Consider the following 72089-nt stretch of genomic DNA (forward strand, 5'->3'; position numbering starts at 1 on the left):
GGGCCTGTAGCAATAGGACAAGGGATAATGGTTTTAACTAAAAGAGGGCAGATGTAGACTAGATCTAAGGAAGAAGTTTTTGACAATGAGGATGGTGGAACACTGGCACAGGTTGCCCAGAGAGGTGGCAGATGCCCCATCCCTGGAAACAATCCAGGTCAGGTTTGATGGGGCTCTGACCAGCCTGCTCTGGTTGAAGATGTCCCAGCTCATTGCAGGGAGCTTGGGCTAGATGGCCTTTAAAGGTCCCTTCCAACGCAAACCCCGAAGATTCTATGATTCTATGTATAATGACAGTCTGATGAAAAATTGCAAGTTGTTTTTGTTGCAACAAATTTTCATGGGTTTTTTATGAACCTTGATTTAAAAGAAGCCCAAGTGGATCTTATTTCTTAATGTTCGATATACTACTAATTTGCTTTAATCAATTTAAATTACTGAAGTAATTCGATTACTTTAAGAAACCTGACTTGAGCTGACTTGTAAATTTTATAACAATGGCAACCAAATCAGTCACCAGTTTTTTCATATAATTCCCAGTTTTACTTTTTAAGCCCTGGTTTAAGGGCTAGTGCTCTGGTCATAGGTGATGGGTACATTTCAGTCTCACATGAATGGCTGAGCAAGTACACCAAATGAACTATAAAGACAAAAGCCTCCATTCTGTGTTGGCTAGTCTCTGCTAAAGTCTTTTCACATGCCACAGGGAAAGTAATCAGTGCCTGGATTTTTCTGATGCCTGCAAAGGTGGCAAGGCTTTCTGCCGAGGGAGGAACTGTACATCAAGGTGGTGTCTATAAGCTATTCCCGATCTTTTTATAGTTACCTTATTGACCTCTTGATTTATCTGCAGACACCATTATTATTAAGTGGACAACCCCTGCAAGTGAGAGCATCATATAAAAAACAACTGATCAGCATCAGCATGGGTTAGACATCACCAGGGATGCTTTGGTACTGTGGATTCTGAAGGAAAGGAAACATTCAGATCCAGACTGCGTCCAGAAATAGCATGCTTTGTTTGAATTCCTTGGGGAAGGGGAGGTGGGGGGAAACCATGACCTTTTGCTTTGCCTGTTTTTGTACAACCTAAATTCAATCTATAAGAAGGAATGAAACAGTCAGCATTTCAGAAGCTTACCAAATAAATTACTAGTGCCATGTCTATTTGTAATTATAGGTCAGTTCTTAATACTGTTGTAAACCACAAATTCCAGGGCTGTGCAAGCACTTAAAAGCATATTTTAATCTCTTTGGATAAAAGAAGCTGCCATTGGCAACAATAAAAGAAATGCAGACTAAGTCCCTTAGTTCTTACTACAAAATGATGCTTTTCACTACTTTAAACAACTCCCCCAGCACACAAGCTGTGTGCACTCACACACCACCCATACTAAGCTATTTCTTGTGACAGTTTCAGCTAATGTTATGGAAAAATTCAGTGACATACTGCATCACAGCACCACACTGACAGCACTCTCATGATATCACGTCTGGAGAGTCTGATAATAATATCAGAGGCAATGTCTCATAAAAGGCACTCACTGGTAATGGCTCCACAGATGTATCGGGTCCAAAGAAGCTGCAGGCAGGATACAGTGTCAATAGCAAGGGCTTTGCTTCCTACAGATATATCCGATCATTTTGGATTTTGGAAGCTGTACGACAATAAAAATTGAGTTTTTCACTGTAGATGCTATGTTCAAAAGTAAAAAAAAGTATACCAGTTAAAGTCGATTGTCTCTTTTAAACCTGAAAAGGTAAAGCCATATCCCTAATTCACCCTGATCTGGCTGGATATTTCAGTATAAACACTATATAAAATTACACCCTAACTGAGATACTTTTAATGCCAATCACTATGGTACTTGCATGTGGAATATCTACAGTGCCTAGTTAGGGCAAATTAAAGCAGCTTTTGCTTACTTTTTGCATTACTCACTACATTATTGTATTATTATTATTTGCCATGTTTTAGTGCCCTTGACCCAGAAATCCCACTGTGCAGCCAACACAGGGCAGATCCATACATCAAGGTGAAAAGGAAGAGAGCAGGACAAGAGGAGATGGATGGTATGGGAAGCATGCCACAACAGCTACAGCTTCCTGCTGGTACACTGAGACTTCCCTTTGCCCTGGGCTCCCTTCCCTCCCGTGCGGTCTAACCCCAGCTGGCCACTAAGCCCCACGCAGCCGCTCGCTCACTCACCCCCGGTGGGATGAGGGAGAGAATTGGAATGCTAAAAGTGAGACAGCTCGTGGGTTGAGATAAAGACAGTTTAATAGGGGAAAAAAAAGCCGCGCACGCAAACAAAGCAAAACCAGGAATACATTCCCCACTCCCCATGGGCAGGCGGGTGTTCAGCCATCTCCAGGGAAGCAGGGCTGCATCACGTGTAAGGGTTTCCTGGGAAGACAAAAAAACCATCACTCTGAGCGTCCCTCCTTTCCTTCTTCTCCTCCAGCTTTATTTGCTGAGCATGACGTCATATGGTATGGAATATCTCTTTGGCCAGCCTGGGTCAGCTGTCCTGGCTGTGTCCCCTCCCAGCTCCCCGTGCACCCCCAGCCTGCTCGCTGGTGGAGTGGTGTGAGAATCGGGAAAGGCCTTGGCTCTGTGTAAGCACTGCTCAGCAGTAATGAAGACATCCCTGTACTATCAACACTGTTTCCAGCACACTTAAAATAAGCCTGTTCCCAAAGCCTTTTCCAGCCTTCCCCCAGGCATTGTATTGCATGGGATACACTAAAGGGGACTGTTTTAGTCCCACAGGCAGATGACGTGACTGAATCTGGAGCTGCCACGTCTTCATGGATTTTCTGAAAATTGAGCTGCCATGAGAAAAGGATGCTGTCGGCCAGCCCAGCCTGTCATATCTTTCCCTGATTTATTATTTTTCTAAAGGCTCCAAAATGGAAATCCATTGTTTCTGACAACTGTGAGTTTTGATTTGGTTTGCTTTTTTTTTAACCACAAAACAACCCTGAAATATTAAACACCAAGTAGGAAGGGAGTTTTTTTTTCAAGAAAACTCGAAATGTATTTGTCTATTTTTGGTTCATCTATTTTAGGTCCATTCAGGGTAGTCAAGTCTTGACACTCATTCTGAACTACTAGAGGTTGCTCTTCTGCCATAAGTGACAGTTGCTTTAGAGCTATTTTGTATCACACAAAGGAGCTGCAGGACAGGTTTTACTGTCCTGTCTTACTGTCTCAAACAGTAAGTCTGATTCTCTTCACACAAAATGCCATTGTCACTCAAGGAGAAGACACAATCTGGAGTAAAGGTAGCTTAAATGAGGGTCATGGCAATAATATAAATTCTCATCTAGCAATCTTGGAAATGGTTTCCAAATGCAGGGGAAAAAAAAACCACAAACAAAAAAGAAAACAAACAAACAAACAGAGGTAGTTTCTTCTTGTGAACTATTTTCCATAGAATTATTATTGAAAGTGTGCAAAATGCAGACATTAGTCACAGCTACAAAACATTTTATTCATATACTGTAAATGGGGTGTTTCAAACATGACAGACTAATGTAGGTGCACAATGCTGCAAATAGAGAAAAAGGATGGTATGAGTTCCGCTGTGCTGACGTTTGCTTGTGGGTTGGTGTCTGAAGACAGACAGAGCGCTGCAGAACTGAGGTCTTAGTGGGCATAAATTCAAATTAGAAGAAAGAAACATTCAGTCGGGATGACTGAACAGTGAAATCAGGTACTTTCCACAGAATGTTTATGTTTTTATTTTTGTTGATGCTCCTTCCTTGAAAAATGATGCTGTTTGGTGTGCCCACTTCACTGAAGGAAGGACCAAGTGCCATTATCCTTTGGAAACAAGTATGCTTTGGATAAACATTCCAAGACAGCATAAACATTGTATAAGCATAAAAGGAAAACAAGTCTTATTCTTTTCCAAGCCTTTAATGAATACAATCCCTATATGCACTGGTAAGCTAGGAATATAAAAAAGCCTCATAAAAAGGATGAAATCAGAACTGTATTTTACAGGCTGGCATGAGTCATACAGGGCACTGGTGCATTGGGAGAATGCTGAGATAATCTTTCACCACCCCTTTTCTTGTTTTGCCTTTTGAAAATGTTCTTTTTGAAGCTTCTTATTGTGCCACAAATCCACTTTAATACAGACCAGTATTTTACATTTATTTCACATAGCAATGACTCTTTTGTTTGTGTTTTATTACAAAGCACTTTAGGGATTATAGCTGTACAGCATCACCAGTTGTTTCATTCCTCTGCCATGAAGGAAAGAAAACTAATGCATATGAAATATGCTACGCAATAAAAGAAGAAAGGAAGATTGATCAAAGGTACTGAAAAATCTCTTGCGTAAAATGCCAGAGAATAATTAATATAGCTCATCATCTTCTAACAAAGAAAAGGACACGAAATTCTGATTTGATTTGGAAAGAAGAGGTGAATTGATCCTGCTAGCATTTGAATTTGTGGCTTAAAGGAACAAAGTATTCACTTAGGCAAAAAAATTTACATCAAGCCATCCATCAAGATAAATACATTTTCTTTTAGAGGTAAGAAAATTACAGCAATTTTTAAAAGATTGGTTGAAATGATATAGCAAGAAATCTGGACCTGCAGGAAAAAGGAGAATTTGAGCCTTCAGGAATAGCCAGATTATGGGTATTGTTTTGCAGATCTAAAGAGTTGCTTCACTTAAGAATTTGTTGCTAACACACCATAACTTTTTTTTGTGTAATGAGCCAAGACTGTTTTGCAACTCCATGCCACAGAAGAAAATGATGGCTACTTCCCTGCCAGAAACACAGCATATTATTTTAATGTTCATAGAATAATCAACTAATACAGTACAACTCAATTAAAGAACTATGTCAGGTAAATGCCGCAGGATCATTTACTCCAATAGAATCAATGGCAGTTTTTTTATCAGCTTCTAGGGTCAGGATTTTAGCTTTTTTTGGTTTTTTTTTCCTACAAAGACTGATTTACGCAAAGGCACAACAGATAGAAAGATAAAATTCAAGGCCCTAAAGAATGGAAAAGGTCATTTTGGTGGCACTAGAAAGCGGCTGGACTTCAGTTTGTTATGCTCTGTGACTAACAACAGCAGCACTGTAAACCGAACTTCTGTAATCCTCTCATTAATGTACATGCCTGAGACAGTGAAATAACATCACTGGGAAGGCTAAGTAGCCGTATCTGACTTGGAAACCAAAGCACTACATTTCTCTAAAGTTAGCATGGCACACTAGTAACGGAGCTGAGATCAGACCCTCCTGGAGTGCTCCAAACAACCAAAACTCAGCCACAGCAAACAGTCTTGTGCTTGCCATGGAGCTTTTGTGCTTGTTTTCAAACTACAGTATTCCTTCCCAGCGACGGTGTATAGCTCATGTTCCAACAGAGCAAAAATAAAATGGAGTTGGTATTGTAAAAATTAATCCACTAGGGAATGATAATCTTTTGGCTACTGATACGTTGCACCTTGCCAGGTTCACCCAGTCCTTGTTTTCGACAAAATCCATTCTTGTGGCATTTCCTGGTGCTATGTATCAGCTTTTAAAGAATGACATATTTGTGTTGCACCGATAATTGTGAACACATTTCATGCTTTGTGAAAATGTAGTAAATTAAGTACACAGTAAACTTCTGAGATGCTGAAACAAAAGCCTACCATAAGTATTTCATCTTCTTAATTTCTGAAGTAATCTTTGGTTCCTCCCCTTTTTTGCCTAATAGACAGACCTACACAAACACACAGAGCTACAATGCTGTTGTGGATTAGCTTGTTTAAAGGGGTATATCTATTAAGTCTGGAAGCTGGGTGATTTTCTCTTTAGATATTTACTGGCTTTTAGTAATGATTGATTAATAAAAGTGTACATTTTAGGGAAAAATTTTGATTGACTGTAAAGAAAAAATATTTCTTAGTCATGAGACAGAGAACAGAAAATAATAGGTTCGTGTATTCAAAAGTATTTCGCATGAAGTTTTCCATATACCCTGCAGATATTAAATACATTAGTGTTGCATAGTACCTGCATTTTGTTAAGTATTATTATTCCTAGAACATTTCACAGATACAGAGATTGGAATTCAGAGCTTGAGATATGGACAAGGATAAAAGGCGAGTGTTTGGCAAAAGCTAACTGGTAATTCAGTATTCTTAATTTCCGGTCTCCTCCTCAGTTGATCCTTCGCAAAATATTTAATTGGTTGTCACTTGTAAAACCCTGACATTGCCCATTATATTTGTGGACATGTTCTTTCTTCAGGAACTCTTATGATGGAGTTAGAAGTATTAATCTCCACATTAGACGATAGGTTTCGTTCTCAAATGTTTTTTACTGGATAGGTTGCGTAGAGTCAACATTCTTGTGGAGGAAGAGGATGCATTTTATTTTAAAATATTTATTAGTTCTTTTTTGGAATCACTTTCAAATTTTATAGTCCTTTCTTTTGTCTCCAAGTTAGAATCCTGACCTGAAGGCTGTGTTCCAATGCTGGGTCATCACAAGAGCACATGGAGAGCATGTGGCTGTTGGAGACAGAGCCTGGCTGATGCGCGTGGTGAGAAAAAACCCAGCTGAAACTGTCAACCTGGCTTTAGCATCAGGGCAAGTTTGATGCAGCAGATCGAGGAGAGTATTGGTTCTTTGCACACCTGGTGAGGATGAAAAATGTCATCTCCCTGGAGGAGGCTTTGGTGTGGAGACAGAGGTCAGCCATTCTCCCCGTTGAAAACTGGTGACAGCTCTCAGAAGTGAAATTCATGCACGCCTGTCTCCAAGAGCTGCAGCTGCTCTTCCTGGCATTCTGAGACACTGGAGAGGAAGGGGATACAGGAGGACTGTTGGAAATTACCACTAATCCAGTATCTAGCAGTTACTGCTGCTGGCTAGGTACTAGTCCAGTATCTGGCATGTGCTTCTCCTTCAAAGCCAGGTTCAGGGGTTCTCACTGTACATGCTCAGCTTTTTCAGAAGTTTGCCTCTATATTCCTGCAAGCAGAGTCTGTGGGGGCCTGCCCTGGCCCTGCTGTTCTTCTAACACATCACAGGAACCACATCCTCTGTTCCTGTCTTCACTAAGGAAATGGGGCAGAGACTTGGAAGGCTGCCTTTTACCTTTATCTCTCACTACCCTTTAAAATAATGCTCATCTTAGGGTTTGCTGACGGTATTAAGAGGTGAATTGCATTGCCAGGATAAAAATGAACCATCCCTATGCTTCAATACAATGCAAACATTTTCTTCTCTTGGGCATTATTGCACAAGATGTGCTGTGTTTCTAGTAGTATCCGAGAACTTGTAGAAGCAAATATCAGGTGCATACAGGAAACAGTGGAAATGTGGTCATCTTTGATTCTATCCAGTTGCTAGAGGAGGAGGTATTTCTTTAAATGAGCCACGTGCAATTTTGTACTGGCTTGCATCAAACTGCAGTATGTCACATCTGATATTTACAGTAGTTTATGTACTGAAAAAAGATGAGGTCAATCCAGGGTCAGGAGGATACTGTAAATGCTATTCCTGCTGTTCTCTATAATCCTGCATGCATGTGTGGGGAATAGTCCAATTTCTTTTTACACTTGTGAATAGTCACACTGGGCCATACCCAAATCGGTGCTGAGCACCTGCAGACTTTTGCAGGTGCCAGACCTCTTCCCCCAATCCATTTCTGCTCCACATTAATTAGATGAGCTGAAACCTTATAACCAAACCTTCCTCCCCAACCCCAGCTCTTACAACGGTCCAGTCTGGACTTGAACTTTGTGGCTCATTGCTGTTTTTGACCATTAATTTCTTCCCCCATACAGAACAGCTCATAGAGACTGGGAAGTTTGCAGATCTAGTAAGTCAGATACTTGGGGAGAATAAACACATGATATGACATTGCACCACCTGCACAGGAAAGGCTGCCTGATGGTTATAATTGACCATTATCCCAAAGGTGACTGTGGTCTTCTGCCTTTGGCAGAATACATGGCTATAGCCAAAGTCTGATCTCAGCAACACAGAAATCAAAAATAATTTCACTGTATTCTCTGATTTAAACAAGACCAAGGTTCAGGCTTCAGTCTTCTTTTCTTTTTTTTTGTTTTTCCTTTTGCAAATATGATATTCCACCAAGTTTCTGATCCACAAAAATTCCAAGTCTGTGGTAGAGCATACACAATGAAACTCTCTGCATCAAGATTTGGCAACATTTAAAGTACGTCTGCTGAAACTTAAAGCAAGCTAACATAGATGTGGTCAGATAGATAATAAATGAAAATAGGAGGGAGGAAAGAAGATATGAAACAGAAAGGGCTTGAAGAATGTAGTGAGAAGATAAAATCAATACACGCTAGAAGCCAAAAAGCTCATCTCCTTGCCTGCATTAATGGTATGACCTTTTTTTCAACAGACACCCAGGTTTTTAAACAAATGTAGATTGGGCACCGAGAAATTTGAGCCTTATGACACTACGCTGATGAGCGTGCCTTGGTTTTCCCCTTCTTAAGAAGAATAACCAATGGACTTTGTGACCCTGCAATGTATTTCAAAACTCGGGAAGCCGAATCTCTCTTAGAGATGTTCATCAGACCCCTTGCGACTGCTTACTGCGCCGTCTCCTGTGTGTGGGATCGGTGCCAGGTCTGCGGCAGGCTGTGGACGGCTGTAAGGGCTGTCAGGGAGCCCTGCCTACGACGGAGATCGTCACTGTCGCTGTGCGCATCGCTCGGGGTTGGGGGAAGCCAAGCGGCAATGCGGCGGTGGCCGTTCCGGGCATGGGAAGCTGCCACTAAGCAAGCTCCTCCGTGCAGCCTGTGGGTGGTACACAGCAGGGAGGAGTGATGTGGGAAAGCGCTGGAAGCTGCTGACAGTTCCCAAACTCCACCCAGCACACCCCAAATCTGCTGCTTCTCCCACCCACCTCCCACCTCCTCTTTCCCCAGGTTAAAACACGTTAGCCAGGCTGCATCCTCACCGATGCGGGGCTCCCGCCTGGTAGCCGAGGGTCCGTGTAACAATGGACGGCAAGGGAAAGGGAGGTGCCCATGCCCAGCTCTTACTGGGTGGCCTCGCCTCTGAGTTGTTTTCATCAAACCCAGATGGTGATGGTGGGCGAGAGTCCTGGTGCTTTTCTTCCACGCAGGGCCGCGTCTGAAGTCCAGGCCCCAAGGCCAGGGAGTCACAGACCACGAGTAGCACCATCACGCAGTGCTGGCAGGAGGCTCTGGCTTGTCAGACTGTGGTCTCTTCCCCTGAGGGACCGTCAGACAGTCTGACTTAGAAAAAAGATGGTCTTCATCTTTCTCACTGACAGGGTCTCAGCTCTTGTCATAGCAAGCAGAAGCAACCTGCTCAGGTTCCTGATGCTGCCTCTGGGAAGAACTCTTGACTCTAAAACCATGAGCCTCCTCCTGGCATAGCCAGGACCCCTGGGACTGGGTCTGACACAGCATGTTTTTTCTTTCTTTTTCTTTCTTTTTCTTCTTTTTTCTTTTTTTTTTTTTTAAAAAAAGGAATGATCAAAATAGAAAAGAAAAAAAACTCCCATAATTAGAGGCAAAAGAGCAAATAGTGCACCAGAAAGTTAAGGGCCAAATGTTAAGAAAATTGCTGTGCAGCGTGTCAGATGCAGGTATTTATAGCATCTGAATTGTTCTCATACAGCATAAGGACAGCTCCTGGCTTCCCTGGCACATGGTGGGTTGGGAAATTATTGAAGGATTCCTTTTTGAGAAGTAGGGGTATCTGGGAGTCTGGAGGAATGCTTGGTGTGAACTAGCCTCTCATTCTTATATGGTTTGTCTGCGGTGAAGGCATCTTTCACTCCAGATGCATGACATAAGTATAAGTAGCAGGTATTACATGGGTATAACTGAGGAATAAAGGACCTGTCATTGAGCAGGTAACTCAACACATCTCTCAAGCATCTGTACCTCTGTGAGCAGAGGCAACCAGTTCTATTCTCCATGATCCCTGTTTGGGACCACATTTGCAAAGACCTGTTTCTCCTCAGCAGTACAGAAAATGCCAAAGATTTTACATAGACAGATTGGTCTATCTGTAGCTGACTTATTCTAGAACTGGTCTTGCAACATTAAATATTTATTTTAATTTCAAAATAGCCTGCTGTAGTTCAGAAGATCAGCTTCTGGCAAACCTCAAGTTCCTAGCAAACAGCTTAGTCAGGGTCCATTCCTTGGAGGTCAAGGTGAGCAGAGGAAAACAGGACTGATTTGTAACATTGCACTTCAGCAATCAGTTCCCCAACTTTAAAATGGCATTAATGAGCCTCGCCTGGCAAAGGCTGTAAGTCTTTACTAATGGCTGGTTTTAAAGTACTTGGAGAGCTCTGAACGGAAGGTGCAATGGGAGTGCAAAGTATTACAGTTATTAGAGTCTGTCAGATCTCTTAGCAGTCCTTGCAAAGTTCCCAGAGGCTCTCCAGCACTTCTGGTTCTTAATTTCACCCTGGGGGACTCTCCAGTTACTTCAGTACCCAGAAGCCTGGAAGAAAACTTGATGTCCACTAGACTCACTTTCTGCATATATTTCTCTAAGCATATACAGATATTCAGGTCAGTTAATGAAAGTAGTTTATAGCTAGAATCACCTTCTTTAAATACATGCTTTGTAACCTACACATGCCTTTTTCCATGAGTTCTTTGTCTGCGTCTGTTTAGAAGTAAAACATTCTACTCCAATCTCAAGTATTTTCACTCATCTCTAAACAGTATACGTTCATGTACAAAAGTAACTCGCAATCAGTTAGCTATCAGGAGACTTGACCTTGAAGTCATACTGAGCTTTTGAAGGAAGTTGATTAATTGCAGATAGAGCAAACCTTTTGAAACCTTAACCAGATGAGAAAATTTACTTCATGTGACTCATATATAAAACCTGCTTAGAACAGCATTTCAGGAGAAATCTCTGATCAGACCTCACTCTGTCAACTTATAGAAATAAAGAAAATATCTGAGGTGTGTTTCTAGATGTAATCTGCTCTCAGCAACTGCAAGTCACTCTTCAACCTGAGATGAATGTAATAGTACTTGGTAAATCCCAAAGACACAAGAAGGACCCAGAGATGGAAAGAATGCCAGATTCTCACACATGGAATTTGCATTATTTTAGTGAATAAAATCACCTTCAGAGTTGAGGCTTATTTTCTATTCAAGTTAGAGCTATAAATGACTAAATCATAATAATGCTATTGGACGACAAGAGTTTAATGATTTTAAATTACGAGAAGTGCTTATATTGCCACCTGCTGGGCTTTGTCGATTCACGAGCAAACAAGGCAGATCAACAAGGTCTTTCACAAACGTGTGTTGTTTTTCAAATGCCTCTTGCAGATACAGAGTGGTCAATCATTTAAAGTTGAATGAACAGACAGAGTCACAGGAAAAAACCCAAAGCCATCAAAGTTAATGGCTCCAACAGACTATTTCTAGCTATTTTATACCTGCACTAATCCCCAGATGTCAACTCCTCTTCACAAAATTTATTAATTTTTCAAATTTTTTTTTTTTTGTTAAAATGTAAGTAAATCCATTTTTAAGGTAAATGTCTGGAAACTCTTACCACATGTGAAAATAACTGTTTACAAGAAGGGACAAAATATATTTGACGTATTGAATACTGGGATGCAATACTAATACTATGAAGATAGTGTAACAATGAGTATTTGAATCTTTTTTTCTAGAATAATTGACACTTCCTCTATGCTGAATATTTTAGTCACTTCTGCAGTTATACAAGTATTGTAGAGTTCTGTGTGTGCTACTATGAGATTATATCAGTTTCAAACTGTAATCAACTGTGTCAATGCAGTTATCATTTACTATTGTTTTATGCAATGCAGCCCATGTACAAGGTGATGCAGCAAACTTGGTGTAGATGTAAGTGACAGCCAAAACTGGTGACAAGTTTGCAGTACACAAAAGTGCTTTCCGAACAACTTTTTTCTCCTTAGATTTAGAAAAATCATGGCAGCGGGGTCTAACAGGAAACTGCTGCATATGAGACTTTGCTATTAAAGTGTCAGGTGTTCTGTAGTAATAATAATATCCTTTCTTCCACAAAAATAACTTTCAGAAAATTAAATCTAAGGAGCAATATATTTGGGGGATTTTTTAATCTGAAAATTCTTTGGATGAAAGAAAAAATAAGGTTGGAAAAGATATTTTTGAAACTTAAAAAGCTGTAGAAGTGGTTCAGTCCTCTATTTTTTGTCCTAAACTGATTTTGCACCCTCCACCATTATGCTATAGAACAGGGACAAACAAATAACTTTTTAAACTAGCAAAAGATCCAACCCTAAAAATGTTCAGCTTTTTTTCTTCCACCCCACCCCCAGGTTAGAGTATTTACAAATGTTTAACTAAGCTTTTTTTTTGAAAACAGGTAATTGAAAAAAATGTTTCATATATGTGTTTGGCATTCTTCAAAGAGTTCTAGCTTGCTATTGATCCTAGACTTAAGGTGATGCACACTGAAAAATGCAACATGAGTGGAAATACCTGGAGTATTTTTAAAGGAGTTCAGACAGGTGCAGTTGAGAACTTGACCTCAACAGCAAAAAACAACACACATGCTTCAAAATCTGCCTGCAGACAGCACATATCTGGGCCACCATGGTTAGACTGCTTTTGATGTCAGATCTTGCTAAGTTGAAATTGGCTGGACGTTTGAATGCAGTGCTGCAGACTGTAGCAGCGCCATGTTGTTGGTCAGCTTCAGTTACAGCTTCTCCTCTCAGAAAGTCCCAAACCTCCTCGTTAGCCCAAGCAGAACTGATCAGAAACATCTGTATAACCACAATGTGGAAAAACAGTGGGTAGGTACTGGAACTCTGTTCTCAACAACTGCCATTCTTTTCCTGCTCCAGTCTTTATTAATGATAAACCTCTTGCTTACATTGGAGACCACCACTCCCAATGCCAGCTAAGCAGGGTTTTCATGGTAGTTTTGACTAACGAGGGAGCGAACATTTTACATGCTTTCATGTTGATTTTGTCAATAAAAAATATCTCTAAATGGTTCTGCAAGGGCTGGCTGATTTTACTGGTATGGTACCGCAGTGTCATGGTCTAGCCCCAACTGGCAGCTAAGCACCACGCAGCCGCTCACTTTCCCCTGGTGGGATGAGGGAGAGAATCCGAAAGGTAAAAGCGAGTAGACTCATGGGTTGAGACAAAGACAGTTGAATAGGTAAAGCAAAAGCCACACACACAAGCAAAGCAAAACAAGGGATTAATTCACCACTTCCCATGGGCAGGCAGGTGTTCAGCCATCTCCAAGAAACCAGAGCTCCAGCAAGCGTAACGGTTAATTGGGAAGACAAAATGCCAGCACTCTCAACATCCCCCCTTTCCTTCCTCTCCCACAGCTTTATATGCTGAGCATGATGTCATATGGTATGGAATATCCCTTTAGTCAGTTGGGGTCAGTTGTCCCAGATGTATCCCCTCCCAACTTCTTGTGCACTCACTGGTGGGGTGGTGTGAGAATCAGAAAAGTCCTTGACTCTGTAAGCACTGCTCAGCAATAACAAAAACATCCCTGTTTTATCAACACTGTTTTCAGCACAAATCCAAAACATAGCCCCGTACTAGGTACTATGAAGAAAATTAACTCTATCCCAGTGAAAACCATCACATTCTCCACCCCTTAGTCCATACGATTTACATCATGCTCAGGTACCACACTACCCAATACATTCTCATTGCCTACCACCCCCCTTCCCATTCTTTGATATAATACACAGATATCGTTCCCTTAGTCTATGGGCCACCACTGTGAAATGTCTGTAAAATATCCACAGATGTCCATTGAGTTCATTTAGGCCATGACTTTGGGCTCCATCTTTTATGGTGGTCACTCCGGACAGGAGAGTTGGTGTGTTGCGTGGAGTTACTGAGCACCAAAGCCACCTCAGGTCAGGTCACTGCTGCACTTGCACTGCTTCTTGTAAGGCTTGTCCTCCATTGGCTCAGGTGGTTCCTGCTATAGTAATTCCTATAACATGTAATTCAATTAATGGGTTACAACAATTTAAAGGTATTTCCATTACAATTTCCACCCCTGGCCCCTTTGGACCAGGTTATATCTTTTAACATTGGAATGAACTCTTCTCCTTGCTCCTAGCATTGCTAGCAACAAAGGGTTCTTGCTACAGTAATTCCCGTAACACACAACTCAAATCCCAGGTTACAACAATTTATTGTTTTTTCCATTACAGTCTCCACCCCTGGCCCCTTTGGACCAGACCATTGGGTTTAACATTGCAATGAACTCCTCCTCTTGCCCCTTGTCCAGTTTGGACTTATCCACAGACTGCAGTCCCTTACAGATGTACATGCTCCAAGTGGAGCCTTATCTATGAGCCACAGTCTCTCCAGGGGTATACTTGCTGCAGCACAGACTTATCCACAGCCACAGTGGCTTTGAGGTGCACCTGTTCCAGCATGGCCTTATGCAAAGTGACAGTCCCTTCAGAAGCAAACCTGCTCCAACATGGCTTTACCCATGGCTGCAGTCCCTCCAGGGGAGTACCTGCTCTGTTGTGGGCTTATCCATGCTCTACACTTTGAGGTGCTCCAGCACGACCTCATGCACAGCAACCCATGCTTCAGGGTGTACCTACTGCAGCATCATCTTATCCACAGCCACAGATGCTTTGAGGTGTACCTTCTCCAGCGTGAATTTATCCTCGGGCCACAATCCCTTCAGCAGTATACCTGCTGTGGCACAGACATAACCACAGCCACAGATGCTTCAAGATGTACCTGCTCTGGTGTGGACTTACGCATGGCCACTGATGATTCAGCGTGTCCTGCTCCTGCATGGACTCATCCACAGGTCACAGTCCCTTCGACTCGAGTTCAGGCTGGAGTTCCAGCCTGGCCGGTAGAGCAGCACAGAAACAGCAGCAATGCCCTGGCCACCTGCCAGCCCAGGTGCATGGCCACTGCAGTTATCAAAACGTTCCCAAGCGCAGCAGGGTAAGATGATAAGCAGTACAGCAGTAGCACAAGCAGCGAAAGCAAAAAGCAGCCACCAATGAGCCCTAGACTCTAATATAAATTAGGGCTAGCAAGCCCCATGGCAAGCACAGGAGCCTGCCAATTAATAGCTAAACAGCAATAACAGCTATAAATTTGGTCTAACACGTTCCAATCAAATCTGTCATTATCTTGAGCACTTTGATCCCCACATTGGCTGCCAAAAAACAGCTGTTGTGGTTTAGCTGTCCCAGATGTATCCCCTCCCAACTTTGAGTGCACCCACGGGCTACTTGCTAGTGAGGTGAGAAGGAGAAAAGGCCTTGGCTCTGTGAAAGCACTGCTCAGCAGTAAAAAAAACATCCTTGAATTATCAACACCGTTTTCAGCACAAACCCAAAACATAGCCCCATACTAGGCACTATGAAGAAAATTAATTCTATCCCAGCCAAAACCAGCACATGCAGCTTTTGGATGCTGAGGGATAGGTGCTTCATATGCTTGTTTTAAACTATTTAGCTGTATCAGTGTAATTGCCCGAAGGGAGGTGTGGTAATCAGGTTTTGGCCATGAAAACAACTGCAGGACCCAAATGGTGGATGATACAGACAGATAGAGGCTATAAACGGGACTAAGGAAACTCTCAAGACGCAGAGAAAACAGAATAAGGGCTGTGTCCTGTTAAACTTTGGCTTCAGATAACTTTGAGTTGATCTTTCCCTGTAACCTCAGGCTGGATTGTTGTAACCGAGTTATAAAGAAGTGCCAGCTATTAAGAATGAGAGTCCTTCTCCTCGAGCTTTTCAGAGTTCTGTGAAACCTGTGGGTTTGCCTGGAACGCACTGACGTTCAGCATGCACCCTAGACATGGAAGTTAGCACTAGTGTTCCCAGTCTGGAATCAGTGACCAGTCCACCATACCAGGACCTTGGGACGTATGCTACTACCTCCTGTTCTCTGCACAGGTTTTCCTTAGAATAGCAGAGTCTACCAACATTTGAGAAGGTCACAATCAGGAAGAAATCAAACTATAGCTCTGATGATGTTCCAGAAATCTTTTCTTTGTTCTAATAAGAAACCTCAAGACATCCATAATGTATAACCTTGCTGTGAACTCTACTAGATAGGAGCTCCCTTCATTCTTCTCTTAGAAATACTATGCTGCCTAACATTATACTTGTCACTTGTTCATCATAAAGTCCACAGACCATCTTCAGCTCCTTCCTAACATGTGACAAACCTTTGCACAAGCCAACAGCTCACTCGATCACTTAGAGAGCTTACAGTTCTCTATTTAAACACAGCTGGTTCTCTTGAGGTATGTAAGCAACTCCTTTGACCACAGACTCAATAGGTGAAGCAGAAAGGCCTCTTATCTCCCTTGAAAAGAAACTGCCTGTTCAGACCACTTCATATCATAGTCACATTATTACCCACTGGCTGGGGCTAGTTTCTCCAGCATTCAGGTCAGCTTCACAGACCATAATGTATGGAAAACCCTAGAGGACCTGCAGATTATTTCCATTGACTGTTTCAGAACAACTGAGTTAAGTTGGCTTGTGTGTCCTCCCTTGTCTTCTCAGAAGTGTAAGTTTTGCTAAACCAGATATTCCGGAAATTGTACTTGGTATTTTTAGTGCCATATCAGTGAAGAATTTGGCATCTAGTCAGTTATGTTACCAAAATGAGATGAGTTTGTAAAACATGCCCGGGATCCTGGGCATGTCAAGGTTAGGTATGCAGAACTGGATTTCTGTGATTGTAAGTGCTCATTTCTACCCTTGAACTTGGTTTGTTCTTTAAAAATTCAGAGCTTAAATGGGGCATGCATGATAGATCAAACACTCTTTCTGCCTTCCTTTCAATAAACTGAACAGACTGAGCCTCTTTATTATCACAGCTGTGACTGTGTTTATCAAGCTACGTCTTCTTAAATCTTATCTTCCCAGTAATATAACATAAATATTACATATTAAGGGATTAAAACCCCTCCATGTGGCTCTGCTAAATTATTTGCGTGCATCCAGCTTACCACTTTGTAACATGGAGTGTGCAGTGTGATCTGTGTTTCTGACTCCTGTTTCTTCCATGCTGCACATATTTTGCAGCCTCATGGCGATATATTGAGAAGTGTAACTTCTCAAGAGACATTCCAAGAAGGTACCTCTGTCCAAATGCATCAAATAAGGCTAAATGGTGGAGGAGGGTATGCAGGGAGGAAGACAACTACAGGGAAGGCTATGGTGGCTTTTTTACAGTATTTTTTGTACTCGCCTCAGTTTGGGCGGCACGAGGCCCATGGGGCTCTCTTTTATAAGTAAACTATCCGTTGCCCAATGGACTGCATCACTATCAAGGTCTGGCACCACAGTCTGTGTTCTGATCTTGCTCCTGAAATATCCTGTCTGCTTCCTAGATGCTAACAAACCCAGCACTTGTGCGAAGAGTAGACTGGAGAAGGAAGTCTTGGAAATCTGTTTTTATCACAGGCTGAGGGCGGTGCCCTTTTTTTACAGCTTTCCAGCCTTTAAACCTGGTATAAATAGACAGTAGTAAGCATAACTTGTTTTGAACTGGATGTAATACAAAAACAAAATGTGAAACTAACCTGAAAGAGCCGGTTTCCTACCATTAGGGTTTACAAGTCCTATGACCTAACGTAGGTAAATCTTTCTCCCCTTAAAGCACCAGAGAAAGCAAGGAAGGCAAAGCACACACTAGTTTTGAAATCAATCTCTTCTTTCTTACCAGGCTGGCAGCTTATCTTCCATTTGAGACTGTGTGTCAAAATTTTGTGTCCAGAGATCTCTCTCACTGCTACTCTGAAGACATTCTTATCTCAATCTGATTCTGCAGTCTGATTCTGCTTCCAAATCCAGGTACAAATCCTACACTAGGTCAACTGCTCTTGCCTTCAGAAGCAGTTTTCTCTTGTTATTTACATGTTTGATGGGGTCTACATTCTTGGATAGATGGGGCTACTGAAGATGCAAAGACTTTTAAAAGATACGCATCTTGCAGTTTCTACTTTTTAATTGCTACCTTTGAAGTCTTAACTACCTTATTCAGAGATACCATCGGCTACTTGTAATATATTTCTTAGACTTTTGCAAATGGCTTTTTGCCCTGAAAATTATATGTCAATTATTATGTTTCATTGTAATTTGGAAAAGTCTTCTAGCCCAATGTTCCACAGGCTATATTGTAACACAAGACTGGCCTGAATTTTCTCATATTAGACCTATGCATCATTTTTTTGTTAAAAAGTTCATGATTGGTTTGTAAAAATCCTGCTTTAGACAATCCATTGCAAATCTCAGTAAATTGCTCCACTTCCTGCCTTGGAGATTGTTAAATATTTCCTTCTGGAAAGAAGGCTCTGTAATCTGGATATGTACAGGCCATCAGTGAGGCACTTCTTAATCTTTTTTTTTTAAATTAAATAGTCTGAGCTCTTGAGTCTCACTTGTCAGGTAGATTTTCCAGTTCTATAATCATGGCTCTCTTTTCAACTGTGTGTAGATTGTAACAATTTTTCTTGAACGGCAAATGACAGAAGTTTTCTAAGAAATATAGATTTAGGATGAGTCCCTAACCCTTGCATGCCTTAAAGTCAATAATACTCTGTGTATATCAGTTATGATATTGACTGAGGAGCAAGCAAGTAACAGCACACAAGAATGTAGACAGTCCCTCAGGCAAATTCTTGGAGGGTTTTCCCGGCAGAAGCCTGGTTTTGTTTCCTCGTGGACCTTATGCCTCTTTTGAATCCTGCTTTTGCATTATCTTACTGTCCTGCTGAGTGTGCCATGTCTCCAGACACAGCAAACTCATTTGAACTCATTTTGGTTGACACAATTCAGAAGTACAGAATTCAGGAAACCCTGTCCCACTGACAGTGAAGCAAAATGAACCACCTGGGCTGAGAAGAGCCCTGAAGAAAATACTGATTCAGACAAGAGCCTTCCTAGAATTCCTTCTGCACGGACCAGCTCCCTTAACTGGGTCATAAAAATAAGCTTACTTCTCAATTATGCAATTCTATTGTTAAACAAACAGGCCATGAAAGCTTTTGTGCCATCGTAAAAACCTCTAGGAACTAATTTGATTAGGGCAGATACATGTCAATATCTGATTGATCCCTTAGGTCTTCTGGCTCCGTCCTGTACCTATATGCTAGTGTGGGACTCAGCTTCAGTGAGTACAGAATCATATTTTATGTTTACAAGGCCTGAACTAAAGCTTAAGCATACAAATTGTCAGTGGTCAGGAAGCAATGGTGAAAATATAATTTCTGTATGGTGCTATATATTTTCCAGGTCCATTTGCCATGCAGAGAGAATTACAAATCTATGTAGGTTGTCAGTATCTTTGAGTTAGAAACTGACATTGCATTTACAAATTTTTTGTTCTTCATGCTGTGGTCTACTAAGTAGTGGCAGTCTTTAAGAAAAAGGGTCCATTAAACTGTTTTGTTAAGGTCTGCTAGGCATTTTTTGCTACTGCCTTTAAAGATGGGACCTTTTGAAGCTTGTATGGTAACTAAAGGATTGTGACATTCTCAACTTGCTAAACCATACCACTTTACATACAATAGTTATCTGCAGTTATGGGTTTTTACAATGTCCAGTTTTTGAAGTCTGAAGTTAAACTCGTTTAGCTTGACTGTGATCTTCAGGACTGCTTTTCTAAAATGTCTCATTTTTTAATTGGAACTGGTAGGTTCAACTGGATGAACTAAAACATAAATCAAGGATTTTATTTACAATCTGAAAGTGGATGCTCATTTGTTTAATGTAACTGAACTTTGCTTGTCAATCCATGTTCAGACCTTCTGTATATTTTGTCTAGGAAGAGCTTTAGCTGCTATCAGCACATTTGTGGCAAACTAGATGGAATGTCATTGTTTTGGAAGTACAGGAAAACATTTTTCAGCTCTTTAAATGTGTTGTGCCAGTAGGAAACATGGGATTGAGCTGGAAATCACCATAGGCCAACAGTGGATGAGATAAGGTTAAGTGATAAATCATTAAAGTATGGAAACAAAGGAAGCAATGTAGCTCAATTTCTCATTTTCTTTTCCTCTTCTGCAAAAAAGTCAGAATGATAAATGACAAGCAATAATGAAAAATCCTAATCAGAGCTTATTTTTACTCTGTTGAGCACAAACCATGAAGGCACTGTCAGTGTTTTTCCCAGTGAACAAATCTTGCCAGAGAACTCACCATCATCATTGGCATAAACTAGCATGAGGGCTGGTGAGGTCAGCAGAAAAGCTCATGATAGAATAACCTGGAGACGAGAGTGAGAGCGATACCTTGCCACGTGTTTTAAATCGGACAATATGAACTCCCATGTCAGTGCTTTTTATGTTTCTGCATACTTTAAAAAATATTGTACTCACGATGTTATAGAGGGAAGGGGATGTTACAACCTCCGATATCTTTCTGAGGGCTGTTGCCTCCTGCTGGGTTCCTGCATGCTCTGGTCTCACCAGCAGCCCTCATGGACCAATGTTGGCTTGGCTCTGTGAGTGGTAAGGCTCACTGTTTCACAGATCTCACGTTAAGTTCAGAGCTCAGCAGTAATCATGTATAAGCAGAAGCAGCTCTTAATTTGCTAAATCTCCATTTGACTCTCTCAAAGGCTGATGTAGAAACCATACTTCAGGATTATGGGTTCAGGGTTTCCTGTACAGTGGTATTTCTGGGCAAGACACAACAGCACACTAAAAATATGGTTAATATCAGTACTTTTGTGATTGTTTATAAACACTTTGCTCAGCTTGTCAGGCAGATTTTTTTGCTTTTTGGGCTAATAATCCAGAAAATAAAAAATAGCCAAGAATAATGCTGACAGTGAAACACAGAAAAACTGTTCTGGGTGAAATTTCTGATAGTTTTAAAATCATTAGGACACCAAGGCCATCTTTCAGAATGACACAGGGACTCTGACATCTGAATCCTACCAAAAGACAGGGCTGAATTTTTTATGCCAAAGACTGCAATGACTCTGCAAAGGCTCTTTAGTTTCTTTAAAACATATTTCTGCTCTTGAAGTGACTCTGTAATGAATCTTGATGACTCAGTGAAGCAGATGTAGCCAAAAAATGCTTATCATATCTGACAAAAGGAAGAGGGGGCCAATAAGAGGAAGAGGAGACACAAAGGTGAGATTTCATTACATCCATAATCTTCCTCTTACAAAGCTGCTCATCAGTGGGCCAGCACTGGAGACACTAACAAGGACAGATCTGTGGGGTTTACACAGCTTTGCACTGTAGAAAAGAAACTGAACCTTTGACTCCTGAAGGTATCTGTCTTCAGACAATACAATTCTCATTGTGAAGATGAAAGGGCTGCTGAGGTGCCATTGATTGTTTTGGAAATTATTTTCACCGAAGAATGCTGGTACCTCTCCCAGTCTGAATTAACAGCCCGCCAGGGCTGGAGCCAGGAGCGTTCCTCTAATAACAGAACAATGATACTACTTTTTATTTCACTTACGCCACAAATCACACAGCTTGATAGCTTGGAAAAGAAAAGTTGCTGGTACCCATATTTCATTTCAGTGCGTATGAAGACATCCACTTAATCTGATTTGTAAGTACAATAGTAAGTGTCAATGCTCTGAGAAAAGTCACACAATACATAACAGCTGGCTCCAGGCCTTCAGCCTGAAGGTGAAAACATACATGAGGTACACTTTCTTTTGTGATAGCAGGAAGCCTATATTGCGGGTTAACAGCTTGTATTGGATTTTGTCATACCTTTTCAATAACCTCACTGACTACTTAATAAAACACTTCAGAGTAAGTAAAATAATAAAAAGTGTTCTTTGCTGTACCTTGTTAAAGTAAGTATTGTTTCCTTCATGTGTTTAACCTATTCGCTGATGTGTTTTGGCACTTATTCTGCTGCATAACATAATAGCATTTTTCAAAATAGCTCATTCAAACACCTTCCCCACTGCTTTCTTGTATAATACCTACCCTTCTTGCCCATACTGGCACTCTGTTATGGTCACATCTGCACAGAGGCCAGAGTGGTATTTTATTCCAGCCATCTAACACACTATGCTTGTTTTGGCTTGACATAAAAATATGTTTTCTTTTACCAAGTTCATGACATGGATGTGCTCCTCTGACTTATAAAATTTTTGACATGATTGGTTTATTGAGCTGAGAATAAATCACATGGTCAGTATCATTCTTAAGCAAGAAATGCTCCAAGAAGAGGGAATTTTTGGGGTGTTTTCTAAAAACAGCTAGTCTCTGCTTTCACCCCATGGCTGGATCCCTTTATATGGGAATAGTTCACTTGTAACAATCAAGGTCTTCATGAGCTGCACTGTCCCACAAGATGTGAACACTGGAGTATTCCATGGATTTAAGCCCTGAGTGAGAGTCAATGAATAGCCTTGTTCCAAAGATGAAAAAAGACACAGAAAAAAAAAACCCAAATCAACAAACTTAAAGGAGCTGCTTGGTTTCTCTTATTAGTGAAGTACAGTTGGAGGTCTTTACACTAACTAGACAAGTCTTCAATAGATGGGAAACTATCGATGATCTAGATGAGAGGATTGAGTGCTCCCTCAATAAGTTTGCAGACAACACCAAGCTGGGTGGGAGAGTTGATCTGCTGGAGGGTAGGAGGGCTCTGCAGAGGGATCTGGACAGGCTGGATCGATGGGCAGAGGTCAACTCTATGAGGTTTAATAAGGCCAAGTGCACTTCGGCCACAACAACCCCATGCAATGCTACAGGCTTGGGGAGGAAGTGGCTGGAGAGCTGCCCGGCGGAAAAGGACCTGGGGGTGTTGGTTGACAGCCGGCTGAACATGAGCCGGCGGTGTGCCCAGGTGGCCAAGAAGGCCAACAGCGTCCTGGCCTGTATCAGAAATAGTGTGGCCAGCAGGAGTAGGGAAGTGATTGTGCCCCTGTACTTGGCACTGGTGAGGCCGCAACTAGAATCCTGTGTTCAGTTTTGGGCCCCTCACTACAAGAAGGATGTTGAGGTGCTGGAGTGTGTCCAGAGAAGGGCAACGAAGCTGGTGAGGGGTCTGGAGCACAAGTTTTATGAGGAGCAGCTGAGGGAACGGGGTTGTTCAGTCTGGAGAAGAGGAGGCTGAGGGGAGACCTTATCGCTCTCTACAACTACCTGAAAGGGGGTTGTGGCGACGAGGGTGTTGGTCTCTTTCTCCCAGGTAACTAGTGACAGAACGAGAGCAAATGGCTTCAAGTTGCACCAGGGGAGGTTTAGATTGGATATTAGGAAAAATTTCTTCACCGAGAGAGTGGTCAGGCATTGGAACAGGCTGCCCAGGGAGGTGGTGGAGCCACCATCTCTGGAAGTATTCAAAAAATGTGTGGATGTGGCGCTTCAGGACATGGTTTAGGGTACATGGTGGCATTGGGTTAACGATTGGACTTGATGATCTTGAAGGTCCTTTCCAACCTTGTGATTCTGTGATTCTGTGACTCTGTGAAACAAAATTTTCAAAGAAATAATTTTCCTGATAAACATCACTCTGGCTTTGCTGCCATTTAGATTCAATGGAATTTCTCCTCATCAAATCTCTCATTTCCTAAAAGTTGTCTGAAGATTCAGCTTCTGAAACAGTAGGTGAATATATTCATTGAGCAAGGGACATGTAGCCAAATGTCCCTGTGGACAAGGGAGCTCCTGGAATTAAACCATCTCTCCTGGTCTCACAGATCTGTTGAAAAGCAAGACTACAATATGGATCCATGTGGGATACTCTCTTGGGGATTTCTGCAGTGAAAGACCCCTAACAGCTATAATTATAGTTTCTGGTCCTTTGCTGAATACAAAAAACCAAACATGCTGTGTAAAATGGGAAATGCATGCAGAAGGCCCAACTTATTTCAAAGGTCCAGATAGCTAAATCTGAAAGGCTGTGAAAGGAGTGGGACTGAAGAACATCCCACATTTGACCAACAGAGATGAAGACAGAACAGCAGTTCAGAAAGCAACCTGGGAGGATTCTTCACTTGGGTTCTCCTGCACCCAACAAAGCACAGGATCAGGAGAAGGAAGATGATAGTTAACATTACTTTCAAGTTTTATGTTATCCCTCTCAAACTGTGGTTTCAAGGTGATGCTACCTCGATGACAGAAGTGAGGAGTCATTTTTGCTACTGCTGGGCTTAGACTGTTGACCTTACAGTAGCAACTGCTGATTTTACTCTGGAGGCTTTTGGATCATGTGATCTGACGACACAGTACAGTTTTGATGCCCATGGCTCTCCAGTGGGATTTAATTTTTCTCATGGTGTGGCTGAAAGGTATGGGTGCATGTCTGTGTATTCATGCACACACACACGTGCATGTGTGTGCGTGTGTGTGTGCGTGTGTGTGAGCATGCATATGCGTATATATGCGTGTGTGTTACATCCACTTCATGTTGCAGGTTTCAGTTTACAGGACCGCTGGTGGACGATCAGTCTGTCTGGAAGAAAAGTACGCCCACAAATATCACATGGAACTAGCTGGTTCTGGGCACTGATCCAGGCAGCCTCGTTTAAAGAATCAAGATCATAGAAACCTTTGGCTGGAAAATTAAAAAAAGAAAGTATCAGTTTTCATTCTGGAGACCCACATTCAACTCTTTATGGAAAATATTTTCAGGAAATACCTGTTGACTGAGCCTTTCAGTTTAACCAAACCATATTGCTTTTGCAAATGAAAAAGAAAGAAAAGAAAGAAGCAAAAGAGTAAAAAATATATAAAAAAGACTCTGCTTTTTGTCCCAGGGGTTGAATTAAATTCACTTGAAACTGAATCATTTTGTATTGTATGAGAGTACAGAGAAAACATCATGCTGTGTGTTATGATATGCATTCTCAGCTAATTATTAACATCTTTGCATACATACTATTATCAGCAAATTTCACTTTTTGGCTTTACTTCAAGTTCTGTTTAATGAGCATATGCTATCTGACCATGGCAATGGGTGGGAGCGTATCGTACTTGAGAATATGCTCTTTGTACTGCTTTGGACAAGGGGCCCAATTTTCTTCCTGTTTAAGCCTATGCAAGTTTTGCCAATAAGTGGAGTAAAACTTAGGTAAGACTAAAACTTTACAGACAAAACCTACAGTTCTTTTAAGCCATAACTTCCAGTGAGGTCATTGCACTGATGCATCTGTTGTCATCTAAATACTAATCCAGTTTTACCCTCAGTTATTTTCCACTGTGGGAAGAGTGACTGCTCTGAAAGCTCAGGAGCATTCTTCAAACACTCACATCTGATGTATTTTTAAGATTTTATTTGAGTATATAAAAAAATCCTGTTTACTTTCATCTTGAAATGGACTTTCATATAGTGTTGTTTAAAACTGATTTCCAAAAAGGCCAGGTAGGTTGCTTAATACCTGTATTTAGATCTTAAGAGTTTTCATCTGAAGTGCATGCAGCAAAGAAATCTACATGGTTCGATTTGAAGAATCATTTGTTTTGCCCTTCTCAAAAGGTATGACAACACAGAAAAAGACTAAAAAAACATTTTTGTCTTTGAACTGTTAGCAGCAGACAATTTTTAAAAGAAAAGGATTTGTGCATTTAAAAATATTCCATGGTTTCTGTCATTGGCACATGATAGAGCTCTTCATTAAAGGCCCATACAGTTTTAATATGATTCATATCCAATGGTTCACATAACCACAATAAGCCTTAGATCTCTTTAATATGCCTGTTCCTAATGTTCTTTTTGTTAGAAGAGCAACCAAGTAGTGTTTCTTTTCTTGGCTGAGACAAATATCCCCTTTGCTTGCAGGAAATGAATGTGTATTTTCTGTACTTTGGAAAGTTTATTGAATAAAAAAAAAAAAAAGAGAGAGAGAGAGAGAGATGACTTTCTCCTTGCAGGCATGTGTTAGGCATTCCACAAACAAAACACTGTGTAATCAGGGCAGCGGTTGTCTTCCCGTGACACTTGAGTTTTCAGAAAAAGATTTATGTAAGTTATAAAAAGTTTTATGTAAGCAGTTAATATTTCTGAGCTTTTTTTGAACATTGCCTGTTCCATTCAATAACAGGGGTAATCCCTCCTCCCTAAACTGAGAAACTGTGAGGCATGCAGTACGTGTATGTGGTCTCAAGGTCAGTTATAGCATTTACCAGATGATTGAGAGTAAGTCTTACGGAAAAAGAACAACACTGAGATTATTTTCTTGAGGCCAGGAGCATGAGGCAACTGCAGGGGGAACAACAATTTTAGCTCAGGCTACAGAACTGGTCAGACTTGCATCAGCAGGCATTTAGGGACAGATGCTGGAAGCAGGTCAGCATCCCCTGGGGAACCGTGGGCACACAACACCTCATAGGAGATGTGCGGCGCCTGATATGACTCATTGCATAAATGAGACAATTTTCTGATTCATATCTGGGAGCCTTCTGCTGGATTGTTCTCTCAAAGTGTGGTTGTCTTTCTGCTTCCACTCCTTCAAAATAAGAATAGTGTATTTCAAAATAACCTGATTTGTCCTTTTGCATCCTCCTCTTTCAGATGGAATTCTCATTTTCTCCATCTTTTTTACCACACAACATGTAATAATTAAAAAGATCTTAACAACAAAAAGAGCAAATACAATGAAAATGTCTTTTGAACCTATCTTTTACCGCAGATTCAACTCTGCTGCTTGGCATATGTTAACCAAATCCTGATTTGATATATGTTGAGCTGTGATTATTGTTATTTTGAACAGCTGGTTAGTGTTCTCAGTGATCCTGTTCTATTCAGTGCATGTCTTCTGGGGACATATATCTTTGTACTGCTGTAAACTGATCTAGTGTATGATTCTTTTGCAGTGAGTTGTAGGAGAATTTGTCTACTTTTCCAGACATTAGGGGAAGCTGTGGGAAATTATGGGGAATATAAATAAAAAGTGGGTGAATTAACTGCCTGTGAGCAAGTGGTCCAAACTTGGGCCAAAGTAGCTCAGACCAGCTGGCAGGGCCAGGGAAATCATCCAGCTGACAGGGTGAAATAACTTCATGCGGGAATGGGGAAGTCCAGGGAGCAGCTTCCAGGCAAAGCACAGATGAGATTTCCTTTTGGCCCTAAAGTGAGCACACACCCCTGGGATACATATAGGAGTCCAGCTCTGTTGGGTGCTGGGGATCATCAGTTTTCATTGATTTTAAGAAGTGGTCCCACTTCTTTTTTTAAGAAGTGGTCCCCACTAGGCATCTTAGAAAACAGAAGCCACAGCACAAGCACACATAATTGGCAAAAATAAAATGTTAATTTGATACTACATATATTTTTTTCCTACCGTGTTTATATTATAGTGTCTCACAAAGAAAGTTTCTAAGGCTTGTCAATAAAAAGGGACCAATAACATCCACTGGATGTTCATTGTAGAAGATACTGCATTTGTATCTAATTTTAATAAAAACCTGAAACAACAATATGTGTTATAGGTAGGTTTTAAAAATACCTTATTTTCTACCAGTCCTTGTGCATTAGTATTGTATTTCTTATTTTGCCACAGAACTCCTATTTTTGAGGCCATTCACTGTTTACCACTGCTAAGTGCTAGTGTCAAGCTTTTTTTATAACTGACGCTATAGGTGTAAAACCTGGCTGATAGATATGTAAAACATATCTATCCTTATGTTGCCTGAGAGTATTTTATTTTAGTAACTGCATGTGTCAAGTCTGCACATTATTCATGGATGCTTTTGCCCATTTTAAAATATGCTTTTCTACAGTGCTGAAAGTAGTCAAAAGGTACTGATGTAGCTGTGAAGCAGGTTGCTAATCTTTTTGTGTTTTGATTCAGAGCATACTGGCACATAAAGAGGATTGTCCCAGGAGGCATGTCCCACAAAGCAACAACTACTCTTACTTCTCAGGGATGCAGCACAAAAAGAGAATGGGATACTTAACAGAAAGCTTAAAACAAGCCATGATGGCTACCTTCTCTTCGGAGTAAAAGGGAGAGAGATGTACTTGCAACTGTTAAGCTACTGCTTACAATTCTTTTTTATCTTCCTCACATTTTCTTTCTCCCATTTCCCCATTTGGTCTGTAGCTTACCTTGTATAGGACTGACTTCAGGCTTTTTGGGCTCAGGTCTTCTCAAGTGCTTGGGTAGCATGTCATTCTCTTGGTGCCATTTTCTCAGGCATTGTGGCTCATGGATACTAATAGATTTTGTTCCGTACTCACGGCCGCATATGTAACAAATCACTGCTGGTGGCCGTCTTATCACCTGTGCCCGCAAATAACAATTGTGAAGAAGAATAAATATTGTTTTCAACATTAATTTTTAATCAGAACATGTTTGGATGAAAATTGTGAAATCAGTCTGTGAAATCAGTGTAACTGGTTCTATCAGCTTCATTTTGTCTGGGTTCAGTCTTGAAGTCTGTGAGAAATACTGCCTCATTAACTGGCCACCTGGAACAGGTAGGCTCCTTCTGCAGACACCGGGCTGAAAATTCATGTGTGTCACCTAATTAATGCTTAGCTATGTAGGTCTTAGCTCTTTTACTTTCACACCATCAGGTTCATGGAAATGCTGAGTCTTCACGTGCAGGAACAACTCCTCTGCTTAATCAGTTTTCTGCAGCACAGTGTCCATCTTAAAGCCCTTTTTTTATCTACCAAACAGAAGTAACATGGAAAGCAGCAACAAAAGCAGAGGAGGAATACTGATGTCTAGTGTAGTAGCAGAAAGACCCCATCTCCAGGTAGCACGGAGGTAAAGAACTATGTCCAGCCTTAGCATCTCTGTGGGGTTGGACAGTGAGGGCAGCTGTCTCCGGCTTGTGATTGTGGTCTCTAACCCCACGTTACTTCTGCCACAGATCAGTTAGCTGGTGGAATTCTTGGCCTTGAAGGATTAACACAGATCCAGCATGTTTCAGGATAGGAACTGTTGCTTGTTTATCCTGAAGGCCTCAGTGTGAACCTCGCCTGTGATGGCAGTGAGGGCAGAACCGGACTCTAAGCAAGTCATTGCTCCTGCACTGCAGATTTGCTTTTGTTTGCAGAGAAAAACAGCCTAACGGAAGAAAAAAATCCCTCAATCCCAAGCCCCACAAATACATATTCTAAGCTTGAAAAATATATAATTACTGCGGTATTGCAGATTATGGACTCGACTTAGGCACGTCCTGGGCTAGGCATGGTGTCAGTGCCAGTCCTGCTCCAGAAGTGGCGTAGAAACATACTGCAGAGACAGACTTTGAGGCGCACGGGTAGGTCTCACAACCGCCAGCACGTTGCACTCCTGACTGCAGAATACCAGTAAGAGATGAGCTATTCCCTGCCCTCCTAAAGGTAGAGGGACAGCCATGCCAGACCAAACACAGGAAGCCTTTCTCACTCAAAAAAGGGAGGCGGGGATTTAATTTTTTCCTCTGCTGCTGTGTAAGACAAAGCGTAACCTGTTCCCGTATTTATGACTCTCTCTGTCAGCCCATCAGTGTATTCAAGAAATTCTGGGCAGCTCTTCTCGCATTTATGCTACAGTCTGAAAATGTCATTAGTGAACAATCTGCATAAGCTTTCTTTCCTGTATCACATATGTAAACTCAATTACATGAATAAATACTACTCTACAAAGTGTATTTTTTCTGGGAAAAGTTGGACTTCACCTGGAAAGTTCGCACAGTGAATTAAAATATAACTTATCCAAAGACAGTTTTTCCAAGGACTTTTTCATCCTCTTAACTTTCAAATGGAATTTTCTTAGCCATCTTTGATAACAAGGTATTTTATATATATAACCTTCTCTTCCTATTCATAGCTGAATATAGCAACAGCTGTTTTAAGAATGCCCTCTGATTTTCATTATCAGTTTTCACTTCCTTCCTTACTTCAGCTCCTGGGCTAGACCTTATCTGATATGGAGATAAGACTCTGGGTCCAGACACAGAGTCTTCTGAAGGTGGTATATGTTTCTTTGCAGGCTCTGGAGAGCTTTAGATAAGGGTACTACAGCCTAAAATCTTGAGGTCAGGGGACTCATTTCAGTATGCATGCTTGTTATGGGTATGCCTATAGCATTTTAGAAATGGGTTCTGAAAAAATGCTAGGTGTAAAAACACTGGCAACACATTTTCCTCTCTATTTTTCATTATCTAGGTTTCTGCCATTCAGTAAAATAGATTATTTATTGGCTGAAAACTAGGAAAGAGCAATTTGATTTACATTCATATTTGTAGGTTTGTAGGGACTCTTTATATACTACCAGAATGGCAAAAAAGAATCCTAGTACAAATGAAAATCACGCTTACTTAGCCTGCACTGTCACAATAATTTCCACCATATGGGGCAGTATAATAAAAACAAATTTATAGCTTCAAGAGGACTTAAAGTCCTGATATGAGACAGGTGAAAAATCACTTAAAAAATTAAATGCTCCCTATAAATTTAACAGATGCACAGGTGTATCATTGTTAAAATCAAATAGTTTTTATCTTAGAAATATTTCCCTAGTGAACGGAGACAGCTTTTTATCTCTGACTGCTTCATTCAAATCCATTACACTTGTTCTAAAGTCATTGTGATGTCCTGCTGTTGAACAGCTGCCAGAGACCTGCGAGACAAAAGTTAGTGATCTCCATCCAGTGCAATCTGGATACATTTCCACAGTTCTGGGATGGTCTTTTTGGTAGTCTCACCTGAAAACCTAAAGACTAGTGAGACCCCACCTGGAGTACGGCATCCAGCTCTAGAGCCCTCAGCACAGGAGACACATGGACCTGTTGGAGCGGGTCCAGAGGAGGGACACAAAAATGACCCGAGGGATGGAACACCTCTCCTGTGAGACCAGGCTGAGAGAGTTGGGGTTGTTCAGCCTGGAGAAGAGAAGGCTTTGGGGAGACCTTAGTGTAGCCGTCCAGTACTTAAAGGGGGCTTCTAAGAAAGGTGGAGACAGACTTTTTAGCAGGGCCTGTAGCAATAGGACAAGGGATAATGGTTTTAACTAAAAGAGGGCAGATTTCAACTAGATCTAAGGAAGAAATTTTTGACAATGAGTGTGGTGAAGCACTGGCACAGGTTGCCCAGAGAGGTGGTAGATGCCCCATCCCTGGAAACATTCCAGGTCAGGTTGGACGGGGCTCTGAGCAACCTGCTTGAGTTGAAGATGTCCCTGCTCATTGCAGGGACCCCTTAAAAGGTCCCTTCCAATCCAAACTGTGGTTCTATGATTCTGTGACTGAATGAGCAATACTGCCATCCCTACAGATCCTGACAGTCTTTATAGGTGGGTTTTGTGTTGCAACTGAGCAAAACCAGGCCTGCAGCTAAATAGCTAAGTTCTGTTTTCCAAAGTTATCAGTTGGGATTGATTCATAACTAAATCCTATTTGGTGAAAAAAATGTTTAAGAAATGTCTTCAAGTAGAAATGTCCCTGTTTTGTAACTTCCACTATTAAAAACTGTACAGCAACAATAGCAGAAACCAGAATTAATTAAATGGAATCAGATCACTCTAAGGATGGAATTATTTTTTTCCAGAAATGTAGTGAGTTTGAACCATCACCACACATCACATTACATACAGAAATCCTTCTCTGCAAATGCACACATTTAAAAAGCTGAAAAATAAAATCTGAAGGAGAATATCCTTACAACTGGTAGTAACAGTTCTTTTGTTGCTTAACTGTGGAATCTGAGGTATGATAAGCTTTATTTGGAATTGCTACAGCTGATGATATTTCTCCTTCATTTCTTTTTCTCTTCAGAGTGTGCCTATCCCAAATGTCACATCTGGACGCCTGCAGTTTGAAACTAAACTATTTTTGGAATCACCACAATTTTCCAACCCAAACTACTCACAGGCCAGTGGCTAGGCTGTCTGCTCATTGCTTTGTTTTTCACTTTTAAAAAGGGTTGTAGGGAAGGTCTGTTCCTGAGGATATGTGTTATTATAAAAATACCTACAAATACCTAACAGTGCAGTTGGGTTTTCCTCTGGTGCCTCAGTATTTTCTTTTTTCTCCGAGACTGCTAAGTATGTCTGCATGACCATGAATGAAGTTATTTAACTCAGAGGGCTACGCAACTATGTATTTTCAATAGACCTGACATTACTTGAGGTTAGCCCCAGGCTGCTGTTATGGTGTTACATGAGGTCAAATCCTCCCATACTGCACAAAGCTTTTAATTTCATCTTAAGTACACCCAATAAGGCTGACCTCCAAACTCCCCTCTGTCAATATTTATCATCTAGGACTGCACACCTCCCCACCTTTCTTATTTGTTTAATTATCCATGTATTTTAATGGGAGGAAAGGAGGCCTCCTGCTGTAGGCCAGAGCTCTTGTCACAGGCTTGAATTGCCTAAGGAACAAAGGTTCAGGAAAAGGTTGGTACAAACACTTAGCAGTAGCATTGTGTTGTATGAAAGCAGCCCCTTCTCACATTCCTCTCTGGAAAGTAAGAGGCATTGTGCATAAGGGACAGGGACAAGCTGTGTTGTGGCTCTCATGACCATCCAAAGGCTCATTTCACAGCCTTCTGGAGTGCTTTCGGTCACTGCCCCGACACAACAGCAAACTAATGTTAAGACTGGTCATATGTCTCTGTATGACATTTCCTTGAAGAGCAAGGTAATTCTGCCAGATGATGCAGGTGACTAAGGTTTACTCCACTGGAAGCCCTAGAATATCCCGTTTTACTCCTGATGTGCTATCTTTTAAAAGAAATACATCAGTATAATGAACATAGCATGTGTGTAAAAGAAAGAAGGCAGGAAGCTCAATCATTCCCAATGATAGTACTCAGTAAGTTTCATTCAAACCGCCCATTTGCTGTCTGTTCTCACCTAACTTTCTATATTTGCAAATCCGTTTGTCAGTATTCTCCTAAGATGTTTAAAACTGCTGCAACTGAGGCGAATATTTATAATTGACTACCCACCTTCATTAGAATTACACAGTATCAGGAGTTTTCATTTTACTAGTGACTAGATGACTTTACGCTAAAGCAAGATACCACATCAACATTTTGTTGTTACACAGGTTTTCAAGACTTATGCTGTGTTAAAATGTATTACAATACAGTAAAGGAAGATCACTGAAATCTTATTTTTAGGTAGTTAACTTGATAAGAAGAAAACAGCAGATGGCAGCACCAGATGCTAACGACATGTCTGATAGGATTTTAGGATCAGCTTATCTGTTGTCAAAAAATCTTTAACACATATACCCACAGCAAATCATTAATACTCACTTATATGTAGCAGACATTTTAGTCTATGAAAGAATAAAAACCACACTCCGCTCTAGTGCAAGTCTGACTTTTCCTGGAACTGTAGTTCCAGACGTCACCTCCATTGTCTGGGGTATCACAGCAGAACCCAAAAGAGAGTTTCTGAGCTGATGTGACTCCTGAGACTCTCTTAAGCTTAGGCTGTTTTTTGTTTTACACAGCTAGACATGATTAACTCAGATGTGTGCATCCATTCTGAGAGCAAGGACAGTTAATGGAAGAGGTGGCTTACAGAGGCTGTTGAGTCTCCAGCTCTAAAGACATTTAACATCAAACTGAGTAAGTGTTTTTCAGTAATGGCACTGGTCTAGCTAATCCTGCATGTGCTAAGGGAGAGAGAGCTCCAGGACAGAGGCACACAGGCAAAAATGTTTGCAGTTGTAAAATTAAAATTCCCTTCAGATGGTGTACTACCAAATCAGTCAGACCTTTATTTTTAAAATGAGGAAAATCCATCTTTTTAATCTAGGACATCTTTTGTTGCATAAATTAATTTGAGGGTAGCATTATAGTTCTTAAATACACTTATATAAAGGTTGGGGTTTTCTTCAGTTATACTTTCCCTCTGCTATTTTGCTGAATCAGAACTCTAAACAGGTACTTAAATAATTCACTGTCACAGTGAGTAGGTCTAAATGAGACAGGGACTGCCCCAAATGCTCTCCTGCCAAAGAAAGACCAAAGCAGATTGCCGTTTCACTCCACTACTGGTATTTTTTAACATAATTAATAAGCAACTGAGTAGCTGGTAAGGTGAGCGAAATTAAAACCATATGCTGGAAAAAGATGAAGACTGTAGAGGAAACCCAGACCTTGTCCCTGTTCATAGCAAGTCTGCAGTCCTTCTGTAAGCTTAGTGCTTTTCAACGTCCTTCAATGTGTGGACCTTTCAAAACTTTCGACTGGAGATGGAGACCCTCACAGAGAGGATTAAAACCAATGGAAGAGAGGCTTCCTTTGACCATTTAGAAGCAGTCTGCCAGTCCTGAACAGCCCCTGGGACCACAAAATATGTCTTTCACTCTTTCCATTCCTATCTCTGCCTTTAAAGCATACCTCCATAAAAAAGGACAGCTCTGAAAATAATAAAGGACCTCAGAGAGGTAAAACCCATCATCCTTTCCTGAAAGTCACTGTTAATAATAAAGTCCTTCAAAGTCAATTAAAAACTGCAAGCTGTACAGCCTCATTAGTTCTGCTGCAACCGATGAACTGAAACTGCTTGGAAGTAAATGAGGAAACCTGTTGTTCACACAGAAAGAAGAACAGATTCGAATTCATTTCGTTCTGGCTCTGCAGAGCTCACAGAAGTAAAAAGTGGTACTAATGTTGTTGTTCAATAAGTCAGTAGATGTGACTGAATCCACACAGGGAGCAGATATGTTGTGCAAGAGGGCAACATTTTTACAGAGTCACTCTCAATGCCAAACCACATGCTAAATTTGTTTTTTTATGACATTATAACTATGGACATTCCCCTCCTCCCCCCCCTTTTTTTTAAACATACAAGATTATGTGTGATGAACAAAACTCTCACTGTCACACCCGCCTTTTGTTGAACAATCGCCTTTAAAGCAATTCCAGTACTTTGGTAAATGGTACGAGGTAGTGTAACACAAGAACATCTCCTTTCCTATAGTTATAGATGCACCTGTGCAGCAGTTTGAACTGTTTGTGGGTTGTTTGAAATTTGCTCATAGAAGACTTAAGGAGTGCACCTAATTTGCTAGTATCTATCAATTAGTGGCCTCAAAGAGCATAATATAAAAATACGTTACATTGTCTTTTTTCTCATGTTTGTTCAGGTAATGCTATTATCTCCATTTTGTCCAGCAGCTGCAAAACTGAAGTACAGCATGCTCTGACTTCTAAAACTTTTTTAGAAATGCTCTGCATAGCATTGCATTCCTTTGGTGACTGAGCAAGCTAAATCCCATTTTCAAAAGTAATGTAGACAATCAGGAGTCCAACCCCCATTAAAAAAAAAAAAAAAAAAGACCTTTTTTTTTAGACACTGGGCCTAAATTTAGACATCTGTCTTTTTACAAAACTCCTGGCCAAAAGACAGCTTGTGCAGAAACAAATGCAGAAAAAATACGCCATTTTCCAAAACTTTGTGTAGCTTTTGGATAATGTGAATCAGCTTCTTTATTCTTGGATCTTGAATCAAATTCAGTGGAAAGAAATGTGCAGTCGTCTTTATTCTGTTGTTGTTATACTCCCGAGCTGCTGCCTTTGAACATGCAGTCCTCAATAAACTTGCGCTCCACGCCAAGTTTAAGAATAACAGTAAAAAATGAAAATCACTGGAGTGCTTACAGAATAATGAAACATTGTATTTCATATTAACTAAATAAAAATATCTAACACTTGCTAAAACGTGCAACGTTCAAGGTTTGCCTAAGCTGCTCAACAGAGTCTCCTAGGGAAATATAGCACACAATGGTCGCTTTTGGGGACATAACTCTCACAGGACCACAGAGTATGAGAACCCAGCTACTCCCTTTCAACAGGAAAATCAGAAGAAATAGTAATAAGTGGTTTCCCTTATGCACACAGTATTCCCCTTTCCTTTACCTACCATTCAGCAGAGAAACATTTGCACAGAGCCAAAAGATCCTTCTGAAGGAAAGTAATTTTTTAAATTTGATGGGAACCCAGTCTCTCCTGGAATGCCCAGCGTCAAAATGCATCCGCACCCTTTCATACCACACATGCTTAGCAATTTACCTTGTCTAATATGGCTGGTGCAAGCCCACTCTTTCCTTGACAGGTCTTAGGTAGATCATCACTTGCTGAGCCAGACCCAGAACTTGGGCCTTTGCCGGGTTTACGGAGGCTAGAGCCTGACAGCCCCACACTGCTGCCACCTCCTCTGCAGTGCTTTTGGTGCACAATGAGACGGTCAGGAAGGAAGGTTCGGCCACAGCTTCCACAGGGCAGGAGCTGGGCTTGAGCACTACGATAAGCTGCCTCATTTTCAGCTGTAAGCGTACAGGAACCACCAGTAAGGACCTCAGGTTTCCTGGGCTCCGCTCTTCTGAGATGCCTTGGTAGCTGATTGTTTTCAACATGCCACTTCTCTAGGCATTGGGGTTCATGTATAGAAATAGACTGTGACCCAAATTCTCTGCCACAGATATAGCATACCCTGAAGCAAGGTCTTCTTGGTGGGATGACAGGCCGATTCAGTGGTGGCCGAGGCATGCTTGAGGAATCTGACCGTTTTGATATTATTGCAGTGCCTGGTCGCCTTTTCTGGGGTCCAGCTTCTAGACCTACTACTTCATGCAAAATTCTGGGAAGATTTGACACAGTAGATGGTGAAACCTGCTCTGAAGGCAAGATGCTAGAGACACTAGCAGGGGCCTCTCCAGCACTTGGCAGAGCGTTACAGGTTTTGTTCACATTCTTTTTCTTTACATTTGTTTCCATGAAGGGTACAACATTTCAAGAAACTTCCCTCTATCCTACACATAAAGGGCTTGGAAAAGTCTGTTATTCAGCATGATGCTCCATCTTCTTAATTCAGGTTCATGGGCTGGAATACACCAGTGACTTCAAAACTGGAAAACTGCACCTAAGAGCAATTTCATTTCCATTCATCCAATGGAAGGAGGGTTTCTGTATGTTTTTGTTTTGCCTTTTGGTTTCACATGATCCTGAAACAAATTAAATCAGTACATATTAATAAAAACCATCTCTCTTGTTAAGGTTACTAACAAGTGGTTTATCACCAGGATCAGTTTACCTTACTAATCTATTATATTTTTAAGTAGCAGACAAACAACATCAAACATAGCCTACCTTTAATGGTCAGCTGAACAATGTAAATCTGAAATTCTAGTCTCAGAGGGTGCAAAAAGACAGATTTGCACAAACCGACGCTGCTGAAAAACATGTGGTTTTCAGTATAATCAATATGTTTTATTTTCAGTTATTGACAGAACTGGTATTTCTGACAGTCTTTAATTTCTAATCCATTTACATTGATAGGTAAACAAAATTTCCCTGTCTCAAGAGAAATGAAAATAAGTCCCTTAGTAGAGGGATGTTAATGTCCAGTCTCCAAAGGGACAGAGAGCAAGGAAAATGTTCCCAGTCTGTAGGCTGAAGGAAATGATTAGGCCCCTTTGCCCAGCACTTGTGAGGTGGTATCTTAAATTCTCTGACCAGTCTTGATTTTCCCAATACAGGAGGGAGATTAATAAAATGGAGCAAGTTTATCAGTAAAGGATGCTGAGATGCTTTGGGGGCTGAAGAGCATGCCATATGAGGAGAAGGTAAGGGCACTGTGCTTGTTTAGTCTCAAGAACACAGTGCTAAACATGCTTCAGTTTTTCGATTTGCAGTCTATCCCTGTATACAGACAACTTTGTGTTATATCACTTAAACGTTCATTTCTCACAGAGACAATTTTTTGTGCTGGTCCTCCAAGGACCAGAAAATAAAATTCAGGCTATAAACATGTTACGGTAGAGGCTTTATTATTGCAAGAATACAAAATAACTAGCAGGATACCTTTAGTCATAAGCAAGCAAGAGGTTGCACAGACAGGTGTCCGCCAAGGACAGCAAGATCACCATTATCTACTTTAGCTATAATAGAAGAAACAGCTGATTATTGCTTATTTTGCCACTGAGGATGGGATCAAGGCATAATGGCCACGGCTCTGGGGTTGGCAGCTCTTCCTCTGACTTGAGGCACCTTGCCCTTACCAAATATTCAAAGTTTTTAGGGGGTTCCTGACTTCCAAACTTATCTAGTCAGAGATCCCATTGACCCATCTTGGGTCACTTTCTCTGCTGCCACCAGCCAGCCTGGATCTGCTCTGAACTGCTTTTTTGTCATGTCGCTGTGGGAGACTTTGCTCCCACTCAGCAGCCTTTCCACCCTTATCACTCCCACCTCTGAACCCAGGGGATTAATTTTATTACACCCAAGGGTAAGGACAGAGTTTTGTGTGAAGATGACGAACTTTAACTTTGCCTGTGCCACTGAGAAGCACTGAGCTGATTCTAGGCTCTCCTAAAAATTCTAGATGATAACTTAAAGACATGGGCAACCATGAAAAAACAAATTGTCACCAGGTTCATATGATTCATCATCCTCTTGCCAGGCACACAAAGATGTTTAGATTGCTGTCTTCACAGTGCTTACTTAAATATTCACAAAGTTGCATATTCCAGGGCCACTTGTGACAATTTCGCATTTTATAAAATCTCCTGTGTTCAAATTTGTTTGTACACAAATTGGAGGATGTGAAGACTGTAGTGCCAATCTGTGATTTATACTGGAACAAATCTCTGTGAATAAGTATGTTGCAGTTAACTGTTAAAAATAAAATTCTTGAGGGACATTATATATAGCACTCAAACTTAACACCTCTAAAACTCTATTAGGTAACTAGAGTCTGTGGAAAATATATTAAAGTAAATTACAAGGTTATAGCATCCTCTAATGTCTGAAGCTATCAGATTAAGCATATAATGTATGCTAAAGGATACACAAAACTGTAGCACTGGAATTTTTGTTTCAGTTATAAAAAAACCTTTTTTTGTCTGACTCCTACACAGTGTATAATTGTGAAAAATCCAGTGGAAAAGAGTACTACAAACTAACAAAGAAACAAAGGTTACCAGCAGTTTGGACAGTAGCAGTTAATAATACTTGGGCAGCTGGCTGACTTCAAACTAGTGCTATCCCATTTTAAAGAAATAATTTTTGCCCTCACCAGCGATGTTCTGTTAATGCAAAAGGCTTTGCTGTGTAGAAAGTATTACAAAAACTATTTGCATGACAAATCCCAAAGCCTTTCCCTTGTTTTCCTTTTAGAAGGCCTAAACTTTCTGACCTTAACTTTATAGAAGGCTTTGTACCACAACTTGCCACTGCAAGAGTTTGCGAGTTTTGACCAGGTTGTGCATGTGATTTAGTTAGATGAATGGTTCAACAGTATGTGAAATTTAAATTTGCAAACTAGCATTGAGGCTACTCTACCTCAAGGCTCTTTCAAAGACTGGGAGAGTTTCCAAGGAGGGTGGCCTGTTGGATGAATCCAAGTTGGGAAGTAGCCAAGCTCTTTAGGAGGATGAAGGGAATGGAGAGCCAGGGAAACATTAAAGGGTCATGAAGGCAAGGGAGATAAGGGTTATTGGAGGGTTACAGGAAGGGAGCATCAGAAAGTTCGACTACATCTCAGGGAAATTCTGAACTTTGCAAGGTCCTATTTTTGTCCTATTTATTGGTTTATGTCAGAATGATACTTTCCACTACCTGAGAGGATTCTTAAAGCAACATTGGACATCAGACCGCCTGCCACATGAAGAATGTTAGGTGACTAAATCTGTTACCATTAAGAATGAATCAGTCAATAAAAGATGCTATAAACAACCTATTAACAATATAACCTATTGTTGGATTTCCAAGGTTGCTATTGTAAATACTTCATAAGAGAATTATGCTTCCTTGTGGGGATTACACCATTTGGTCTACATTTATTCCTGCCAAGTTGACTGTTATTATTTGGAAACTTCCTATAAATTCAGTATGAAATGAAAAGCCATATGAACAGTTTAAATCTTCTTTTCTCAAGCTCAGTGGTAAAGATGTGGAAGTAAATAAGGATTGGGTTTTAACAGTTCTTTTCAAAACACAAAACTTCATTTTTTCTTTTAAAAATGTTGCAACATGTTTATTAAATAAAGTGGGAAGGTATGGTTGATCATTACATATAGCTGTGGGAAAACATTCCTCTCCTCTGCAGTTCCACTGAGTGCAATACTTAAAAAACAATCATCTCATGAACTGCAGTGACAGGGTACTTGCAACTAATGGATGGGTTCAATTTAATTAAAAGCAAGTGAAATACTGCGGCTAGTTCAGCATCAGGCTGAGAGTTTCACTTTACCCAAAACAGAACAGAATGACAAGAGTGCAAATAGTTCAGTACATCTCTTATCTTCTTGTCCTGAAGAGGGAACTGGAACTCTTGCACTCTGTTTTTAAGCTTATCCTAACCATAAATTGCAACAAAAACATTATTATCCATGCTTCAGCAGTGCTGCCTTCCCTTAGCTGTTATGTGTGATTCAACCTATACAGGCAAGTGGAAACTTATTCCCTGAAATGGCCTTCTTTATGTCTTCTTTCATGTCAGTGTTGGAACTTGGAAGCAAAGTTGACACATACGTTTCCTATTTCCTGTATGCAGCCTGTTTCTGAAGAATGACCCTCTCTGTTTTTCATCTCTCTTGATTCTCTCATGTAAACAATACCTCAAAACCCATTATAAGGTCATTTTATAAGCCTGGATTCCCTGACCGAATTGAACAAAACATACTTGCACTAACCGGGGGATTAAATTGGCTGTTTCCAATGAATCCTCAACACTACTGCTTTTGACTTAGCTAGAATTCCACATGGAGACCTCCCAGCTGAAAAAGACAGAGTTTACCTTGTGGAAGAACACATTGCATGAAGCCTCCTGCTGCCAGGACACAACCGTGCTTATCCAGTGGACAAAACACAGGAACAGTTGTGACAGTTTGGAGAATCTGTTTATGTACAGTTTATGAATGCTGACTGATATCACAGTCTCTCCATGTGCAGCTGCACCAGACTGCAAACTCCATTTAAACTATATGGCTGGTTTATTGTCACTGCTCCCATCTGCCAGCACAGAAAGGGAGAAGATAAATCCTTGCACCAGATAAACACAGAGCTAAAACAAGGGACACGGAGATTTCAAGCTTACGCATCTCAAGAAAATGCCCCTTAGACATGCTTGACTCCCTCTAAAGGCAGAGACAATGTTCACATCTGGATTTAGGAGGGAGGACCATAAACAAGCAAAACAAATAGTGGCAACAACTGATTCCTTTACTATTTTTAAAATAGTGCTTGATAAAGTTATGAAAAGGATTTATATGAAGTAGTTGCTTGAGGTGGCAGTGGCTTACATACAGGAGGCTCTTTGGAGAGGTCATCTGTAACTGGAGAGTGCTTACAAAATCAGGACTCGCATAACAGAGTTATGAGAATGTCAGCATGGGTTGCTCTGCCTGAGGAAGCGTATGACAAGCCACAGAGATACATTAAATGAAGGAGGAAACATATGGTTCCAAAATGGTGGCACCCAAATACAACAGCCTGGGTGAAGCCCAGCTACAGATTAGGCTGTCAGTGACAGAAAATAATAAACTAAGTTTATCTTGCAAAAAGATACTGGTTAATCCAGTATCTCAGATACAAGAGTTCCTGGCTGTGTAAGCCCTTATTTATGCAAACCCCCACTTCACTCTGAGAAGTTTTCCCTTTGTTTGTCTTCAGTAGTACACTCAATGTTGCATACTTATTCTGCCTGTCCATTACTCAGTGCTTGAAATCGTAAGCTTTCTGTTTGTGATATCACAGGCGTTGTTATTGTGGGTTATTTAATAAAGGTGACTCATGTAAATTGAACTAAATTCACAAGTATTCTAAAAGAAAAGTCATTTCAATTGTAATACCTAACTTGACTGTTACATAAATTACGAATGTCTCAAATAGCTTTAAATGAGAAGCAAGAAGCAACAACTTCTTGCGCTACAATAGTACCCAGAAATCCTGATTTCTCAGTCTGGGCTGGACTGTGTAAAAAAACAAAGGAGAACAACTCAGTGTAAGAGGACAAAAGGCGTAGAAAGAAAGAGATTAAGTGACCCACTAAGCATAACACAGCAAGTTAGAGAGAGAAGGAAATTAATCTAGATTTTCTAGCACCCCAACACTAAATCAGTCTGGTCACAGGATCTTCTAAGGCTGATCCCTAACTTTACAGTCAAGGCAAAGGTAAGTCTTTCTTCTCCCTTTTACTGGGTTTTCGTTATATTTACATATAAAAGAGGTGTCAGAAAGGACCAAACTGGCACCCTGTGTTGAGTGCCAAAAAGCCTTGCTTCAGGCTCTTTCCAAATAAAATGTTTTCTATGAGGCTTCCCATTATTATTTAAGGGAAAGCAAATGAAATTAAACCAACATTTTAAGCTGTATTTTTCCTTGTGCTAAATGTTGTTTTGTACTGCTCAATTATAAATCATGTTAGAAATCTGTTAAGACAAAGCATTCAAACATAAGTTGGACAAAAATATTGGGTAGTTTGTCGTATCTTACTGTTGGATTTGTTTTTCACTGCAAAATAAAAGGAAAAAACATTCTTACGTTTCCAACAATATTTTTAGCAAATTAACCACACATTAAAACCCTCACATTTTTCCAGCTCAGCACTGCATCTTCTCGACAGTTCCTGGCCTGAGGAGTCTCCTCTGATTAGTCCTAGAGACTAATCTTTTCCTCTGGTCATGTGAAAGAATAATCTATTATTTGATTAAACTTATACAAAGATCACTGAGATGTAGGAATCCATAGTTTTCTACGTCAGGATGGTTTATCTTGTCATCACTGAGCACAACCCGTGTTTTTATGCATCCTCCTATCTCAAGAAATGATTTGCAGTCTCTGAACACACAAATATTGGCATGTACCCCCACTTCTGGCAGCTTCAAGAATTTGTAAGTCTGTAAAATCTAACATCATAGCAGCCTGGATTAAATGTCTTATGAGTCATGCACACTGAGAAACATCCAAGTATGAAGCTTGTTCCATCAGAAGATGAGCTGCACGTATAGCAGTACCCTTTCCCGCATACCATCTGCAGCCCAGAGACTGGTGATTACACCTTCATTAAACATAGATGCAGCCAGCTAAGAGGACAAGGCAAGAATACTCAAAACCAAATGTAACGGGTTAAAAAGCCATTGTTTCCTGATGTATACAAATAGGCTAGAACTGTCTGGGAATTTTCTAACAAACTTTTTTACCGTGTTTAAAGTGTTGGTTAGACAAAACTAAAACTTTCTTCAGAGATGTACCTGTATCAGTTACACAAGAATAAGAGAGAAATCATGTGTCTGTGTGTGTGTACATGTGTGCAAAGGTTCACGAGAATGTAAGAGAAGGAAAATATATAACCCTGAGGTTTCTATATGATTCTGATAAAGAAGCATTTAAGATGTCTGCTGTGATGACACAATCAATCTAGTCAAACGTTTTTGTAATTTTCCTCTGACCTAGTGAAATGCCCACGTCTCTCTTTGGATCTGATTCTCTTCCTACCTAAAACTATATGGGACAATCCAACATTCACTGATGTCAATAGCAGTCATTGTATACTTGGCATTTGAGTACATACAATTGAGTACAATTGTATTCTTCTGCCCCTTAAAACACACACATGCATATAATTATGCAGTAACTAAGTTTATTTTATTTAATTAACTCTATTTGACTTAAATTTATGACAGTGTTGCGAGAGAAAGCTGGAGACTAGTTCTAGTCACCCAGCAGTTCTTCCTTCTTACTAAGTCCTCCTCTGCCTAAACATAAGAAGTATTTCCTTTGATTTGTTTGAAATCATAACTTTATATGAAGGAATTATGAATTCTACTATTTAAAAAATATGGAAAAAGTGAAATATTTTTAGTTGAAAAAGTGTAATTTGTCAGAACCTAAAAATTCAAAATTCTGGACCTGCTCCAGTAATGCCATTCTCTCTCAGATACCCTTTACTCTCTACAAAAAAGGTTCTCTCTTTTCCTATTTTACTTAGTGATGCGTTACAACTTATCAGGGTGAAGATTACCTTAGTTTTGTCACATACAATTATTTAACACATTTATCTTGTATTTTAAATGAATAACATTACCCTGCCTCCACACTTACTCTTGTGCAAAAATCAGCATAGACATAAGTCCCGATTTGGCTGACACTAGGGATACTATCCATCACATTCTTCATCATCATCAGCTACTGCAGTAGATCTGTGATATTTAACACTATGCAAATCATAGAGGGCATATCAGATATGCATCAAATAATGAATAGACTGGGTGTGTTCACCCTGCTATGAACACACCCTGGGTGTGTTCACAAGACTGTGAGAGCAAGTAGACATTGAAGCAAATAAGTTTACACAGCCCAAAGTGAGCTGCATGTACGTCATAGGTCAGGTGTCTTTGTTCAGCATTTCCATTTCTGGGACTGATGTGTGCAGAATCTGACTGATTCCCTGTGATTTTGATGGTGAGCATGTAATTTGTGCAATACTTTCAAGAAGGTAGGGCGATCTTTTAGCGGGAAAAAATAGGTGGATGGATAAATGTTTAATTGGTTATGAATCAGTTTGATACAAAAATAGAAGTCAGGCATGTCAGCTTGTATAAACTGACACAAGTCAGTGGAAATCAGGAGGATGACAATGTATGTGAGCCTGTCACTAGAAGTGCAGAGTAATTCAGTACAGGAAGGACATTTCTGTCAATAATCTGCATTAACACAGTTACATTATGCAGGATAAAATAATCAGAAGGGGTAAATGTTCTCATCTTTTACAGCGTAAATAAACCTTAAAAAGTTCTCAACAGAAAGAAAGTGCTCCTCCTGACAAGTGACTCCGTAACTAAAGGTTTTGGGTACTTTTGTTATGAACAGAATATTGGGCTAGATAATCTGATTACCGTGGCAATTCCTATGATCATTAAAATACATCATATATTAAAAGTAATGTGAAAACTAAATGATGAGCCACAATAACAGAGGACCAACAGAGGGAATCCAGACGAGCACATGAAATCATCTGGAGTGGAAAATGGCTAGAACAACAAAACTTTGGACATCCCATTTCTTTTGTGAAATGTTGGTAATCCTAACAAGAAGTTATTACATATTTATCATTGTATGTTGCATGAACAGTACAGCACATCCTAATACCTTGCAGAACATTCATGAGGTAGTGACACAAAAATGAAATGGCCACCTACTAAACCTCTGCTACGGAAAACAGTATGCTAGAAGAACTATCAAAACACTCATCACATCGAGCATGAGACTTGTGGCCATTACAGCACAAGGCTGGTGATGGCTACTGGTAGGAGAACAATCATTTTTAAGGGTCTTGTTGGTAATAAATCTTAAAACCATCATTCTTTTACATTATTGTTTTTCTCCTCCAGATTAGATCAGCACTAATTTATAATTGCTGTGAGAGGACATGGCTGATAAACTTCATCAAGTTTTACCTGGCACCACTGGGCCCTGGTGATTCTGTAATTGGTTATGTTTAATGGTGGCCTTTTTTTCACTTTATATTTGAAGATGTTATCTATGTATCTGTTCATATCCTGGTTTATAATTCTTGAGTTAACAGAGTATTATTAAATTCTACGAGCCAATAGAAATACGTATGGAATAGAAGCCTGAATATCCCCAGATAATGTGGGTTAAACGAAGAGACATGTAAAAACCCACATATGTCTGAGCTCTTTACTGTGTAACTGTAATTTCACCTGGTTAGAAACCAGTGCATCCTATTGTAGATCAATGTCCTAGGGAATTTAGAAAATAGAAAAGTAAATTTTAAAAGATGATAAATTTGTAATTTTTCAAATTTTAAATTTTTTCAAAAGTCAGTAGTGTTCATTTATAACGTAAGCAATCCATTCACTGAGAGTATCTTAAAAAGAAATTTTGTAACCAGCTTTAAGATAAACCACTTGGAAACGTCAGCAAAGTTTTCTGTTTCACTTGTGCCTTCCAAGCCAGAAAAAAATATTCTGGCTTTTACAGTAAACCCTCTCATTACTGCTGAGCACCACATACTTTCCAGGAATGGAACTGAAAGAGGTAATTTCTGTTATATGGGACAATCAGTAATTATGTGCCAGGTAGGGTTAGCTTCTACACAGAGTAACATTTCTGGCTTTCCATACCTAAATTGTTGCCCATGATGATTCCAGCTGTATTCTCCTGCCCTTTAAAACACACACATAAATGAACTCAGTCCACTTCCCAAGAAAAGCGAAGGGGGAAATTAGGAAATCAGAACATCTGACCTTGTAAAAGCTGTTTACTCACACACTGTTTTTGCCAGGCAAATATCTGTAGAAACGACTTCCAGAGAACAAATGCATTACCCTTGCAGTAAGCACTATTACACACCTATTTATTACCAGGTAGCTGGTCTGAGGGGATAAAGTCTCCCAAATCTTCCCTCATTGACTTTTTTGCTTATTTATAACTGGGCCCCAAGCTCTGCAGGAATCTGGCCATCGGTACTTTGGTGCCAAGCACTGATGCAGTGGGATGAGGACAGGACACAGGACTGCATTGTTTAATCCTTGGCTTACTGAGGTTCAGACCAGGCATGTTGTTGGTACCATCACCTGAGTTTCACAAGGAAATCAGGTGAAAAACAGAAAAACTGGCATCCAAGCTCAGCGGATCCCAACTGCCTGTGCCTGTTGGCTAGACAGTAGAGTTGCTTGGACTTCCGGACTGAAGGAAAACCACAATGTCTCCTCACTCAACCGCTTCTCCACCTTCCTGCCCTAAAAGAGTCCACATTCAGGTTCAACGATCAAGAGACAGTGCAAGGCATCACATTATTAATGTCTTCCTAAACATTACCTTCGCTCCAACGAGTGGCTCAAAAATTCATAATTTTCACAAGATCTAGGCTTCTCTGATGTTGCCTTTTGGTCCACTTTGCCCTTTATGGAGGAAAAGAATTGAAGAGCAAAGTTAGGACCAGCCCACGGCAACGGCAGCCTTCGGCTCCCGCGCCCCAGCGTTGTCACGGCGACGCGTCAACACACGCAAATGGCCTGCCGGCTGCCCAGGCGCCGATTGGCTGACGCCATTGTGCGGTCAGAGAGAGGAGGGAGGAGCCCCTATTGGGCAGGGAGCAGGCAGAACGGGCAGCCCCGCCCTCCCCCCCGGGGCACTGGCTCTCGGGTCGCTGTCACCGCTGGTTCTGGCTGTTTTGGAAGGACACGGGGAGCTCCTCGACTGACCAGTTTGGGGGCAAAACCTGTCTTTTCCTGCCGGGCAAGCAGCAGAAGTGTGTGTGTGGGGAAGCCTATTTGATCAACTTGCCCACCTGCAAGTTGTTCGGTGGGAAGGGTCCTCAGTCAGGCTCTGCATCCATGGGCAAACCCTTTCCCTTCTTGAGGAGGTGAAAAGGTACAAATGGCTTCGTTGGGAAGCCCAGGCAACAGAGAAGAGCATAAGGAGCCCTAATTCCATCTCCCACACAGGCACTCATTCAAAACTTCACAGGCTTTGGCCAGATGTTTCAACATTTTTTGAAACTTAACTTTTCCAAGCTTCATATTTTCAATGCAAATTCATTCTACAGAAACAATGATAAGTAATTTCTGCAAGAAGACACCACTGGTTCAAACATTCCCATGGCAAGTGTGCTGTGCTGGCAGTGCCAAAAGTGCAAGCCCACAGTGCTTCTTCCATTCTGCCCTTTCCTGCATAACAAACTTCAGCTGTCAGTTACCAATAACCTTAAAATGCACAACAGGCATCATTTGCTTAGAGTCTTGGCAAGAGCAATGCCTTGTATTCTACTAAGCAACAGACATCTACTGCAAACAAATTCTAGTATCTGTTTCACACTGAAATTTTTGGTGTGGTAGGTATGCTGCTAAGGCAGACATGAATTAAACCCGTCAAATGGGTTATTTACAACACCGCATTCTTTGACCATCTCCCCTGGCAGTTATCAAGTTCTCTGAATCATGTTAATTCCCAAGCCTGAGACACGAAAAGGAAGATGACAAAAGGCTTTCAGGGAAGTAAAACTGGCTTGTCTGATCTGAATGAGTTGCACTGCAAAACACCAGTGTGTATAGGAGAAAAGTGATCATAGGCTAGGTCTTCTGACACTGTGGTACCAGTATGCCAAACAATTCATTCAACTTTCTGCTATATAAGGCAAAAGGTTTTTCAAATGAATAACATTTGGATTACAAGCAAATGGCATTTAACCTTCACCTAGCCTTAGGAGTTAAACAAGGGTTTGTACTGCACAAAATTTATTGCCAGCCTGACACAAAGCTCCCGCCTTCTAATGCAATTTAGATGCAGACTGGCTTTTTACCAGTATTTGCAGGATGCTTTGATGCCAGGAAAAATAAATAAAAAACTTATTTCACCTTCAGCACTGATTCTGTGACCCAAAACTGTTAGCTTCAAGTTATTTGAGGTATACGAAATGGTGATGACTACCTGTGATAGACAGGAAAATAAATACTAAAGAATAATAACTGCAGTTACAGAGCCAAAATCCAGGAAGTACTAAGATTAAAGTCACCCTTTGCTTCATAGGTCTAACAGAAAGTTATAAAAAGAAATAAATCTATGCTTGCATTTTGTAGGCACTTATATTCACCAATGTATCTTCAGAAAATACAAAAATATTTTTCACCATTGTAAGATTTTAAGTGGAACCCATGTTAGTGGTAGACAGATGTTGTTTCCACATGAGCTGTCCCAGATATCAGTGCAAAAGTCTGGAAATGGCATGGGAAGTACTCACAGTGCAAGATTATTAGGGAAAAAAACCCTTACCATTTTTTTCCTTTGAAAAAACAAAAGTGCCTTCAGATCATTAGAAATAAGGAAGAAACTAAACAATATTTCAACTCCCATTTGAAAGCTTCCTCTTCCATTCCTTAGAAAAGTTCTCATCAAGGTGATGGAATATATTTTATGTTACAAAAACAGTCAATAAAATAGACTAATCTTTGAATAAGTTACTGTGGATATAAATCATGGTAGATTTTTACATAAACCCATTAATACCAACAATATATTAAAAATTGGTGACAGTGTTCCAGCTAAATTCCTGGTTGGCATTTCGTGTATGTATGTATGTATGCTTATATGTGCACAGATGTTTAGATATTTGAAAAACAAAAATGGACAACCCTGAAAAATGTTCACTATATTGCATATGCCATACATGTGGTTTACTGCAGCTGACTGGTACAGATCTCTGTGCTACTTTAAATTGCATGGTACAGAATTGCCTTTAATCTCTTTTGGTTTGTATCTTTTCAGTACTCCATCATCAACCCTTGCTGACTAGATAAAATACGAAGAAAACACACAAGAATTAAAACAGCAGAATTGAACTGCTTCCCATTGCGTATCTTCTTTAAGACAGTCTAAATCACACAATGGACAAAATACTCCATAGAACAGGTGTTCTTCTATGAAGTCATTTCCATTTCATGTATGGGAGAATTTAAATTAGGAAGAATTTATATGGAGAGGAATATAGTCTACTTTTTTATTTTTCCTTATTAATTAATCAATAATAATGATGATGGCCTTAATATTTTCCAAGCAGGACATTCTGGAATAACAGGAAGGGTCATAGAGAAGCCATGAGAAAATACAAGAAATAATACAGAAAGTTATTATAGGATATCAATGTGTCTGAAAATTTCCCAAAAGGGTCTGAGACAAACATCAATAAAAATATTTGTATCTGAGCAAGACAGGGACAGCCCTGATATAATTTGGACATATTTTTGTAACCACAATTCCAGCTAATAACTCTTTTTCTTCTGTTGCCCTATTTTGCTTCCTGCAAATCTCTGGGTGGGATCCTATCTGAAGGTCAACTTGGAAGCAGTGGAGGAACAATAAACAAACCAAGAGTATGAAAAATGCCCTAAAAAGCAGCTTGGATGGGGTGAAGGTTAGAGGCCGTCAATTGCCAGGACTTCTTTATTTTTACTGTTTATTATAGCTCATTTGCTCACGGAGAGAAAATAAATGAGGGAAGTCCGTTTCATTATACATTATTTTTACTTTCTAACTTGCTTTTCTGAAAGTTCGGAAATGTTTGTTATATGGTTTTCCCATTACCAATGTTTCTTTCTCCTGTGTGTTAAGCAGTAATGTTGGGTTCACTGAAGACTTTCTTATGACAACATGTTTTGGTAACTGACGATTTAAGAACTTGACCATTTATCCCATGAAATCAGTCTATGTTTAATATGATTCCGTTATTGGGAAGGTATTAGTTAGGAGACCATTGTATTTATTTTTTGACATTGCCCTGGTAGGTGCCATTCTTTTGCTTTACTCTACAGATTAGCATGCAGACACTCCAACAAAGCATACCTACAAAGCATCTGAAAGGATGTCAGTAACTGAATTACCCTCTGGGTTGAGAAACTTTTCTTTCCTGAGAAAGAGAAAGGTTACATGGAGGCTGAAAGGACCTTATACCATGTTTTCATTACCATTTCTAATGGACAGCCGGAAGACAGAAAAGATTATGTTGCAGCTGAAAAGCACAGTTCAAACATGTACAACCAGATTTCCCTTTGAAGCTGGAAGTCTTCCCAGGGAGATGGATATGGCTGCAGCTGAAGCAACAATAATTTTTCACGCATTGAAATACTGCCACACATTCCAAGGCTGGACTACTCCAAGCAAATTACACAGCGTTAATGACATTTCACTGTGTGACCACCTGAAAATACCTAGTGCTTTTTTTTTCCCAAAAAAACTCTATTACCTCACAATTACGCTCCTGTATTACCTCTGATAATACTTCTCAGTTACAGAGATTGGTAGGAGAAATGTCAAATTTTCTGAATTAGTACCATTAACAAGAGAAATTCTGAGACTGAATGTTCGAACTCCAAAACGTAATAAGGGAGTGGAAAGGATCCTCGTCTTTGGACAGGAAAAAGAACAAACCCAGTATTTAGAAGAAGCAACAGAAGACTAAATTGCAGCATGAAGACTGTGAGATTATGAACTTCTTGGAAAAAATCTTACATGAAGAAGAATTTTAATTAATGCATTGAATTTCTCTGTCTTGGAAAAAAAGGGTAAAATCATTAGTTGTGAGAGACATCTACATGTAAATTTTTCCTGTGAATGGTTGTGCAGCGCTTTAGCCTTTAGTCATACACGGCTCACTCCCTCACAAAGGAGGCAATTTATATTGCCTTGGATACTACTATTAGTTTACGCTCCCTCTTCAGGACTGTTGTTGCAGTACATGGTAACCACGTTTACTGGCCTGCCTTCCCAGAAGGCAGCCTGAGAGTCATCACTCCTCACACACCAGAGTGCTCTGCTGCGAGTTTCCTCCCCTGACTGCCAAGAACATCAGATGAATTGGATTTGCAGAAATCCGAACTCCTCGCCTCCAGCTCAGGGCAGCCCAATGCTCCTCTATACAGACTATACATTTCTTCCAGCCCCCTTGGAGTGGCTGACTCATTGCAGCCTCATGCAGCCTTCCATTTCACTCTGTCTCGCCTCTCGTTACATCCCACATAGGCAGCCACCATTGCCAAAAGCTGTCCCAAGAGCTGGAATCACCTTGACTCCGGGGCAGCCTGCTCTACCCTGCTATGGTACTGCAGAGCCGCCAATGAGCCCGTGCGCCTCGCCTGCTAGCATCAACACCAAGATCAACACTGGAGCAGCAACACACCAGCTGCAGGGGAGCCCAGCGACACACAGTACGCTGTAGAAGGAAGCAATTTTCTTGAGAACAGATGTTCACCCTTCCAGTCACTCATATTACTGCAGTCTGGACAGAAGATGTCCTTTCTTTCACACATCTTTTGTACCTAGCATACACCCTTTACTTCATAAGCATCTTTCACATCAAGAAAATTAGGTAATGAAGGCCTCCAATAAAGCAGAAAAAACTTAACAAAACAACAATACAAAAGAAGCTGAAGCTGTATAAAGTGGAGTTAAATATAAACCCAACAGATTTAAAACAACAAGGAATAAACTACCAGAGGACAAACTACTAACTGATGCATTGAGTTCTTCATCCCCTCAAATCTCCAAATCAAGTCCACCTGACTTTAGGAAAGACAAGCTTTAGGCTAGCTGCAAAATTAGCTGGATGAAATACTATGTCCCATGTTACACAGTAGGTCAAACTAACAATCTGTTGATCCCTTCTGGCTCTAAAATCTATCAGTCACGTAATTCTTCCTAAGTGGTCCCCACAGGGATTTAAGCCTCAGTGACTTAAACCCCTACCATTTCTATTTGCAGTTACAAGTTAAAGATTTTTTTTTACCTACCAGCCTCTCGCTTCCAATTTCTTAACATTACCCGCCCCCCCCCCGCCCCGAAATGGGTCTCCAAGTAGAACAGCTACAAGTGATTCCCTATCCTTTGCCTTTTTCCATCCATTAACTGCTTTGGAAATTGAATATGCCAGGAATAATGCCAGCAGAAAGGCCTGATTTCCAGTTCTTCCTTAAAAATCCCTCTTAAGCAAGATCCAGAATTTAATTACAGCCAAAAAAGACAAGAACTGCACTTAGACCAGTTTTTATCCCGTACTTCTAAGCCAAGATGTCACTAAAACAACAGCTGCATATTATAAATGTGACATGGGATCTAAAATCTCTCTGCACTCAACCAAGCAGTGAAGAAAGTCAGAGATTCTCCAGTCTTCAGATGGGTCTGTCAAGGCATTGGAGTAAACATATGCCAAACATGTAAAACATCCGCAGAGGCCTTTCCTGAGTACATGGATTTATATTCTGAAAGAGACCAAGCAAAATCTTATTCTGAGAAGAAGAAAGTGGACACTTCGCAAGATCAGCAGTCCCTTTGTATTAATAATAAGTGTAAGCATCTGTAACATTGGTCACTATCTCCCTTTCTTCTGTCTGCCTCTTCTTTCCTTTTCCATTTTGTAATCTTACCTTGTCACTTACTTTTTCACTTTCCATTTTTACTCCATATCCTCCATTGTTTTCTTTTCCTGTGGCAAACCTGCCAGTGCCAACATCCTTCTTCATCCTCTTGTCTCTTTTCCCCCAGTTTGCTTTCCCTCTCATTTAACTTTTCAGCATGCTCTCCCTTTCGCCTTCATTGCCCAGCTGTACCATTTGAGCATTTTCTCTCTCCTTTCTCAGCCACTCATCTATTTCAGCCATAAGCTCCTGTTCCCAAACATCTACACTTACATCTTTGTCAGGGATACTCTTCTAGATGCCTGTTTTCTCCAGGGACATATCCATTTACTATTCAATATACGTGAATAACCTGTAACTGGAAGAACAGCGTTGAACTCCTAATTCGCCCATGCAAAAAACACTTCTGGTTCTCCTTCAGTATTTCTGCTACTTCCTCTCAGTCATCTTCTAGATTTCTCTCAGCCTCTGTATATACCACCCATGGACGACAAGTTCTCTAGGGTTTTCCATCCTTCTCATTACTGTGTACTCACTTTTTGCTGCTGGAGAGAAGCAGAGGAGGTGAAGACGTAGCACGTGAGCCATTTCCAACTGGCATCACCTGCTTCAGTCATCCTTCCTGCCTGCCGAGAAACAGGAGTAGCAGCTGCACCCCTCTTTCTCACAGCCTGATCAGAAGTGGGGAATGTGACACATCTGGCTGAGCACGAGGAGCGGAGTTGCAAAGCAATGAGGTGAGGGCTGTACAACAAGGTCTCTGAGAAGTAGGGGCCAAGATACTACAGGCGAAACCAGAGGGTCTGCAGGGGAATAAGAGTGGCCAGAAAAGGGTTCTGAAAATCAGAGCGCTGGATGAAGTGAAGGGGCACATCCCTTTCTGGTAGGAGGGGAAGCCTCGTGGTACAAAGAACCCTGTTAATCTTCTTGATATAAGTGGATTTAAAGCTGTAATAATGGAAGACAACAAAGATAATCTTTTACCCATTTTCTCCTCTGAAGTTGATCCCCACATATTGACTCCTCTCAGTACCTGCATGAGTATTTTCCCTTCCTGCCCTCTGTCTGCATATTAAACTAAGCAGTTCACTTCACATTCCCTAAGCTCAGAGGATTTCCTCGGCCCTTCCAAGTCCTGTATGATGCAAGCATGCCAGACAAACATTTAGCCCTCGCATGTACTTACGTGGCCTCTTGTTTTCCCTTTGTGTGGCTCTGAAGGGTTATGAAAATAAGAGGCCAAACAAATTCATGCCAGCAGTAATTCCAGCCCCACCCTGCAGAATGGGCAGACACCACATGGCCCAAGGAACTGCCAAATTTCATGATTACATTTAAATAAATGTTGACGGTTGAAAAGACTGCTCTGTTTCCCCCAGTTTTTCTCTCTCCTCATGTTCCTTCACTGCAGGGGGCTATCAGCACCTTGGCTAACTTGGCTGCAGCATGACATGAGGAGGCTTCACCCTGTAGGAACAAAAAGTTCCTTTAAAAACTTGAAAATACCCACGTAACAAAGCAGCGTTAGTAAACAGGATTTCAGCGAGCACCACAATGCTTAATAATTTAGGGGGTTAAGAAAAGGCACAGATGAGGTGGGAAGAACCAACTGTTTTTCCAAATATTTTACGTTCAGTGTTTGCCAAGAGCTGCAGGAGGGAGACACAAACAGTAATATTAATAACAAAAAAATAAAGGATTTAGAACAGTATTTCACTTCATTTTGCAGGCAGTTTGGGTATTTTGTTTGATTGCTCTGCCTTTTTTTCTGGATTTGGCTGCAGGTACCTGTAGTATTATCTAGACACTCCAGGCAGGAATTTATAGTTGCCTTTTGTTGAATTGTTCCCAAGCTGTAAGGACACAACGTTTCTGTGTCTCTTTATGTCCTTGTAGTTTTACTCATCCTTACTTCTATGTCAGAGTTCTATGCTCTGCTTCTGACTGCATATGAACAGTACTTTTGGATGTTACCAGAATTAAAGAGGAATTTCTGTAAGCCGTTAGAAAAGTGGAATTTTTGTTACCTGCTTCAGAAAGGAAAAGGGAGATGCTGTCTCTAAATGAAACCTATTGTTTAAATGACATATATTCAGGAAAAATGCAAGACTATGCCCAACCCTATTGTTTGATGAGAATTGAGAATATGAGTTGTTTGCTGAGCCATTTCACCTTAGCTTCACTATGCACTGTGATTTGAATGTTGTCAATGCAGATTAAACAGGGCATATGAGGTTATTTTTAAAGAATGTTGCATGGTCAAATAATTTTGAAAAATCTACTCTACATTGTTTGGAAGTCCAGCTGAAAATTTTACAAATCATATCTCTGTGGTTTGTTTTATAAATTTTGTAATGGCAAATACTGCATTTGTTGTTTTGTTGGGTTTTTTATTGTGTTATTAAAGAAACTTGCAGTGTAGCTCAGACTTCATTGTTACTCATTACTGCTACTTCATCTTGAGGTTGCTTGTGTTAGAAAGAACAAAAGTACTAACAACCACCGAACAGGTAGCTGCCAACTGTAAAAAGACTGTGACTCATTTGCATTTTCAACTTTGATATTTTCTTAGAGGTGAGAATGTGGCTTGTGTTCTTACTGGCTTGGCATCAGTTATACTGTAAGTACAATACCATGATGAAAAGTTTTGACTCTATTAATAAAACATGGAAATTCTTTGACTGCTAAAGACAGTGTATAAATTTGGCACTTCTGGATATACACTCAAGCTAGATTACTTTTATCTTTCTCTCACATCTATTTTTTCCTTCTCACTTCCCACCATCCTCTCTGCTGCTTCTCTTTCAGCATGGATTGCCAGTGGCAGACTCTTGCAGCTTTGCCTTCAAGATGCTTAAGGATGTTGTAAAAGGTGAGCAACAGCATTGTATCAAGGTTTCATGGACAGCACAGTGCTGTTTGACTCCTGTTATCCTCCTTGCAGGTGGCAAGACAGCAAGCATCAAGACACTGAGTAGCATTAGCATAACACATTTCTCCATGTATTCCTCACTTCGCTATTTGTGAGTAGTGGATCTGTACTGCTGATTCACCGTGCCGTGGAAGACGAGACAGTGCATCTGGCTCTGCAACAACCTATCCAGGCTCCTTGGGTGTAGAATGCAGGAGTAATGTGGCAGTTTTTACACAGACTATAGCACAGGCTTGGACTGGGAATATCCCAGTGGAGAGCCAGACCTGTTGCCTCTGCACCATGCACGCCGAACCAGTACTGTGGAATCCTCTGGAGGTGCATCTAAGGAGCTCCTCTTTGCCAGCACCAGGCCAGCAGATTTTATGCACTTGTGTTCATGTCATGTCACACATGATCTGGCTCCTACTATGCTGCAGAGCACTCTGGATTCCTAGAAAGTTTGTTAGCTCTGTTGCAACGTGGTGTACTCAGAGAGTCAGTTCAGGTCAGGTGCTGTGTCTGAATGAGTAAGTCCTCTTCCAGTTTGGAGTGTCAGGGGGGTGCAGTGCAGAGATACTTTCAGGTCTGGCCAGTCTTACGGGAACTGGTTCGGTGACTGCTCCCAGTACTTGCATCATCCATGTTTTTCTACTATTGGGAAAATGCTTGTTTCCTTCTGTCAGATAATGGAGAATTCACCGTAATTATTTTTGGCTGGTGTACTGCTGCTAAGAGCTATTTCAAAGTGCTGTAGTGCAGAATAGGCTCATGCCAGCATATGGTTCCTTTGTTCTGGGGAAAATGATGTTACTGAAGGTCAGACTAAGAGATCAGAAACCCCAGTAAAAATCCTTTCAGACTGACACAAAGTAAAACCCCAGTAAAAATTCTTCCAGCAAAAGCTTGAACCAGCTTTTGTCACATCAGTGTCCTACCACTGGGGCAGGCAAGTTAGAAGGAAGGACCTGTGTCTATTCACACTTAACCTACTCTGCTCAAAACACATCGACAGTTACTGGGACAGAAGGACATTCCAACCTGGTGGTGAACACGACCAGCTTCTGCAACAAAGCAGCGTCAGGCCAAGGGGCAGATCCACCTCAGTACTTCCTAGCGCACTGAGCAGGGAGCTCTTGTCTGCTTCAGAGCGTTCAAGCCACAGCTCCTGTGACCTGGCCTCAGAACTGCGTCCTCCATTTCACTGACTGGTCTGGAGGCTTCACTAATGATTAAAAGCACTGCCATCAGCATTCACCACCTCAAAAGTATGTGAAATGCCTGCATGATTTCTTTCCTGGAGGGGAGATTATATGCCTGTGGAAAGAAAGACAGAAACAAACAGAAAGTTACTAAATGCGTCTTGATCTGAACAATACATACATTTTCACTTCTTTTGTTCAACAGAAGGCAAAAACTTCTATTATTCACAGCATAATCAATGTTTATGGTAGTCGTCATCTTTTTTCTCACATGAATATCCCTGCCAGTGTATATTTAAGAGTACATATAATGACTTCTGCAGTCATTGCTTAGAGGCCTCTCTTTATGTTATCTGCCACAATGAATAGATTTTACTTTCATCCATTTTGTGAACAAAGGCAAAACCCCATCCTTTTCAAAGTCTAGCCACTGGACTCTAGCAAGGTGCTCTGGAGCAGTTCTGTTTCAAAAGAATGTTACAAAAAATGTGAAACCTTCTGCACTGGCATAACATGAGAAGACCCTACAGAAATTGAAATGCCAGACTAGCAAGCTGGAATTTGCCTGCGTTGCTGACTGGGAAGGGAGAAGAACAGCACACATTCCTACTCAGAAGGAAAAACCTGGTTGTGACTCAGACAGGGGAGAATTTTTTCCAAGAACAGTTCATCCTAGTGAAACTAAGACACTCAGGTCATGTTGCCAAGGTCATTGACATTTTTGTTTATCTGATCCTTAAAGGGAAATTACCAAGTTAAAAGTTTTGGGCTATATCCTCTGTGGGGCAAACTGTTGCAGCTCCAGTGTCGCCACCAGAGGCACTTAATGGCACCATGGGTTTCACGCTGTTTCTTAGGAGTTCTTTTCTTGTGTTATTTGAGTTTTGCATTACATACAGTTTTCATAATCTTTCCACAGTTGATTTCTGAAAGTCAAGCTGTTTCACAGTCTGGCTTTCCTATATATTATCCTATAGCTGCACACTTGCAAGCAGATTAGGGAAATACACACAAGAAAACTTGACTGAAGTCAAAAACAATGTAATGAACATATTCACAGAATCACAGAATCACAGAATCACTAGGTTGGAAAGGACCTTTAAGATCATCAAGTCCAACCATTAATCCAGTACCACCATGTCCCCTAAACCATGTCCTGAAGCGCCACATCCACACGTTTTTTGAACACTTCCAGAGATGGTGACGCCACTACCTCCCTGGGCAGCCTGTTCCAATGCCTGACCACCCTCTCAGTGAAGAAATTTTTCCTAATATCCTAAACCTCCCCTGGCGCAACTTGACGCCATTTCCTCTTGTCCTATCACTAGTTAGTTGGAAGAAGAGACCAACACCCTTGTCGCCACAACCCCCTTTCAGGGAGTTGTAGAGAGCGATAAGGTCTCCTCTCAGCCTCCTCTTCTCCAGACTAAACAACCCCAGTTCCCTCAGCCGCTCCTCATAAGACTTGTGCTCCAGACCCCTCACCAGCTTCGTTGCCCTTCTCTGGACATGCTCCAGCACCTCAACATCCTTCTTGTAGTGAGGGACCCAAAACTGAACACAGGATTCGAGGTGCGGCCTCACCAGTGCCGAGTACAGGGGCACAATCACTTCCCTACTCCTGCTGGCCACACTATTCCTGATACAGGCCAGGAGGCTGTTGGCCTTCTTGGCCACCTGGGCACACCGCCGGCTCATGTTCAGCCAGCTGTCAACCAGCACCCCCAGGTCCCTTTCCGCCGGGCTGCTCTCCAGCCACTCCTCCCCAAGCCTGTAGCGTTGCATGGGGTTGTTGTGGCCGAAGTGCAGGACCCGGCACTTGGCCTTATTAAACCTCATACAGTTGGCCTCTGCCCATCGATCCAGCCTGTCCAGATCCCTCTGCAGAGCCTTCCTACCCTCCAGCAGATCAACACTCCCACCCAACTTGGTGTCATCTGCAAACTTACTGAGGGAGCACTCAATTCCCTCATCCAGATCATCTATAAAGATACTGAACAAGACTGGCCCCAGAACCGAGCCCTGGGGAACACCACTTGTGACCGGCCGCCAGCTGGATTTAACGCCGTTCACCACAACTCTCTGGGCTCGGCCATCCAGCCAGTTCCTCACCCAGCGAAGAGTAAACCCGTCTAAGCCACGAGCCGCCAGTTTCTCCAGGAGAATGCTGTGGGAGACGCTGTCAAAGGCTTTACTAAAGTCCAAGTAGACAACGTCCACAGTCTTTCCCTCATCCACTAGGCGGGTCACCTGGTCATAGAAGGAGATCAGGTTGGTCAAGCAGGATCTGCCTTTCATGAACCCATGCTGGCTGGGCCTGAGCCCTTGGTTGTCCTGCAGATGCACCGTGAGCACTCTCAAGACCAACCGCTCCATAATCTTCCCCGGTACAGAGGTCAGGTTGACAGGCCTGTAGTTCCCAGGATCCTCCTTCTGGCCTTTCTTGTAGACAGGCGTCACATTGGCAAGCCTCCAGTCTTCTGGGACTTCCCCTGTGAACCAGGACTGCTGATAAATGATGGAGAGTGGCTTGGCAAGCTCCTCCGCCAGCTCTCTCAGTACTCTCGGGTGGATCCCATCAGGCCCCATAGACTTATGGGTGTCCAGGTGGTTTAGCATGTCCTTGACTGCTTCCTCCTGGATTATGAGGAGTACATTGTGCTCTCCATCCCCGTCTTCCAGCTCAGGGGGCTGAATATCCTGTGGATACCTGGACTGGCTGTTAAAGACTGAGGCAAAGAAGGCATTAAGTACCTCAGCCTTGTCCTCGTCCTTGGAGACAATGTTCCCCGCCATATCCAGTCGGGGATGGAGATTCTCCTTGCCTCTCTTTTTGTTGTTAATATATTTGTAACATTTTTTATTATCCTTTATGACTGTGGCCAGACTGAGCTCTAGCTGGGCTTTTGCCTTTCTAATTTTGTCCCTGCTTGACCTAACAAGATCTTTGTACTCTTTGTGAGTTGTCTGCCCCTTCTTCCAGAGGTGATAAACTCTCCTCTTTTCCCTGAGTTCCTGTTCAGCCTTCCCCGCCAGCTCTTCTTACAGCACATGGGGACTGCCTGCTCCTGCGCCTTTAAGATTTCCTTCTTGAAGATTGTCCAGCCTTCCTGGACCCCTTTGTCCTTCAGGACTGTCTCCCAAGGGACTCTCTCAACCAGTGACCTGAACAGGCCAAAGTCTGCCCTCCGGAAGTCCATGGTAGCAGTTTTGCTGACCCCTCTCCTTACTTCCCTCACAACCGAGAATTCTATCATGTCGTGGTCGCTAAGCCCAAGACAGCCTCCGACCACCACATCTCTCACCAGTCCTTCTCTGTTTGTAAACAGCAGGTCCAGTGAGGCACCTCCCCTAGTGGGCTAACTCACCAGCTGTGTCAGGAAGTTATCCTCCACACACTCCAGGAACCTCCTAGACTGTTTCCTCTCTGCTGTGTTATACTTCCAGCAGATGTCTGGTAGGTTGAAGTCCCCCACAAGAACAAGGGCCAGCGAATGCGAGACCTCCGCCAGTCGCTTATAGAATGTCTCATCTGTCTCTTCATCCTGGTTGGGTGGCCTGTAACAGACTCCCAGCAGGATATCTGCCTCATTGGCCTTCCCCCTCATCCTTACCCACAAGCACTCTACTTGGTCTTCACAATCTTTGATTTCTACGCAATCAAAACACTCCCTAACATACAGAGCCACCCCACCGCCTCTCCTTCCCTGCCTATCCCTTCGGAAGAGCTTATAGCCATCCATTGCAGCACTCCAGTCATGAGAAGCATCCCACCATATTTCTGTGATGGCAACTACGTCATATCTGTCGCGCTGCACAATGGCTTCCAGCTCCTCCTGTTTGGTGCCCATGCTGCGTGCCTTGGTGTAGATGCACCTGAGCTGGGCTATCGATTTCAACTCTGGCATGTTGAACCTACCCCTAGGTTCAACTCTAGTGAGCCTGGTTTTATCCCCTCCCCCCTCCAAATCTAGTTTAAAGCCCTCTCAATGAGGCCTGCCAGCTCATGAGCAAGAATCCTTTTGCCCCTTGGCGTCAGTTGCACTCCATCAGCTGCGAGGAGGCCCGGTGCCGTGTAAACCGCCCCATGGTCAAAAAACCCAAAATTCTGACGACGGCACCAGCCCCTAAGCCACGTGTTGATCAGGTATTGTATTAGTGCCTAAAGCAACACTGGTCCATAACTTCCTGCAACTTGCTCTCTCTTACCTCCTCCCATTCCCAGTCAGGACTTGTTAAATGGCTGCCTTTTTCCTCCTTTCATGTACTCCCTGATATACAGCAACTGCGTAAAGCCTAAAACATCCCATTTATTAAATGTTGAGTCCCTGTCAGGTGTAACCTCCCTGCTTAACAAGCTGCACAAAACCATCTTAATTGTTTTTACAAAGGGCAACTCTTTGCTGGCGGCAAGCTTTTGAAAATACCTTCTTACACTAGTTAGTGTCATTTTTGTTGTCTCAACGTAATGACTTCCCTCCATAGTTTAAAAATCACGGGATTTAACTCTAGCAAAGTATCAGTGTTGAGCTCTCCTTATTTGCCTTCTGAGTGGAAAAGCACTCCTTGCTGGCCAGCAAGGGGAAGTATCACAGCATCATTAAGGTTGGAAAAGACCTTTAAGATCATCAAGTCCAACCATCAACCCAACACCACCATGCCCACTAAACCATGTCCCCAAGTGCCACGTCTACATGTTTTTTGAACACTTCCAGTGATGGTGACTCCACCACTTCCGTGGGCAGACCGTTCCAATGTTTGATCACTCTCTGAGTAAAGAAATTTTTCCGAATATCTAGTCTGAGATAGATAGCAGTACTAGATAGAAGTCTAAGCAGTACTTAGACAGAAGTCTAAGTACAAATGTAGTCCCAGATTCACTGGGTGTAAATTCGACGAAATGGCCAGTGGTTCAGAGTCGCTATCACTTCATCATTTTGCAGGCTTACGGTGAGCCAACAGGCCAGATTCAGCAGAGTCCTAGGATCAGAGGTTATCTGATTTTTCAATAAAAGCAGAGATCAGTTTTGGGCCCCTCACTACAAGAAGGATGTTGAGGTGCTTGAGCGTGTCCAAAGAAGGGCAACGAAGCTAGTGAGGGGTCTGGAGCACAAGTCTTACGGGGAGCGGCTGAGGGAACTGGGGTTGTTCAGTCTGGAGAAGAGGAGGCTGAGAAGAGACCTTATCGCTCTCTACAACTACCTGAAAGGGGGTTGTGGCGACAAGGGTGTTGGTCTCTTCTCCCAACTAACTAGTGATAGGACAAGAGGAAATGGCGTCAAGTTGCGCCAGGGGAGGTTTAGATTGGATATTAGGAAAAATTTCTTCACTGAGAGGGTGGTCAGGCATTGGAACAGGCTGCCCAGGGATGTGGTGGCGTCACCATCTCTGGAAGTGTTCAAAAAACGTGTGGATGTGGCGCTTCAGGACATGGTTTAGGCGACATGGTGGTGCTGGATTAATGGTTGGACTTGATGATCTTGAAAGTCCTTTCCAACCTTAGTGATTCTGTGATTCTGTGATTCTGTGATCTTCACAAGCTCAGGTAGCTGGGGCTTTAGGAACTCTATCTCTGACAAGAATTCGCCCCTTGTACCTTTTGTCTCTAATCACACAGCAGGACTGTAAGCTTGACAGGGCACATTTTCTCTCTGATATGGCCAGGGCATACAGGGATCTATTCCTCAACTGAAACTTGCTGGTGGTAGTGATATGCTGCCATTAGTCAAATATTTCATTCCTATCAATAAGGAGTAACCTTCTGTGCATTTGTCTGCCTGACTAAATCCATGAAATCTGGAGTCAATTCAATGCACCACAGATCTTCTGGAAGTTTAATCCTCCTGTGCATCATGGGGGAACCTGACATATACAGTGTAACTACGGAGAGTTTTATTTACAAATATATTCCGTATTATTAACAGGTCAAAATCCACAGTGAAAGATTGATAATACTCAGTTTCTTTGAGTCATTTATCCTATAGATTGCAGCATGATAGCTACTGACAATACTCCACAGCAAAACTTTTGTGTAGGTTATAATTTCCACATCTTCTTCTCATCAAGAATAGGGTCCAGTTTCACTCAACCACATAAAGCCAGAAGTCAGTCAGAAGCCACTGTCATTTTACGCCTGACCTCACTATTGCTTAATAAAACATCTTCCTGTTTTGGAAAACACTTGGCTATTCAAAATACAAGCAGAGACCCTAGTACTCCCTTCAAGTAGCCTCACTGTGAAATACAGCTCAAGGGAAAAGTATACTGAAGGTTTAATAACAAACATATTTAGAAAACAGTAACTAATCACATGGGAAACCACATATTTCAGCACGTCACTCTATGTAAGATTTTTTGTTACAGAACAATTGCTAAATCGAAGTGTTGATTATTAAGAGAGACTTCTTTTATGACTAAACATTCTCCTTAATAAAGTTACACATAAGACCTACACAAAATACAAACTTTATCAGACAGCTCTGTCTACAAACAGCCCGTGAATATTCCTTAAAAATCCAATAAATTCTTCTCCAGATTTATTAGAAGGCCATGTCCATTAAGCAGTCAATTTTTGTTGTTCCCCTGAGAGACTGCTTAAGGCAAATTTTACTGTATTTCCTTCCCTCCCAGTATTGACTTATAATAAAAGAAAAACATTTTTCCCTGTTTAATGCATTTTCCAACATTACATCAGTATCCATCCACTTCAAACAATTTCTAACAAAGGCCTTGTCCAGCTGGGTAAACAAAAAGATTTTACATATATTTCATTGAGCATTTTTTACTTTTTTATTATGAAAAATTAAGGCAACGCCTCTTGCCAGAACACATCACTACTCAGATGAGTAATTATTTACATATTGAAACTGAGGTATAGGTGCTCTTACTGTCACTGCAGAAGTTAAGAAAAACATCCCAGTGCAATGAACTTGCAATCTCAGATGAAAATAGGGCATTAGTATGCAACACAGTTGAATGGACTTATATAGCAACCCTAAGGCAACATGTCTCTGAAACAATGAATACTGATTGAACAAAAAGATCAACGGCTCATGCTGATACACCTGTCATAAAGAGAAAGATGAGCAGTATAAGGTACCTTAGTGTGTTCTCTTTTTCAGCAGATTAAATGCAGATCATTATCAAAGTGGCTGAACAGATTTCCTGAGTGCACAGCTATTCCCAAACAAGTAGCAACCCAGTGGCCCCTAAAAGAAAACCGTTTTCATCCCCAGCTGTTGAGGGCATGCACTTAGAATACACTTAGAATGAAGCTTTAAGCATAGACTTTGGGGTTTTGGTTTTTTAATTAAAAACATAAAATCCAAGGAAACAAACCCAATATGAACTGTTCTTTCTTTGGTGCTTTAAGCAGATTTTGTTTAAAGCTGCACTGGGCTCTCTTTGATGTTAAGGAAAGGAAACCCTGTTCCTGAGGATGAGTGTCAGCGTGGGCATGGGAAGAGTGCTGCTGTTTATGGATTGGGCTCAGCAGCTCAGGTTCTCTTTTTTTTTTTTTCCTAATGACATCAAGACAGCTGAAAATAAGTTGACAATACAGAGGAAAGACCTCATTTGACTTGTTGCATAGCCCTGAAATCCTCTTCAAACCAAATCCAGCTTTCACTTACATTGTCATGATCTCACTGGAGTCAGATTTTCTTGTGATGTGCTGCTATTCACTAGAGAATATTGAAGAGAAAGGAACCCTTCCTGTACTGATTTTTAAACACACTGATGAGTGCTCATTGCTGCCAGAGTTATCCTGACTGCAGTGTCTCACCACAGAAACTCCATGGAGTCCAGTTTTTTGAAAGCTGCAATGTAAATCAGTAATTACTCGTTGCATGGGGTACCAATTAAGCTTGCGCGTTTCTTTATGTCAAGGTTTCACTTTTCCCCAATGACATGTGTTAGACCATCTTAAAGACTGGTGACTGTGTAGCTGATTCACAAGTGTGTGGCACAGGAGTTCTGGGTCTTTCTCCCAGGTGGTCCTCCTGTATAATCTTTACAGTCAAGGGTCATTCCTTGCCTAATGACAACTGAAGCCTCTGCATGCCACCATAACACAGTACTACATTGTGGTGGGTTAGCCTTGGCTAACAGGCAAACTCCCACCCAGCTGCTCACCCCCCGCCCCCCCAACAGGACTGGGAGAGCAAATAGGTTGAGAAAGTTCGTGAGGTGAGACAAAAGACAGGGAGATTGCTTATCAGTTGTTGCCATGGGCAAAACAGACTTGACTTGGGGAAAATTAATTTATTTTATTGACAATTAAAATACATTCAGATGGTAGGAAACAAAGACAATCAGTAAAACCACCCTTCCACCCTCTTTTCCCATGCCCACATTCATTCCTTCACTCCTGACTCCTCTATCCCACTCTGAGTGGCGCAGGAGGGTCGCAGTCAGTACACAGCAGTTGCCTCTCTGCCTCTCCTTCCTCCTCACACTGTTCTCCTGCTCTAGCATGGGTCCTTTTCATGGGCTCCAGTTCCTCAGGATAAACCTGCTTCAGCATGGGTTCTCCATAGGCTGCAGGGAATATCTGCCATGGAGCATGTCTTCCTCCTTCTCTGACCTTGGTGTTTCCCTATGGAGTTTCTCACTCTTTTTGTTCTCTCCTTCTCGCTCTCTGGCATTTTCTGCCCTTCCTTAACTATGCTTTCCCAGATGCACCACCAGCATGGCTGAGAGGCTCAGCTGTGTCCTGTGGTGGGTCCATTGGGAGCTGGCTGGACCAGCGCTGTCCAGATGGGGCAGCTCCTGGTCTCTTCTCACAGAGGCCACCCCTGTAGCCCCACCCTTGCAAAAGCCTTGCCCTGGACAAATGTACCCTATCATATTTCCTAGATGAACAAAGAGGTGCTTGCCACCCTGGAAGCATTCAAGGCCAGGTTGGACGGGGCTCTGAGCAACCTGATCTAGCTGAAGATGACCCTGCTCATTGCAGGGGGTTGGACAAACCAACCCAAACTATTCTATGATTCTGTGATTCTATGATTCTATGGTAATGCCTGTTTTTCTATTTTACTGTGTGCTGTGACATTATGTAATGCAAAGTGACAAGAATTTGTGATTGGAATTTAGAGTAAAACTTACAGTTTACTAGTGTTGAAGATTTGTAAAGATATCCTTCATGTTCTTTTTCCCAGCAAATTTCTCCACATCCCTCTCTCACCTTCTAGAAAACATTACACAAACTCATTACACCAACTCATAGATTGAACCAGGTGTGAAACTAAACAGAAAGGAAATATAAATACAAGAAAACAAACACTGTGTCTACAGCAATTTAATCATCTAAACAAAGATGGCAGCCAGATATGTATGGACATGCATAGAAGAGAGGGATGAAGAAAGAAAAAGGGGGAGAGGGGGAGAGCGTGAGGAGAAGGAGGAAGGGTAACTCGAGAACTTGCACACTCCTGACATTATGAGGCAATGCGAACAGCCACAAATGCAGTTATTTATGGCAAAATATGTGCAGGGGTGCAGACGGAACAAGGCTCACGGAGCAGTCACCTGCCTGTAACTCACCCAGTCAATCTCTCCATTCCTCTGCTGGAGTGCCAAAGCTGGAAGGAACACAGAGGTAAAATGGAAAGGATTAAAGGAGTTGTACTGCATTTCAGGCATGGAAGGCAATTTATGGTGTCAGACCTTGGCTGAAAAAAGTAATTTGCTGTGGACAGCAGTGGTTAAAGCATATTGGATTCAATCTCTTAAAACACATCACAGAAAAATCAGCATCTGTTTGAGATTACACCTATAACGAGTTTTTTAAAGAAAGGAATTCTGAAGGCAACTACGGAAACTACAGACTTTAAAACAAGTTCTGAACTCCTGGGACTAGTAATCCTTCCTGTAATAGCCCCTTAATATTTAATGGCCTGAGCTTTACACAAACTATGAGCAATAAAATGCAGTGTATCATGTGAGCAAGGAAGCAGAAAAATCTGCTATTGGGAAACTTCTGGAAGTTAAAAATTATATATGCAACGCAAATACAATGTGGCTATCCTGGACCCTGAAGTGTGGTGAAATAAACAGGGAAATGCTTTCACATTTAATTGTTTTTTTGAAGCACATTAATACTTTCACAAGAAGTGATTTCCAGTCCTCATCTATTTGATTCTAAAAGATATTTATTTTTCTTAGTTTCCTTTTTTCTTGCCTTTTCAGATCTTAGTTATTTCTCAAAACAGGAGGAGAGTAAAAAATTACTGATGGAAGGGAATGAGAAAAATATATTTTTGAAAAAGGGGTATTTTTAGCTGATATATTTCAAGAATAGTGGTGCCCTGGAGAAACTTGTCTGACAGTGTCCTACTGACCCATGATTTGTATTGGGTCACTCAATATATATATGAAATAAAACCTATCCTCTTTTTAGTGCATATTTGTACACAAAGACAGATGCAGTAGATCAAGTACAAACTATTTTAATTCCATTTTAGAGAGTGCCTGCAGGTCAGGACAGGGGCAAGCTGACTAAGCATTAAGAGGATGCCACTATGAATTCTTCTGTGGGAGGAAAAGACAATTTATATTGGTGAATTTATATTGCTGTCAACCTTTTACATTTCATAGCAGCACAGTTACTATTTGTCTATTTTGCCAGGATGTTTAAAATTAAAATAATTACCTTATTAAAATGCAGTCACTATTCCTTAGGTCAGGGATTTGTGTGCCTTCAAGTTTTACTGAAACCATAACAGAAACACTTTCTAAATACATATGAATAACTAAATTGCTAAGTAGTACTTTTACTTAGCAACTGAATTACTATCTATTGTATAGAATGATCATAGAATCATAGAATACCAGGTTGGAAGGGACCTCAAGGATCGTCTGGTCTGACCTTTCTTGGCAAAAGCATGGTGTAGACAAGACGGCCCAGCACCCTGTCCATCCGAATCTTAAAAGTGTCCAATGTTGGGCAATCCACCACTTCTCTAGGGAGTTTATTCCAATAGGTGATTCTTCTCATGGTGAATAATTTTCCTCATTTGTCCAATAGGAATCTCCCCAGCAGTAACTTGTACGCATTACCCCTTGCTTTTTCCATACGACCCCTTGTAAAACGGGAGTCTCCATCTTCGTAGCCACCCTTTAAATACTGGAACCTGGTGATAAGGTCTCCCCTAAGCCTTCTTTTCTCAAGGGTGAGGAAACCCAGTTTGTCTGCCTTTCCATATGTGGCAGGCTTCCCATTCCTTTGATCATCTTTGTGGCCCTTCTCTAGACCACCTCCAGCCTGTCCATGTCTTTTTGGTACAGCAGGGACCAAAACTGAACACAGCATTCCAGGTGTGGCCTGACAAGTGCTGAGTAGAGAGGGATAATGACTTCTTTATCTCTGCTGGTCTTGTTGCTCTTGTTGATGCAACCCAGCATCCTGTTGTCTTGCTTTGCGCAGCAGCACACTGTTCACTCATATTGAGCTTGCTGTCCACCAGGACCCCCAGGTCCCTTTCCACAGACCTGTTTCCCAGCCGGGTAGATCCCAGCCTGCGCTTCACTCCTGGATTATTTTCTCCCAGGTGCAAGACCTTACATTTGTCTTTGTTGAACTTTGTAAGGTTCTTGTTAGCCCACTTTTCCAGCCTATCCAGGTTTTCCTGAAGGGTGGCTCTCCCTTCTGAAGTGCCCACTTCCCCACTCAGTTTGGTGTCATCAGGGTACACATGATCCCATCATCCAGATCACTTATGAAGGTATTAAACAGCGTTGGGCTCAGTATCGATGCCTGGTGGACTTCGCTTGTGACAGGTTGCCAGTTTGAAAAGGAGATACTTACCACTAACTACCCTCTGGGTGCGGCTGGTCAGCCAGTTTGCCGCTCACCGCACAGACCACTTGTCTAGACCGTAAAGCAGCAGTTTCTCTAGGAGGAAGCTGTGGGAAACTGTATCGGCTGTGGGAAACCGTATGATTTATTCACTTGCCTTAGACATAATGTGGCACCCACTTTTCATGAAAACTGACCGCTTCAGGTTTTCCGGTTTTCCTGTCTCTATATCTCTTTTCCCCCTATGTAAGGAAAGAAGAAAACTTATCCCCACGTATATGGCATCATATCCTGTCCTGGAATGACGCTAAAGCATGACAGCTATGCTAGTACAAGATTACGTGCTCCAATATTTCTTGCTTCATGTTGCTTATTGGAGAGCTTTCCCATCTCATCCTTGTAGATCTAGATAAAACAGGTGTGTTTTTCTTCACAAATAATATCTCATCTTTGATTTAACTATAAACTGCAATAATGTTCGGGAATAATGTTCTTTTCCTGTAAAACTGGGCAGTCAACTAAAGCAAATAGTGATTTAGTTTGTATGTTGGAAGTGGTTCATACTGATTAAAAGTATGGAATGACAGGGCTACCAGCTGAAGCTCCCTCCATTGTCAAATTGTGGGAAGGGAATTGTCAGCAGGGTAGTACAAAACAATGGAAGAATCATGTCCATTTAGTTCAGACAAAGTGGGTTTGATAGGATGGCTTAATAGACATGCACACTTGGAGTGAGTTATTCAAAAAGGTAGCCAGAGGAAAAAGAGCTGAAGGAAAAAAATAGAAAATGCAATACTTTATGTCCCCAAACAGATGAACAGTTCAGAGAAAATTTCTATTTGGGATAACCACAACTGAGCCAGGAGCATAGAATCATCTTGAAGAGAAATCACAGACCATCAGATTTCCAGGAGCTCAAAAAAAATCTAAGTACCGTTTACCGGTATAATTAAAGCTTTATATAGAGTTTTGTCTGGTTTTGACTATATAAAACCTCTTGAATTTAATTTGTGCTGGGGACATTTCAGCACGTAATCGTTTGACAATTAAAACCAGTATTCTGCTAAGTTATTAATTTTAATTTATTTATATAGGTGAAGAATATGTGAATTATAAATACTACTGGCACATCAGCCTTGCAAAATTCTGTTTGTTCACTCATACATAATAAATAGGCTGTTTTGACAAGAAAATAAATTATAAGTAGTTTTTGCATCAACCAGTATGATGCAAGTATAAAGGGGAGTTTACATGGGTGTAGTTGTTACTCATTCATATTATTACTTGCCTTTTACACCAAGGCTAACATCCTTTCTTTCATGAACACTTCTAGGTATATAATGGCTGCAAGTTAAACCCTAATTCTACCCTCGTTTCATGTAACATACTGCACACTGAGCAACACAGCACTTCCTACTTTTGAGCTGGACAACAGGCTTAGTTAGCAGTGACTCAAAAGAAAGCTGTCACCCACTGAGTTATCATCACCATATAATGCAGTACTTCATAGCAGCTTACTTTCAAAGAGTCAGAGCAAGCTGACTGTATATGGGCTAACTTCTTCTGGACTACATTTAAGATATTTCTTCTCATCTATTCTCTTGCATTTCTTTAGCTAATCTGCAGGTCTCCATTTAAAATTGCTCTCTATTTATGGTTTTCTAAATACATTAAAAAACTTCTTAAAAGAAAAAAATTTGCCACTTTTCAATCTCCAGTGGGTTTTCTGATCTCAGCTAAATGGAAGCACAAATGCCATGAAAAATATAATGATTTAAAAGTATAATTAAAAACCTCTGTCTGGATATTAATTTGGTGCTACCATTTGAAAAAACAAATTAGTTAATCTTCCCCACACATGGCCCCCCTGAGACTAAGAGCAGAGAAGCAAATGACTGCCTTATCAAAGAATAAATGGCAAGATGATGACGATAAAATCCAATTTAGCTTATAAACTTTATACACAGTAGAAACAAAGTGGGAAATAGATGTGAAACCACACAAGGTCTTTGGGTGATGAATTAGAGTTGGTTTCACCAGGGAACGTTATTGTCTTGATAGAAATTAAAACTATACCCTGAGCCTCAGCAGAGAAATACTGCATGAACATGAAGATTTACTAAAGGAAAGACAAAGTGATGCTTCCCTTTCTAACAGTTTGCATGCATTATGTCTCCTTAAAAGCCATGAAGTTTTTAATGGATTTGGACCTGTTCTGAACAAAGTGTGTAGGTACACAAAGAATAATGTAAGTGTATCCACTTCTGCAATATCTCTTTTCTTTCAATTTAAACTGCAGGAGTCTCTCACCTTGAACTTAAAAAGACTGATGTGCCTTAGATATTCACTCCCTCTACCTGGACACACGATGTAACCTCTGGTTGCAGAGCTACCTAGTACAACATAGCACATGATGCCTAGTGACCAGTGTACGTTACCTAGCGTACTAACAGTCACTTTATTTCTTTAGCTGTAAGGACAACCAAAAGTTCTAACTCCTTTTAGTGTTACCATGTTATATAAAAGCCAGATTCCAGGATGTGGACATTTCCACTAAAACCTACCAGCATATCTGCTAAATCTGGCAGACAGATTATTTTGGGAGCACTATGAAGTTTTTTTAGACAAATTCTTTAGTCTAAACATTCAGTTTAAGTCTCATCCCATCACAAGTTAAAGACTTCTCTTATGCCTGGGAGGTCCCAGAACCACCAACATTCCTCCTGGACAATTTGGGATCTGAATGGAATTATCTCCAAATGGAGGAGACTAATAAATAACATAGCTAAAGGAAAAGTGGAGTTTCAAGAATGTCACAGCATTCTGGCTTTCAGGACAACATTATATTGGCATGTTTCGTGAGAGTCTAAAAATTTGTGCGATCCAAAACTTTGCCTAAATAATTGTAGTTCTTCATGCAATTGTTCTAACAGGTTGAGTAAGTGGGATTTGGTAAATGAAAAAAAGGCACATATGAGGAACTAAATTTTGCACTATAAAACACAGGGCCTCGCAGTCCAGGCAGGAAAACCTGGGATGATTCAGTCTATGTCGCAGCTGCACCCCCCGGCTTAATGCCGACGTGACCCTTACGAAGTTGCCCTTGCAAGACACCTGGCTAGCTGGCTTGGCCAGGAGACTCTTTCCTCAGGTGTGGGCACTTAAAGTCTCTTTTACTATTCCAGCATTCTCAGTTCACAGGAACAGAGGAAAGCAGGGCAGAGAATAAGTTTCTAAATGAAATGCAGTAATCCTGTTTACATTTTATACATAGATACACACATGCATGCATGCATAATACATACACAAAAGATAAAGAGAGAGAGAGAGATATAAA

At 41.2% G+C, this 72089-nt stretch overlaps 1 protein-coding gene across 1 annotated transcript; it reads right to left on the bottom strand.

Annotated features, from left to right (window-relative positions):
• Positions 1-24419: 24419 nt before the first annotated feature.
• On the bottom strand, positions 24420-36688 carry ZNF475 (zinc finger protein 475; the record flags this gene model as incomplete). Its single annotated transcript, XM_082013324.1, has 3 exons — positions 24420-24571; positions 28064-28238; positions 35984-36688. The coding sequence occupies 3 exons, from the start codon at positions 36686-36688 to the stop codon at positions 24420-24422; spliced, it is 1032 nt and encodes a 343-aa protein (XP_081869450.1).
• Between the last annotated feature and the right edge of the window lie 35401 nt (positions 36689-72089).

Source organism: Phaethon aethereus (assembly GCF_964289735.1).
Source record: "Phaethon aethereus genome assembly, chromosome: Z".
Taxonomy (NCBI): domain Eukaryota; kingdom Metazoa; phylum Chordata; class Aves; order Phaethontiformes; family Phaethontidae; genus Phaethon; species Phaethon aethereus.